Source organism: Natator depressus, chromosome 24 (genome assembly GCF_965152275.1).
Source record: "Natator depressus isolate rNatDep1 chromosome 24, rNatDep2.hap1, whole genome shotgun sequence".
Lineage (NCBI taxonomy): Eukaryota > Metazoa > Chordata > Testudines > Cheloniidae > Natator > Natator depressus.
Window position 1 is genome coordinate 16,461,124 of NC_134257.1, and position 71,696 is coordinate 16,532,819.

General features: G+C 50.1%; 1 protein-coding gene across 1 annotated transcript; it reads right to left on the reverse strand.

Annotated features, from left to right (window-relative positions):
- Positions 1–32,995: 32,995 nt before the first annotated feature.
- LOC141977536 (chemerin-like receptor 1) lies at positions 32,996–34,012 on the reverse strand. Its single transcript, XM_074939056.1, has one exon. It carries the CDS (start codon positions 34,010–34,012, stop codon positions 32,996–32,998), a length of 1,017 nt encoding a protein of 338 aa, XP_074795157.1.
- Between the last annotated feature and the right edge of the window lie 37,684 nt (positions 34,013–71,696).

Consider the following 71,696-nt stretch of genomic DNA (forward strand, 5'->3'; position numbering starts at 1 on the left):
AAACCTCCCCTAATGATACCTCAGTTTGGGACAGTTCCTCAGATTTGTCACCTAAAAAGAATGGCTCTGGTTTGGGAATCTCCCTCACATCCTCAACCGTGAAGACCGACGCGAAGAATTTATTTAGTTTCTCCGCAATGGCTTTATCGTCCTTGAGTGCTCCGTCAGCATCTCAATCGTCCAGTGGCACCACTGGTTGTTTAGCAGGTTTCCTGCTTCTGATCTACTTACAAACATTTTGCTATTACTTTTTGACTCTTTTGCTAGTTGTTCTTCAAATTCTTTTTTGACCTTCCTAATTGTATTTTTACACTTCACTTGCCGGAGTTTATTCTCCTTTCTATTTTCCTCAGTAGGATTTAACTTCCACTTTTTAAAGGATGCCTTTTGCCTCTCAGTGCTTCTTTGACTTTGTTTAGCCATGGTGGCACTTTTAGGGTTCTCTAATTATGTTTTTTAATTTGGGGGATACATTTAAGTTGAGCCTGCATTATGGTGTCTTTACAAAGTTTCCATGCAGCTTGGGAGGATTTCACATTTGGCACTGTACCTTTTAATTTCTGTTTAATTGACTTCCTCATTTTTGTGTTGTTCCCCTTTCTGAAATTAAATGCAGCTATGGTGGGCTGCTGTGGTTTTTCTCCCACCCGAGGGATGTTACATTTAATTATATTATGCTCACGATTACCAAGCAAAACAGCTATATTCCCTTCTTGGACCAGATCCTGTGATCCACTTAGTACGAAATCAAAGATTGCCTCTCCTCTTGGGGGTTCCAGGACTAGCTTCTCCAAGAAGCAGTCATTTAAGGTGTCAAGAAACTTGATATCTGCATCCCGTCCTAAGATGACATGTACCCAGTCAATATGGGGATTGTTGAAATCCCCCATCATTATTGAGTTGTTGTGTTGTTTTTGTTTTGTTTTGTTTTAGAGCCTCTCTAATCTCTCTGAGCATTTCACAGTCACTATCACCATCCTGGTCAGGTGGTGGGTTGTCTATGGAATTACTATCCATAGAGATTCTATGGTCCAGTTTGGTTCATTTAAGATTTTTATTTCATTTGACTCTGGTTTTTTTCACCTCTAGTGCCACTCCCCCACCAGTCCGACCTGTTCTGTCCTTCCAATCTAAAGAAATAGTATTTTTCAGTTCACCTCATACAAGTATTGTCATGCAATCCCTTTCATGTGAAAGTGAAACTTTCAAAGGTAGATTTTTTTTTAAAATAACTGCACTCAAAAACAAAACCATGTAAAACTTTAGAGCCTACAATTCCACTCAATCCTACTTCTTGTTCAGCCAATTTCTAAGACAAAGAAGTTTGTTTTCATTTACAGGAGATAATGCTGCCCGCTTCTCACTTTCAGGTGACATTGTAAATAAGAAGAGGCATTCGCATGGCACTTTTGTAGCCGGCATTGCAAGGTATTTACGTGCCAGATATGCTAACCATTTGTATGGCCCTTCATGCTTTGGCCACTATTCCAGAGGATATGTTTCAATGCTCGTAACACTTCTTCAAAAAAAAAATGCGCTTATTGAATTTCTGACTGAACTCCTTGTGTGAGATTGTATGTCTCCTGCTCTGTGTTTTACCCGCAATCTGCCACATATATTTCATGTTATAGCAGTCTCGGATGATGACCCAGCACATGTTGTTCATTTCAAGAACAATTTTGCTGCAGATTTGACAAAATACAAAGAAGGTACCAATGTGAGATTTCTAAAGATAGCTACAGCACTCAACCCAAGGCTTAAGAATCTGAAGTGCCTTCCAAAATCTGAGAGGGACAAGGTGTGGAACATGTTGCTCTTTTAAGACTTCTGACAACACTCCAATGTGGAAACTACAGAACCCGAACCACCCAAAAGGAAAATCAACCTTCTGTTGGTGGCACCTGATTCAGGTGATGAAAATGAACATGTGTCAGTCTGTACATTGTTTGGATCATTATCGAGCAGAACCAGTCATTAGCATGGAAGCATGTCCTCTGTAATGATTATATAAAACAGGTGGACAGCGAAGTAATTTTGAGTACTCACCCGAGGAAAACCTTTTCCAGCTGGAGGTTTTCGAAACACCTGTAAGGAAATAGAGCAGGATCAAGAAACTCCTTCTCCAATATCATTTCAAGGTTGTTGATTCCTCACAATGGCAATAGCGTTACCAGCAAGCTCTACGCTAGGAACGCTTTGCCACTACAGTTCTACCAGTACACGCGTGTGCTTTTGCTGGTATGGCATATTCTCCTCGAAAGGGAAATGAGGCCATGTCTACACTACAGAGCGTACGCCTGCATAGTCCCTAGAGTACAGGCTGCATATGCTGACTTAAGGACTTGTTCCGACATCATAAGACCACCTCCCCACTTGACGTTCAGTAAGCTGAGAGACTCATCCTTGTGTCGGTATAGTTGTCTCTATACTGGGGATTTTTCAGCAGAGCGTTTTTCACACTGCTAGCTGATATAGCCATGCTGGCCGAACACTGAAGTGTACGCCAGGCCCAGCAATACCAGCAAAAGCAGTTTGGCTGGTTATAACTGCAGTTACAAGAGTCAGGCCTGACCAACCTGATTGCCTTCTATGATGAGATAACTGGCTCTGTGGATATGGGGAAAGCAGTGGACATGATATATCTTGACTTTAGCAAAGCTTTTGCTACGGTCTCCCACAGTCTTCTTGCTAGCAAGTTAAAGAGGTACGGATTGGATGAATGGACTATAAGGTGGATAGAAAGCTGGCTAGATAGTCGGGCTCAACGGGTAGTGATCAATGGCTGGATGTCTGGTTGGCGGCCGGTATCAAGCAGAGTGTCCCAGGGGCAGGTCCTGCGGCCTGTTTTGTTCAATGTCTTTATTAATGATCTGGAGGATGGGATGGATTGCACCCTCCGCAAGTTCAGAGATGACACGAAGCTGCGGGGAGAGGTAGATATGCTGGAGGGTAGGGATAGGGTCCAGAGTGACCTAGACAAATTGGAGGATTGTGCCAAAAGAAATCTGATGAGGTTCAACAAGGACCAGTGCAGAGTCCTGCACTTAGGACGGAAGAATCCCATGCACCGCTACTGCCTGGGGACCGACAGGCTAAGTAGCAGTTCTGCAGAAAAGGACCTGGGGATTGCAGTGGATGAGAAGCTGGATATGAGTCAGCAGTGTGCCCTTGTTGCCAAGAAGGCTAACAGCATCTTGGGCTGCATTAGTAGGAGCACTGCCAGCAGATTGAGGGAAGTGATTATTCCCCTCTATTCAGCACTGGGGAGGCCACATCTGGAGTATTGCGTCCAGTTTTGGGGCCCCCACTACAGAAAGGATGTAGACAAATTGGAGAGACTACAGCGGAGAGCAATGAAAATGATTAGGGGGCTGGGGCAGGGGATTTACGAGGAGTGGCTGAGGGAAGTTGGCTTGTTTAGTCTGCAGAAGAGAAGAGTGAGGGGGGATTTGAGAGCAGCCTTCAACTACCTGAAGGGGGGTTCCAAAGAGGATGGAGCTCGGCTCTTCTCATTGATGGCAGACGACAGAACAAGGAGGAATGGTCTCAAGTTGCACTGGGAGAGGTCTAGGTTGGATATTAGGAAACACTATTTCACTAGGAGGGTGGTGAAGCACTGGACTGGGTTCCCTAGGGAGGTGGTGGAATCTCCATCCTTAGAGGTTTTTAAGGCCCGGCTTGACAAAGCCCTGGCTGGGATGATTTAGCTGGGGATTGGTCCAGCTTTGAGCAGGGGGTTGGACTAGATGACCTTCTGAGGTCTCTTCCAACCCTAATCTTCTATGATTTTATGACTTTTGCCAGCGCAGCGCAGGAATCAAACTTCTTCACACCCCATACAGATCGAGCTATGCCAGCAGAAGTCCGTATTGTAGACATGGCCCCAGACAGCTCTGCGATGGGAAACCGTCCCCCTATCCTTGCTTCTCAGGGGGGAGATTAACCTGGAATATGGGAGCTTCCTTTCGTGACTCTGATCCCTCAAGATAAGAATTAGAGATGATCAACATTTTTCGTAATGAATTTTTGCAAGCTAATTGTCACTTTTTTACCAGAAAATTTATCACTTCTTTTTTGACAAAATCAGAAATGAAAAAGTTTTCATTTTTTCATTTTCTTCCCCCCTTTCTTCTTTGATGGAGCTCTTTGAAAATTATAAGTTTGTTTGTGGCAAATTTCAAAGAAAAATAGCATTGGAACTCTATTTGCAAATAGGACTCTGGGGAATCAACAAAATTCAAAACATTTTTACCTCTATTTTTCATAATTTTCATTGGAAAAAAAAACTTTCTTGAGCGGCAATAGCTAATTTAGATCCTATCCTTTTATATTATAGTTGGGATTTTGTTTTCCCATGTGCATTACTTTGCATTTATCAACAAGGAAGTTCATCTGCCATTTTGTTGCCCAGTCACCCAGTTTTTGTGAGATCCCTTTGTAACTCTTCGCAGTCTGCTTTGGATTTACAAAACTACTCAAGATATTTGTCATCTGCAAATTTTGCCACCTCACTCTTTATCCCTTTTTCCAGATTGTTTATGAATATGGTGAGTAGTACTGGTCTAAGTACAGATCCCTGCAGGATACCACTCTTGACTGAAAATTGACCATTTATTCCTACCCTTTGTTTTCTATCTTTTAACCAGTTGCTGATCCATGAGAGGACCTTCCCTCTTATCCCATGACAGCTTATTTTGCTTAAGAACCTTCGATGAGTAAGCTTGTCAAAGACTTGCAGGAAATCTAAGTACACTATATCCACTGGATTCCCCCTTGTCCACATGCTTGTTGACCCCCCTCAAAGAATTCTAGTAGATGGGGAAGGCATGATTGCTCTTTACAAAAACCATGTTGACACTTCCCCCAACAAATTGTGTTCATCTAGGTGTCCGGTAATTCAGTTCTTTACTATAGTTTCAACCAGCTTGCCCGGCACTCAAGTTAGGCTTACCAGCCTGTAATTACCGGGATCACCTCTCGAGTCTTTTTTAACAATTGGTGTCACGTTAGCTATCGTCCCGTCACCTGGTAGAGAAGGTGATTGAAATGATAGGCTACATACCACACTTAGTAGTTCTGCAATTTCACATTTGAGTTCCAAGAGAACACTTGAGTGAATGCCATCTGGTCCTGGTGACTTATTACTCTTTAATTTTTCAATCTGTTCCAAAACCTCCTCTAATGATACCTCAGTCTGGGACAGTTCCTCAGATTTGTCACCTAAAAAGAATGGCTCTGGTTTGGGAATCTCCCTCACATCCTCAACCGTGAAGACCGACACAAAGAATTTATTTAGTTTCTCCGCAATGGCTTTATCGTCCTTGAGTGCTCCGTCAGCATCTCAATCGTCCAGTGGCACCACTGGTTGTTTAGCAGGCTTCCTGCTTCTGATCTACGTACAAACATTTTGCTATTACTTTTTGAGTCTTTTGCTAGTTGTTCTTCAAATTCTTTTTTGACCTTCCTAATTGTATTTTTACACTTCACTTGCCAGAGTTTACTCTCCTTTCTATTTTCCTCAGTAGGATTTAACTTCCACTTTTTAAAGGATGCCTTTTGCCTCTCAGTGCTTCTTTGACTTTGTTTAGCCATGGTGGCACTTTTAGGGTTCTCTAATTATGTTTTTTAATTTGGCGGATACATTTAAGTTGAGCCTGCATTATGGTGTCTTTACCAAGTTTCCATGCAGCTTGGGGGGATTTCACATTTGGCACTGTACCTTTTAATTTCTGTTTAATTAACTTCCTCATTTTTGTGTTGTTCCCCTTTCTGAAATTAAATGCAGCTATGGTGGGCTGCTGTGGTTTTTCTCCCACTCGAGGGATGTTAAATTTAATTATATTATGCTCACGATTACCAAGCAAAACAGCTATATTCCCTTCTTGGACCAGATCCTGTGATCCACTTAGTACTAAATCAAAGATTGCCTCTCCTCTTGGGGGTTCCAGGACTAGCTTCTCCAAGAAGCAGTCATTTAAGGTGACAAGAAACTTGATATCTGCATCCCGTCCTAAGATGACATGTACCCAGTCAATATGGGGATTGTTGAAATCCCCCATCATTATTGGGTTGTTTTTTGTTTTGTTTTGTTTTATAGCCTCTCTAATCTCTCTCAGCATTTCACAGTCACTATCACCATCCTGGTCAGGTGGTGGGTTGTCTATGGAATTACTATCCATAGAGATTCTATGGTCCAGTTTGGTTCATTTAAGATTTTTATTTCATTTGACTCTGGTTTTTTTCACCTCTAGTGCCACTCCCCCACCAGTCCGACCTGTTCTGTCCTTCCAATCTAAAGAAATAGTATTTTTCAGTTCACTTCATACAAGTACTGTCATGCAATCTCTTTCATGTGAAAGTGAAACTTTCAAAGGTAGATTTTATTTTAAAATAACTGCACTCAAAAACAAAACCATGTAAAACTTTAGAGCCTACAATTCCACTCAATCCTACTTCTTGTTCAGCCAATTTCTAAGACAAAAGTTTTTTTTTCATTTACAGGAGATAATGCTGCCCGCTTCTCACTTTCAGGTGACGTTGTAAATAAGAAGAGGCATTCGCATGGCACTTTTGTAGCCGGCATTGCAAGGTATTTACATGCCAGATATGCTAACCATTTGTATGGCCCTTCATGCTTTGGCCACCATTCCAGAGGATATGCTGCCATGCTCGTGACACTTCTTCAAAAAAAAAATGCGCTTATTGAATTTCTGACTTAACTCCTTGTGCGAGATTGTATGTCTCCTGCTCTGTGTTTTACCCGCATTCTGCCACATATATTTCACATTATAGCAGTCTCGGATGATGACCCAGCACATGTTGTTCATTTCAAGAACACTTTGGCTGCAGATTTGACAAAATGCAAAGAAGGTACCAATGTGAGATTTCTAAAGATAGCGACAGCACTCAACCCAAGGCTTAAGAATCTGAAGTGCCTTCCAAAACCTGAGAGGGACAAGGTGTGGAACATGTTGCTCTTTTAAGACTTCTGACAACACTCCAATGTGGAAACTACAGAACCCGAACCACCCAAAAGGATAATCAACCTTCTGTTGGTGGCACCTGATTCAGGTGATGAAAATGAACATGTGTCAGTCTGCACATTGCTTTGGACCATTATCGAGCAGAACCAGTCATTAGCATGGAAGCATGTCCTCTGTAATGATTATATAAAACAGGTGGACAGCAAAGTAATTTTGAGTACTCACCGGAGCAAAACCTCCTCCAGCTGGATGTAGAAACACCTGTAAGGAAATAGAGCAGGATCAAGAAACTCCTTCTCCAATATCATTTCAAGGTTTCATAATTTTCATTGGAAAAAAAAATCTTTCTTGAGTGGCAACAGCTAATTTAGATCCTATCATTTTATATTACAGTTGGGATTTTGTTTTCCCATGTGCATTACTTTGCATTTATCAACAATGAAGTTCATCTGCCATTTTGTTGCCCAGTCACCCAGTTTTTGTGAGATCCCTTTGTAACTCTTCGCAGTCTGCTTTGGACTTACAAAACTACTCAAGATATTTATCATCTACAAATTTTGCCACCTCACTGTTTATCCCTTTTTCCAGATTGTTTATGAATATGGTGAGTAGTACTGGTCCAAGTACAGATCCCTGCAGGATACTACTCTTTACTGAAAATTGACCATTTATTCCTACCCTTTATGGCCCTTCATTTATTCCTACCCTATGGCCCTTCATGCTTTGGCCACCATTCCAGAGGATATGCTGCCATGCTCGTGACACTTCTTCAAAAAAAAAAAAAAAAGAAAATGCGCTAATTGAATTTCTGACTGAACTCCTTGTGCGAGATTGTATGTCTCCTGCTCTGTGTTTTACCCGCATTCTGCCACATGTATTTCACGTTATAGCAGTCTCGGATGATGACGCAGCACATGTTGTTTATTTCAAGAACACTTTCGCTGCAGATTTGACAAAATGCAAAAAAGGTACCAATGTGAGATTTCTAAAGATAGCTACAGCACTCAACCCAAGGCTTAAGAATCTGAAGTGCCTTCCAAAATCTGAGAGGGACAAGGTGTGGAACACGTTGCTCTTTTAAGACTTCTGACAACACTCCAATGTGGAAACTACAGAACCTGAACCACCCAAAAGGGAAATCAACCTTGTGTTGGTGGCATCTGATTCAGGTGATGAAAATGAACATGTGTCAGTCTGCACATTGCTTTGGACCATTATCGAGCAGAACCAGTCATTAGCATGGAAGCATGTCCTCTGTAATGATTATATAAAACAGGTGGACAGCAAAGTAATTTTGAGTACTCACCCGAGGAAAACCTACAGGGGGAGGTTTTGTAAACACCTGTAAGGAAATAGAGCAGGATCAAGAAACTCCTTCTCCAATATCATTTCAAGATTGTTGATTCCTCACAATGGCAATAGCGTTACCAGCAAGCTCTACGCTAGGAGCGCTTTGCCAGTACAGTTCTACCAGTACACGCGTGTGCTTTTGCTGGTATAGCATATTCTCCTGGAAAGGGAAATGAGGCCATGTCTACACTACAGAGCCTATGCCTGCATAGGGCCTTGAGTAGATGCTGCATATGCTGACATAAACTTTTTCACACCCCACACAGATGGAGCTATGCTAGCAGAAGTCTGTATTTTAGACATGGCCCCAGACAGCTCTGCGAAGGGAAACAGCCCCCCATCCTTGCTCCACAGGGGTGAGATTAACCTCTGAATCTGAATATGGGAGCTTCCTTTCTTGACTCTGACCAACCAAGATAAGAATTAGAGCTGGTCAAAAATTTTCCTCATGAATTTTTGTTGAAAAAAAAAATTCTCAAGCTTTTTCCAGAAAATTGATTAATACTTATAAGAAAATCAGAAATGAATTTTTTTTGCATTTTTTTATTTACTTTCCCCCCTTTTTTTCTTCTTTTCTGGAGCTCTTTGAAAAATTATAAATGTGTAAATTTCAAAGAAAAATAGCATTTCAACTCTATTCTGAAATTGGACCCTGGGGAATCAAATAACAAAATTCCAGACTTGTTTTGTAAAAAGAAAAGGAGGACTTGTGGCACCTTAGAGACTAACAAATTTATTAGAGCATAAGCTTTCGTGAGCTACAGCTCACTTCATCAGATGCATACAGTGGAAAATACAGTGGGTAGATTTTATATACACAGAGAACATGAAACAATGGGTCTTACCATACACACTGTAAGGAGAGTGATCAGGTAAGGTGAGCTATTACCAGGAAGAGAGAAAAAAAAACTTTTGTAGTGATGATCAAGGTGTAAGGTCATGTCTGCATTACACTGCATTGCCCCTGCGGAACATTCTGTGCATGCCAACAGACGGTCTTTTTCCGCCAATATAGGCACTCCACCTCCCTGATGGATGTTCGGTATGCTGATAGACTCACCCTTCTCTTGGTTTTGTTACGTCTATACTGGGGATTCTCCAGGAAAATATCTGTGTTGCCCAAGAGGGGTGATTTTTGCACACAGCTCGTTGATATAGCTGTGCTGGAAGAACTTTATAGTATAGACCAGGCCCAGCAATACCAGCAAAAGCAGAGTTGTGCTGATTACAACTGCAGCTACAGTAGGGAGAGGCTTTTGCCAGCACAGCCGTGTCAGTCAGGAATCAAACCTCTTCACACCCCATTCTATAGAGCTGTGCCAGCAGAAGTCTGTGTTTCAGACATGGCCCGAGACAGCTGTGGGATAGAAGACATCCCCTCTACACTTCCTTCTCAGTACTCAGATTGACCCCCAGAATCTGGAATTTGGGAACTCCCTTTCTTGAGACTGACTTTTCAAGATAAGAATTAGAGCTGGTTCAATTTTTTCAAAGGAATATTTGTAATAAAATTGTCATTTTTTTCCCAGAGAACAAATTCATTGTTTGATAGAATCAAAAATGAAAAAGTTTGACATTTTTTCATTTACTTGCCCCTCCCCCCCCCGCTTCTTTCTTCTTTACTGGAGCTGCTTGAAAAATTATAGAATCTTTTTGGGATTTTTCAATGAAAAATTACATTTCAACTCTATTTCCTAAAATGGATCTTGGGAACCAAATGACACAACTCAGAACTTTTTTCTTTTAGTTTTCATTTATTTTAATAATGTTTCAAAATGCTTGAGCCCGCAAAGAATGAGACCTCCTGAATCACTGACCACTGCTGCACTTGTTGGCCTAAATGTGGAAGGACGTGGCAGAGTAAACGTTGTCAGTCAGTGAGAGCCTCCCTCTGTCTTCTGCACACAAACCACTCTTAACCACACATGTACACATCAAGTCTGAAATTTGGAACAAAAGCTGCTTTTGAGATATCTGAGCACAATAACATCTCGACAGTTTTCTTAATACGTGATGAAAACCCTTCAGCCTCCTCCCCCCACTGCTGTTACTCAGCACCTGTCTACACTTAAAACGCTACAGCGACACCGTGCAGCGCTAAATTTGCACACTGAAGCACTTCAGTGTAAACACTCGCCACCGTGACGGGAGGGGTTCTCCTGTCGCTGTAGGTAATCCACATTCCCATGGAGCAGGACCTAGGTTGAGTGTACAATTCTTCCGCCTAGCTAGCACTGTCTACAATGAGGATTAGGTCGGGATAGCTGCTACGTTCAGGGGTGTGGATTTTTCACGCTCATGAGAGACGTAGCTATATCAATGTGAGTCTTCAGGATAGATGGGGCCTCAGACAATTCAAGCTCAGCTACAGGGAATGCCAAGAGATCGTCACAGAACAATTCACCATTGGGTAGAGAGAAAAAGGAGACATTTATGTTAATGTATCACAGAGAAAATCATCTTTCTAATATAAAGTATTAATCCTAGTAGCACTTTCACTTTTACCAGCACAGCTTCTACCGGCAAAGCACAGCTTCCCTTTCGGTGAAGGGTGGAGATGGGGGTAAAGGCAGCCATGAGTTGGAGCTTAATGTTGGTTTCTGTTTGTTTCTTCCGATTATGAAATCCACTTTCAGGCTGGGGAGGTTCAGCAGCTCCATTGATACCGTGAGTCGTCTATGACGTTACAAGCCTGATTGCCCAAACCCGACGCCTTGTTTGTTAAAGAGACCAAAGGCCTTTGTCAATGAGGTAAGGTCAGAGTTGATTTACCTCCCGGTGTAATATGGCTATATGCTGTCCCTAGAGTTTCTGAACATAGCCTTTATGGTGTGGATGGGGTCTGTAATCATAAGAACATAAGAACGGCCATCCTGAGTCAGACCAAAGGTCCATCCAGCCCAGTATCCCATCTACCAACAGTGGCCAATGCCAGGTTCCCCAGAGGGAGTGAACCTAACAGGCAGTGATCAAGTGATCTCTCCCCGGCCATCCATCTCCACCCTCTGACAAACAGAGGCTAGGGACACCATTCCTTACCCATCCTGGCTAATAGCCATTAAAGGACTTAACCTCCATGAATTTATCCAGTTCTCTTTTAAACCCTCTTATAGTCCTAGCCTTCACAACCTCCTCAGGCAAGGAGTTCCACAGGTTGACTGTGTGCTGTGTGAAGAACAACTTCCTTTTATTTGTTTTAAATCTGCTGCCCATTGATTTCATTTGGTGGCCCCTAGTTCTTATATTACGGGAACAAGTAAATAACTTTTCCTTATTCACTTTCTCTAAACCACGCATGATTTTATAGACCTCTATCATATCCCCCCTTAGTCTCCTCTTTTCCAAGCTGAAAAGTCCTAGCCTCTTTAATCTCTCCTCATATGGGACTCGTTCCAAACCCCTAATCATTTTAGTTGCCCTTCTCTGAACCTTTTCTAATGCCAGTATATCGTCGTTGAGATGAGGAGACCACATCTGTATGCGGTATTCAAGATATTCTCCGTCTTATTCTCTATCCCTTTTTTAACGATTTCTTTGCTTTTTTGACTGCCGCTGCACACTGCATGGACGTCTTCAGAGAACTATCCACAATGACTCCAAGATCTTTTTCCTGATTAGTTGTAGCTAAATTAGCCCCCATCATATTCTATGTACAGTTGGGGTTATTTTTTCCAAAATGCATTACTTTACATTTATCCACATTAAATTTCATTTGCCATTTTGTTGCCCAATCACTTAGTTTGGTGAGATCTTTTTAAAGTTCTTCACAGTCTGCTTTGGTCTTAACTGTCTTGAGCAGTTTAGTATCATCTGCAATCTTTGCCACCTCATTGTTTACCCCTTTCTCCAGATCATTTATGAATAAATTGAATAGGATTGGTCCTAGGACTGACCCTTGGGGAACACCACTACTTACCCCTCTCCATTCTGAAAATTTACCATTTATCCCTACCCTTTGTTCCCTGTCTTTTAACCAGTTCTCAATCCATGAAAGGATCTTCCCTCTTATCCCATGACAACTTAATTTACATAAGAGGCTTTGGGGAGGGACCTTGTCAAAGGCTTTCTGAAAATCTAAGTACACTGTGTCCACTGGATCCCCCTTGTCTACATGTTTGTTGACCCCTTCAAAGAACTCTAAGGCCTGGGCTACACTGGGGGGGGAGAGTTCGAACTAAGATACACAACTTCCGCTATGCTATTTGCGTAGCTGAAGTCAAAGTATCTTAGTTTGAGTTACCTGGCCGTCCTCACAGTGGCAAGTCGACCGCGACAGCTCCCCCGTCGACTCCGCTTACTCCTCCTGCCGAGGTGGAGTACAGGCATCGATTCGGGGATCGATTTATCGCGTCTAGACGAGATGCGATAAATCGATCCCTGATAGATCGATCACTACCCACCGAGCCGGTGGGTAGTGAAGACGTGCCCTAAAAGGTTAGTAAGACACTATTTCCCTTCACAGAAACCATGTTGACTTTTGCCCAACCATTTATGTTCTTCTATGTGTCTGACACTTTTATTTTTTACTATTGTTTCAACTAATTTGCCCGGTACTGATGATAGACTTATCGGTGTGTAATTGCTGGGATCACCTCTAGAGCTCTTCTTAAATAGTGGCATTACATTAGCTATCTTCCAGTCCTTGGGTACAGAAGCTGATTTAAAGGACAGGTTACAAACCCTAGTTAATAGTTCCGCAATTTCACATTGGAGTTCTTTCAGAACTCTTGGGTGAATGCCATCTGGTCCTGGTGACCTGTTACTGTTAAGTTTATCAATTAATTCCAAAACCTCCTCTAGTGACACTTCAGTCTGTGACAATTCCTCAGATTTGTCACCTACAAAAGATGGCTCAGGTTTGAGAATCTTCCTAACATCCTCAGCCGTGAAGACTGAAGCAAAGAATTCATTTAGTTTCTCTGCAATGACTTTATTGTCTTTAAGTGCTCCTTTTGTATCTCAATCGTCCAGGGGTCCCACTGGTCGTTTAGCAGGCTTCCTGCTTCTGATGTACTTAAAAAACATTTTGTTATTACCTTTTGAGGTTTTGGCTAGCTGTTCTTCAAACTTCTTTTTGGCTTTTCTTATTACATTTTTACACTTAATTTGGCAGAGTTTATCCTCCTTTCTATTTACCTCACTAGGATTTGACTTCCACTTTTTAAAAGATGCCTTTTTGTCTCTCACTGCTTCTTCTACATGGTTGTTAAACCACAGTGGCTCTTTTTTAGTTCTTTTACTGTGTTTTTTAATTTGGGTTTACATTTCAGTTGGGCCTCTATTATGGTGTCTTTGAAAAGTGTCCATGCAGCTTGCAGGGATTTCACTCTATTCACTGTACCTTTTAATTTCTGTTTAACTAACCCCCTCATTTTTGAATAGTTCCCTTTTCTGAAATTAAATGCCATAGTGTTGGGCTGGTGACGTGTTCTTCCCACCACAGGAATGTTAAATGGTATTGTATTATGGTCACTATTTCCAAGCGGTCCTGTTATAGTTCCCTCTTGGCCCAGATCCTGCGCTCCACTCAGCACTAAATCGGGAGTTGCCTCTCCCCTTGTGGGTTCCTGTACCAGCTGCTCCAAGAAGCAGTCATTTAAAGTATCGAGAAATTTTGTCTCTGCATTTTGTCCTGAGGTGACATGTACCCAGTCAATATGGGGATCATTGAAATCCCCCACTATTCTTGAGTTCTTTGTTTTGGTAGCCTCTCTAATCTCCCTTAGCATTTCATCACCACTATCACTGTCCTGGTCAGGTGGTCGATAATAGATCCCTACTGTTATATTCTTATTAGAGCATGGAATTACGATCCAGAGAGATTCTATGGAATATGTGGATTCATTTAAGATTTTTACTTCATTTGATTCTACATTTTCTCCCCCCCACCCCGTCCCTCCCGTCCCCGCACAACCTGTTCTGTCCTTCCAATATATATTGTACCCCGCAATGACTGTGTCCCATTGATTGTCCTCATTCCACCAATTTTCTGTGATGCCTATTATGTCAATATCCTCCTTTAACACAAGGCACTCTAGTTCACCCATCTTATTATTTAGACTTCTAGCATTTGTGTACAAGCACTTTAAAAACTTGTCACTGTTTATTTGTCTGCCCTTTTCTGATGTGTCAGATTCTTTTTTATGTGACTGTTTCTCATCTGATCTGGCCCCTACTTTATCCTCTTCCATCCTCTCCTCCTGACTAAAAACTAGAGAATCTCTATCAATAGACCCTCCTGTAAGAGAAGTCTCTGTCCGATCCACGTGCTCCTCTGCAGCAATCGGCTTTCCCCCTGCCCCCATCTCTTAACATTAAAAAGGTTGCAGAGCAGTTTTTAAACTAAGTGCAGCCGTCTGGATCCACCTTGGTTTAGGTGGAGCCCATCCTTCCTGTATAGGCTCCCCCCATCCCAAAAGTTTCCCCAGTTCCTAATAAATCTAAACCCTGCCTCTCTACACCATCATCTCATCCACGCATTGAGACTTTGAAGCTCTGCCTGCCTACCTGGCCCTGCGCGTGGAAGCATTTCTGAGAATGCCACCATAGAGGTCCTGGATTTCAGGCTCTTTCCTACCAGCCTAAATTTGGCCTCCAGGACATCTCTCCTACCCTTCCCTGTGTCACTGGTACCTACATGTACCACGACCACTGGCTCCTCCCCAGCACTGCACATAAGTCTGTCTAGATGCCTCGAGAGAAATCATAGCTGGCCCTATGACCACCATCTGAAACTCCAGATTCTGAACATGATGGGAAGCCAGATGAATAAAAGAGAGACTAGGATTGCCAGGGATCTCTCACTTAATAGATTTGCTAACCCTAACCGTTAAGGGAATGGGCTTCCGCCATTTAATCTGGCCTCTGTCTGTTAAAAGTATCAGGCTAATATAACAGACTCTTGAAGCAAAATGAACTTGCAGTACTCACAGGCAGAGCATCACTGACGCTGCTCACCACTGCCCTGCCTCCAATGGAGCTACCTCGGTTTAGCCTGGACCATTAACTCCAATACAGGAATGTTGATTTACATCCATTTGGAATCTGGCCCGTTGACTCCAATGAAGCTACGGATAAGTTACACCAGAAGGGGATCTGGCCCTGCTGACTTTACTGGGGCAATGGTTGATTTACACCTGTTGTTCTGTCTCCACTTACTTTGATAGAGCAACACTAATTTACACCAGCTTGGGATCTGCTCCCTTGTAGAGATGAGGCCATGTACGTGATTGCCCATGGTGATACTATGATCTGCAGTCTCTCGGATGCAGAATGACAGGATTCCCAGTATATCACAGCTCCCAGTATATATGACTCCACCTGGGAAGTGATTATAATGAACAGAGCCCACAGTAACCCAGCAAATTGCCTACTTTTATAATGGGAGACTTGAAACTGCAAAGAACACTTGGATTGACACTTACATGCCCCCATGGGACTTGGAAGCCCATTGCTTTGTGTTTTGCACCAGTCTTTGAACATGTGTCCAGGATACTCCAGTTGACTCTAAATCTCAGGGTTCAGGCTTGCGAAGAGGTACTGAGATAATATAAAACAGCCTGACAATAAAGTAAATCTAGAGTACTCACCCCAACAGCTTCTTCAAATGGAGTCTCGTGATCCTGTAAGGAGATAGTTAGGAGTTATTTCACCCTGCTCTTTCTCCAGTATCATTTCAATGTAGCTGATTCCTCACAATGGCAATAGCTTTCCCAGGTCAGTTCTACACAAGGAGCGCTTGGCCAGTGTGGCTAGACCGGTAGACTAGTGCGCTTTTGCCAGTATAGCATGTTCCCCCCAAAGCCAAATAAGGTCACGTCTGCATCACACTGCATTGCCCCATGGAACATGCTGTGCACGCCAACAGAAGGTCTTTTTCTGCCAATATCAGCACTCCACCTCCCCAGTCGAAGTTCGGTACGCTGACAGAATCACCTTCTCTTGGTCTAGTTACGTCTATACTGGGGATTCTCCAGGAAAATAGCTGTGTTGCCCAAGAGGGGTGATTTTTGCACACAGCTAGTTGATATAGCTGCTCTGGCAGAACTTTATAGTGTCGACCAGGCTCAACCACACCAGCAAAAGCAGAGTTGTGCTGATTACAACTGCAGCTACAGTAGGGAGAGGCTTTTGCCAGCACAGCCGTGTCAGTCAGGAATCAAACCTCTTCACACCCCATACTATAGAGCTGTGCCAGCAGAAGTCTGTGTTTCAGACATGGCCACAGACAGCTCTGCGATGGGAAACAGCCCTCCTGCACTTCCTTCTCAGTACTCAGATTGACCCCCAGAATCTGGAATTTGGGAGCTAACTCCCTTTCTTGAGTCTGACTTTTCAAGATAAGAATTAGAGCTGGTTCAAATTTTTCAAAATGAATTTTTGTAAAAATATTGTCATTTTGTCTTGCAAAATCAGAAACGAAAAGAATTTGTGTTTTTTTATTCCCCCCCCCCCTTCATCTTTTCTGGAGCTGTTTGAAAAATTATAAGTGTGTTTTGGGGACATTTCAAAGAAAAATAGCATTTCAAATCTATTTGCAAAAATGGGTCTGAGGAATCAAAGAACAAACCTCAAAACTTTTTTTCTTTTTCTTTTTCATTATTTTTATGGAAAACTTGGGGGAAAAGGAAGAAACAAATTTTTCTCTGCAATTTTGCATTTTGAAAAAAATCCTTTTGGGTTAAAAATCAAAAAGATTAGATTGAGAAATTTCAACTAGTTCTACTTTTTTCTTCTTTCAAAAATGACTGATCATCCTATGTGTTATTTTAAAAAAGAACTGAAAATGGAAGAGGGGAGGTCATTGCATAGCTGGGTCTGTTCAGCACTTTTGGGAATCAAGCCCAAGTCATGTCTGCTCGAGTCACTAAAGAATGAGCCCCCCGAATCACTGACCACTACTGCACTTGTTGGTCTACATGTGGAAGGACATGGCAGAGTAAGCTGTTGTCAGTGCCTGAGAGCCTCTCTCTCTCTGTTCTGCACACAAACCACTTTTAACCACACATGTACACATCAAGTCTGAAATTTGGAACAAAAGATGCTTTTGAGATATCTGAGCATAACAGCACATCTAAACAGTTTTCTTCATAAGTGATGAAAACCCTTTAGCCTCCTCCCCCCACTGCTGTTACTCAGGATCTGTCTACACTTAAAACGCTACAGAAGCAGAGTGCAGCACTGGAACTGCAGCACTGAAGCACTTCAGTGTAGACACTCACTGCAGTGACGACAGGGGTTCTCCTGTGCTGTAGTTAGTCCGCCCACCCGAGAGGTGGTAGCTAGAATTCTTCCATTGACCAAGGATTCTCTACCCCGGGGGTTAAGTTGGAATAGCTGCTTCTTTCAAGAGGGTTGATTTTTCCCACCCCTGAGAGACGTAGCTTTGCCAGTGTGAGTTTTGAGTATAGATGGGCCTCAGAGAATTCAAACTCAGCTTCAGGGACTGCTAAGAGATCTTCCCAGAACAACACACCTTTGGCAGAAGGGGAAGTGGAGACATTTCAGTTCATATTTCACAGAGAAAATCGTCATTACAACAGAAAGTGTCACTGCTCGTCATATTTTCATTTTTACCAGTAGCACTTCTAGCAGCAAAGCACAGCTTCCCTTTTGGTAAAAGATGGAGACGGGGAGAAAGGCAGCCACGATCCGGAGCTTAGTCTTGGTTTTCATGTTTCTTCCGATTATGAAGTCCAAAGTGTGGCAGAGGAGTTTATACCATTGGCCATATCTGACATTACAAGCCTGATTGCCCAAACCCAACGCCGAGATTGTCAAAGAGACCAACGGCCTTTATCAACAAGGAAATTTCAGAGAGTTCATTTAACTCCCCCTGAATTATGGCTATATGCATCCACGCTATTCCACCTGACCATTGGTCTCAGGATTTGGGCTTGGTAAGAGATACTGGTGTAATATAAAGCAACCTGACAATAACATTTATCTTGAGTACTCCCCTCAACAACATCTCCAGCTAGACCCAAGACATTCTGCAAGGAAATAGAGCAGGATCAGGTAACTCCCAACTTTCTCCAATATCATTTCATGTAGCTGATTCTTCCCAATCACAATACCTTTACCAGGCCAGGTCTACACTAGAAGTACTTCACCAGGATAGCGCCCCCCCTCCCCCCCGAGGGAAATAAGGCCACGTCTACACTACATAGCCTAGCCCTAGAGTAGATACTCTGTATGCTGACAGGTCTTCTTCTGCTGATATAGGGGCATCATCTCCCCGATCAATGTTCAGTATGATGACAGAATCACCCTTCTGTTGGTGTAGCTGCATTTACACTGGGGATTCTCTTGTATAGCTGTGTTGCCCAGGAAGGATGATTTTTTTCACACTCCTAGAATAAACAGCTATTCTGGCAGAATTTGGTAGCATAGACTAGGCCCCCCAAAATTGTCAATATTTTTTCCATACATTTTTTTCATTTATTTGACAAGATCAGAAATGAAAAAATAATGGATTTTTGATTTCCCCTCCCTCTTTCTTTCCTTTTTTTCTACAGTTTTTGAAAAAATTATAAGTATGTTTTGGGGCTATTTAAAAAAAAATGGATTTCAACACTTTGGAGAAAAGGTGGCTAGAAAATCATATAATAGAACTCTTGCCTTTTTTTCTTTTTAGTTTTCATTATTTTCATTGAAAAAAATCAGAAAAAAACAGAAGAAACAAATTTTCCATCAAATTTTTTTTTAAAAAAATTCATTTTTAGTGAAAAATAAAATAGATTAGTGACAAATTTCAAGTAGTTCTACATTTTTCTCCTTTCAGAAATGACTAAGCATCCTGTTTGTTGTTTTAAAAAAATATAGAACTGTCATAAATATAAAGGGAAGGGTAAACCCCTTTAAAATCCCTCCTGGCCAGAGGAAATCTCCTCTCACCTGTAAAGGGTTAAGAAGCTAAAGGTAACCTTGCTGGCACCTGACCAAAATGACCAATGAGGAGACAAGATACTTTCAAAAGCTGGGAGGAGGGAGAGAAACAAAGGGTATGTGTGTCTGTCTATATTTTGTCTTTGCCGGGGATAGACCAGGAATGAAGCCTTAGAACTTTTAGTAAGTAATCTAGCTAGGTACGTGTTAGATTATGATTTCTTTAAATGGCTGAGAAAAGAATTGTGCTGAATAGAATAACTATTTCTGTCTGTGTATCTTTTTTGTAACTTAAGGTTTTGCCTAGAGGGGTTCTCTATGTTTTGAATCTAATTACCCTGTAAGGTATCTACCATCCTGATTTTACAGGGGGGATTTCTTATTTCTAATTACTTCTATTTCTATTAAAAGTCTTCTTGTAAGAAAACTGAATGCTTTTTCATTGTTCTCAGATCCAAGGGTTTGGGTCTGTGGTCACCTATGCAAATTGGTGAGGCTTTTTATCCAACATTTCCCTGGAAAGGGGGGGTGCAAGTGTTGGGAGGATTGTTCATTGTTTTTAAGATCCAAGGGTCTGGGTCTGTAGTCACCTAGGCAAATTGGTGAGGCTTTTTTACCAAACCTTGTCCAGGAAGTGGGGTGCAAGGTTTTGGGAAGTATTTTGGGGGGAAAGACGTGTCCAAACAGCTCTTCCCCAGTAACCAGTATTTGTTTGGTGGTGGTAGCAGCCAATCCAAGGACAAAGGGTGGAATATTTTGTACCTTGGGGAAGTTTTGACCTAAGCTGGTAAAGATAAGCTTAGGAGGTTTTTCATGCAGGTCCCCACATCTGTACCCTAGAGTTCAGAGTGGGGGAGGAACCTTGACAAGAACGTGGAGGGAAGAGTGGATTGCACAGCTGAAACTGTTCAGCACTTTTGGGAATCAAGTCCAAATCGTCAGTGATTGCGCCCCCAAAGAATGAGATCTGCAGGTTTTGCTAACTGTGTGAGGGAAATGGCATGATAAGCTATTGTCAATTGGTGAGGGCCTCTCTATATCTCCAGCACACAAACCTCTTAGAACCATATGTACACACTGAAGCTGAAGATTGGAACAATAGTTGCTTTTGTAACATCTAAGCACAATAATGGATCCAAAACATGTTCTGAATAAGTAAGGAAATCCCTCTAATCTTCTCCCCTCACTACACCGAGACAATTCAAACTCAGCTACAGGGAATGCTAAGATACTGTCCCTGAGCAATTCACCTTTGGACAGAGAGGAAAGGGGAGACATTTCAGATCGTATTTCACAGAGAAAATCATCATTACAATAGAAAGGTCCAACTTATGACATTCTCCTAAGCAAAGTAGGGAAATATGATCTAGGTGAAATTGGTATAATGTGTGTGCACAACTGGTTGAAAGGCTGGGTAACGGTGGTTCTCTGTCCAGCTGGGTGGACGTATCTAGTGGCGTTCTGCAGTGGTCACTCCTGGGTCTGATACTATTCCATATTTTCATTAATGACTTGGATAATGGAGTGGAGAACACACTTATAAAATGTGCAGATGACACCAAGCTGGGAGGAGTTGCAAGCACAGGGTTAGAATTCAAAACAACCTTAACATAGTGGAGAACTGGACCGAAAGCACCTAGATGAAATTCAATAGACAAGTGCAAAGTACTTCTCTTAGGAAAGAAAAAAACAAATGTACAGCTACAAAAGAGGGAATAACTGGCTAGGTGGTAATACCCGGAAAAGGATCAGGTGGTTATTGTGAGTCACAAATTGAATATGAGTCAACAATGTGATACAGATGTAAAAGAGGCTGTTATCATTCCGGGATATATTAAGAGGAGTGTTGAATGTAAGACACAGGAAGTAATTGTTCCATTGTGCTCGGCACTGGGGAGGCCTCTCTTGGAGCCGTGTTTTCAGTTCTGGGCGCTACACTTTAGGAAAGATGTAAACAAATCGGAGAGTCCAGAGGAAAGCAACAAAAATGGTAAAAGGTTTAGAAAATGTGTCCTGTGAGGAGAGGTTAAAAAATGGGGCATGTTTAGTATTGAGACAAGAGGACTGAGGAGGGGGACCTGATAACAGTCTTCAGATATATTAAGGGTTGTTCTAAAGAGAACTGTGATCAACTGTTCTCTGTGTCCACTGAAGATAGGGCAAGAAGTAGGGGGCTTACTTGCAGCAAGGGAGATTTTGACTAGATATTAAAAAGAACTTTCTAACTCTAAGGGTAATTAAACTCTGGAATAGACTTGTGGAATCCCCATCATTGCACGTTTTTAAGAAAACTTTGGACACCACCTGTCAGGGATGGTTTAGGTTTCTTGGTTCTGCCTCAGTGCAGGGAGCTGGACATGATGACTTCTTGAGGTCCCTTCCAGCTCTACATTTCTATTATTTTACAAAAGTCATCGTTATAACAAATAGTATGTCACTCCTAGCAGTGCTTTCATTGTTACCCGCAGCACTTCTACGGGCAGAGCGCTGCTTCCCTTGGGCAAAGGACAGAGATGAGGAGAATGGCAGCCATGATCTGCACTTCCATCATCGCTTCCGTTCAGCTCTTCCAGATGATCAAGTCCCCATTGTGGCTGGGGAGTTTAGCAGCTGTATTTAGCCCCTGTGTCATATCTGACACTACAAGCCTGATTGCTCCAACCCAATCCCTGGATTGTCAAAGAGATCAATAGTCTTCATTAAACTAAAAAGGTCAGGGCCATCGTATTAGTCCTTATGCAATGTGGCTGTATGATGTCCCTAGAGTTTCTGATTACAGCCTTTGTGGTGTGGAAAGGGGCTGTAACCATAGGCTGGCCCAATGACCACCAGGTTACAAAGCAAGACCTGAAACTCCTGATTCTAAAATATGGGAATTCTTTGATTGGGTCTCCTTTCCCATCATGAGAGAGAATAGGAGCACCAAGGATCTCTCACTTAGTAATTTCGAACCCATCTGGGAGAAGAAAGAGAATCCACTATTTAATCAGGCCTCTGCCTCTTAGATGTAGCAAAGTAATGGAGCAGACTCTTAAAGCAGAGTGAATTTGGAGTACCCAGAGGCCCAGCACCAGAAACTAACTGCTTCCCTGACTCCAATGGAGCTCAATAAGTTTACACCAGCTGAGGATTTGGCCCATTCACGCCAACAGAACAATGCTGATTTACATTCATTTGGAATCTGACCCACTGACTCCAGTGGAACTCTGCTGATTTACACCATCTGGGGATGTAACTCTTCTGATTTGAATGGAGTGACACCAGTTTACAACACCTGGGAATCCGCTCCCTTGTCTCGAGGAGGCCATGTGTGTAATTCCCCTGGTGATACTATTATCCTCAGTCCCAGGGATGCAGAATGACAGGATTCCCAGCGAACCACCTCTCACAATGTGTATGACTCCACCTGGGAAGTGAGTCTGATCATGGCTGTAGAGAACAGAGCCCAGACTGGGGACTAGTCTGATCAGAGAATTGAAACTGCAAAGAACACCTGGATTAACTCTTCCATGACCCCTTAGGACTTGGAAGCCCTTTGCTTTGTCTTTTGCCCCAATCCTTGCACATCTGTCCAGGCTATTCCAACTGACCCCTGGGCTCCGGGATTGCTAAGAGGAACTGGGGTAACATTTAAGAGATTGACAGCAAAGTCAATTTTGAATACTTACTGGCACATCAAGGCTTGCACCCGCGCCCAAGGACCCCTGCAAGGAAATAGTTGGGAGTTACTTGATCCTGCTCTTTCTCCACTGTTATTTAAATGTAGCTGATTCCTCACATTGGCAATAGCTTCATCAGGCCAGGTCTACACTAGGAGCGCTTGGCCAGTCTAGCTATACTGATCTACTAGTGTGCTTTTGCTGGTACAAATTATTCCAGCCCTTCCGCCCCTCGAGAGAAAGAAGGCCATGTCTACACTACAGAGCCTGTGACATGAGAGGCTCTTGTGTAGACGCTGCGTATGCCAATAGAAGAACTTTTGCCAACATAGTAACACCACCTTCCTGAACAACGTTCATCAAGCCGACAGAATCACTCTTCTATCATAGGAGTTACCTCTACGCTGGGGATTCTCTGGCATAGCTATGTCACCGAGGGATGTGATTTTCTCACACTCCTAGCTGACATAATTATGCTGGCAGAACTTTGCAGTGTAAATCAGGCCACAGGCAAAAGCACAGTTTTGCTGGCTATTGCTGTGTCTGCCGCAGCGCCTTTTGCCAACACAGCCATGTCGGTCACGGATCGAAGCTCTTCATACCCCAAACCAACATAGCCGTGACAGCAGAAATCTGAAGTGTAGACATGGCTTCAGCAAGTTCTGGGATGAGAAACCTCACCCCTACCCTTCTTTCTCAGTGCTGGCAGTAACCTCCAGAATCTAGAATTTGGGAGCTTTCTTACCTGAGTCTGACTCCTCAGGAGATGAATTAAAGCTGGTCAAAATTTCAGAAAAGAATTTTTTTCCCCATCTTTTACGTAAGAACATAAAATGGCCATACTGGGTCAGACCAAAGGTCCGTCTAGCCCATTATCCTGTCTTCCAACAGTGACCAATGCCAGGTGCCCCAGAGGGAATGAACAGAACAGGTAATCAGAAAGTGATCCATCCCCTGTCGCCCATTCCGAGCTTCTGGCAAACAGATGCTAGGGACACCTGGCTAGTAGCCATTGATGGACCTATCGTCCATGAATTTATCTAGTTCTTTTTGAACCCTGTTATAATCTTGGCCTTCACAACATCCTCTGGCAAGGAGTTCCACAAGTTGACTGTGCACTGTGTGGAAAAACTTTTCATTTACATTCCCCTCCCTTCTTTTATTTCCCCCCTTATTTTCTCTTTTCAAGAGCCATTTGAAAAATGTTGTGTATTTTTGGAAAATTTCAGGAAAATTGGGGGTTTTAGTAATTTTTGCAAAAATTTTTGAAACTGCTTGCATATTTTAAATGAAAAAATAATAGCCGAAAAATTTTCCCCAGTTGCTTTACCACTCAGGGTGGGGGGCTGGGAATCAACAGCCAAAACTCAAAGCATATTTTGTTTTTTGGTTTTCACTTGTTTATTCTTTTCCATTAAAATGTTCACTTTGAAAAAACAAAATCATTTTTGGTCTCAAAATTGGCTGAGCATCCTCTGTTATTTTCAAACATTTTAGAGAATAGGGTGGGGGGTCGGGGAGGGGGGTTCTTTGCACAGCCCAGGATGTTCAGCACTTTTGGGAATCAAGATCAAGTCATCTCTGCTTGAGCCTCTAAAGAATGAGACCCCACCCCCAGCCCAAATCGCTGATCACTGGGGCACAAGTTGGCCAAATGTGTAGTGGAAATGGCATAGTAAGCTAATGTCAATCAGTGAGGACTTCTCTATTTCTCCAGCACGCAAACCACTTTGAACCATGTGTACATATTAAATCTGAACTTTGGAACAAAATGCGCTTTGGGGATATCGAAGCATAATAACAGATCTAAAGAATTTTCTTAATAAGTGAGGAAAACCCTTTAATCTTCTCCCCCCATTACTGTACTCGGCCAATTCAAACTCAGCACAGTGCTAAGACACTGTCCAAGAACAATTTACCTTTGGGCAGAGAGGAAAGTGGAGCCATTTCAGATCCTATTTCACAGAGAAAACCAGCATTATAATAGAAAGTATTATACTGCTCGTAGTGAACGCATCCTTACCTGTGCGCCGAGCAGCTGCTCGCTGCTTCTCTTTGGGGAAAGGATGGTGACGAGGAGAATGGCAGCCAAAATCTGGAGCTTCATCTTGGCTGCTGAAAGATTCTTCCAGGTCCCAATATCCCCAGTGTGCAGCTGGAGGGTTTAGCTTCTATATTTATACCATGTGTGGTAGGTGACATTACAAGCTTGATTGCCCAAATTCCATGCCCGCATTGTCAAGGAGACCAATCACCTTTATCAATAAGGAAAGGTCAGACACCTCATTTATCACCAAAACTCACCCTGTGGAATCTGATTTCTGCTTCCAAAGGCCAGGATCCAACTTCAGCTGGAAAAAGAAACTGTTCTTCTCCCTAAACTTATCAAAGTGACTTATCTTTTCCTTTCTGGCATGGAGAGGCAGAACCTGCTTTATCTTTCTCATCTGCCCCAATCCCCATGCCCACCGTTTCTGCTAACTAATCAACTAGCCCATTCCTAGCCCTGCAGCCTCTCAGTTTCCCCTGCGCCCTACGGGCTGTTCCCTTGAAGGGGCCACGAGCCTGATCTTACCCTACTCTCTCAAGCACAGTATCTTGCGCCACTGGTTCTGCCCAGTAGAACCAACAAGTCTCTCTTTACCCTCCCATGATTGCCCAGATTTTGCAGCCTGCAACTCCTGCCACTTTATTGTCTCGTTCAGTCATGAACATTTCTTCTTTCCCTCTGCGAAAGGTCTGCCCCCCACAGTAGAGATGTGTCTACCGTAGGTGAAGATATGTCCGCCTATAGCTGAAGTATCTGCCAATCTTTCATATCCTTAACCTTCCAACCCCCCTGCAAGGACAGGTAGTGCTATTGTCCCTGTCTTACATATGGGAAACTGAGGCACAGAACGACTCAATAACGTAATCAAGGTCACACAGGAGTCTGTGGCACCCCAGGGGATTGAGCTGTCGTGTCCTGAGTCCTAAGCTAATGCTCTAACCACTGGGCCACCCTCCTTCCATAACCTGAGTCCCAAAAGCCACCCCTGGAGGCAGGAATGTAGCAAGTAATAAAATCAGAGGCGCTCCCAAGTGTAAGGGGACTGTTGCCCCCTTACTAACATTCAGTGGGGGTGTTTTAGTTGCTAGCTGCCAGTACTAAAAAGGGGGAAGGGTGGATGGGGAATCAGGACCCTGAGACTGACAGCCCCCAGGAAGAATGGGGAGAGGCCAATGCTCCAGGTGAGCCTGACTGACAGGGCGAGCAGGCTAATCAGGGAGTCAGGAGGCCAGGGAGGTCCCGTCCTCTCTATGAGCTGGATTTGCCTGGGTCAGACAGAGTGAGGCCGAGCTAAGGAGAAAGCAGGGGCCCGAGCTAAGCTGGGGAGCAGAGCTGGGCCAGATCCAGAGGGAGCAGAAAAGCAGCCCAGAGAGAGCAGACCTGTCCTGGGAGTGGAGCTGCAGCAACCAGAGCCAGAGGGGCCAGAGAAGCAGCCCAGGGAGCTGGAGGCAGGAGCAGCAGCAGAGACCGAGCGGTGCAGCTGGGGCTGGAGCCGTCCGGAGCTGGGTGCGGTGAGCAGCGGGGGAGAGCGAGGGGGACCCTGGGCAGTGGGCCCAGCACAGGGAGACGCCTCAGCCAAGAGGCTCTGCAGGCCAGGCTTGGATCGTAACCCCGACAGGGCGGGGGTGACACTGGGCAGAAGGGTCCTACCACTTAGAGCCTGAGAGCTTGAGACCACCACCAGAGCAAGTGTCCAACCCACAGCATCCCTGCAGCACAGCCAGGGCCTGAGAAGAAGGCCTGGGACTTACGAGGAACAGACTGTGAACTGCCCTGACGTTCCAGAGACACTGTTTGTGATGTTCCCTGCCACAGAGCGGGGTGATGTGTTTCCTTTCACCTTTCTCATTCTTCCTTACTCTTTTTAAAATTAATTGTTGATTAAATAACTTGTATTTGCTTTAACTTGTATGTAATGGTCAGTAGGTCAGAGAAGTGCCCAGTGCAGAGAGAGTACCCCGGAGTGGGGACACCCTAGCCCCTGTCCCCTAGGTGACCACAGCAGGGTTGGGGGTCGAGGCCACCAGGAATCCTGGGCCGAGCCTTGTTGGGGTTACAAGGACTCTGCCAGACAGGAGAGCGGAAGGGGAGTCCTCAAGGGCAGGGAGGCCACTGGGTAAAGGAAGTGGGAGCGAGGACTCGGATCCTTTCGCCAGCCCACTTCACCGGGGTCGTGCAGAAGCCAGGAAAGTTCCCCACAAGAGCGGGACTATTTCCCCACTTACACAAGCATGCTCAGACTTTAAGTACAGCAGAGACATCAGTGGAGTATGCTTCCATTGGTTGTACTCAGCTACTGGTTTACTGGCTGACAATAGTGTAGCAAGAGAAGGCTGAGAGTTATCCAAGTCTTCCGTCCCAAGTAATGCTCTCCTGAACTTCTCTCCCGCAGCCATGGCTCTCAGGTCGTCCTCCTCAGAGACGTCCGCCATTCTTGGCCCCCGCTAGCAAATCGCAAGTGGTTTTCTGGAGGAAAGGAATGGCAAGACTGGATTAGATGCAAGAGCCATTTCCTCCAGTATCCCATCTCCGGCACTGGCCAGCACCCACTGCTTCCAAGGAAGGTGTAAGAACCCCAATGTGGGAGAATCTGCCCCCAGGAAAGTCTCATCCTTATTCCTAAGCAGGAGGTTTCATAACCCTTCCAAAATTAGGATAATGCAACATAAACCTGATTTGAATGGAAGAAGAGCCTGCACACAGGGGTTTTCATGGTTGAACTAACTCAGATTAAAATCCCACCATTGGTCAAACAATGCATCTTTCTTGTATAAACAAGGCCTGAGAATCTGCGCCTCTGTTTTCTCTCTCTCCGCCCACAACCGGGACCCAATCCTAGAACAACAAAGAGCTTCTATTGAGGCCCTTCTTTGCCTCACTGGACACCCCTCCTTTCACTGTCGCCGGCGGCATTGCTATGTTAGCACAGCTCTTTCATGCAAGAGCTCTTCTGAAAACACCAGCCACACCTGACGGCCTGTTCTCCTTGTCTGCCCTTGCTCACCTCTGGCAGGCACCAATCTTTCGCTGATAAGAGCCATGGGTTCTGCTTCCTCCTCTTAATGACTGACTGTTCCCATTCTTCAAACCCCATGAACTGTCCTGTCAATAAACAATAGGAGCCTGTTTAGAGTCTGACCGGGCATCACCTCAGAACAAAAGCTTTGGCCGTTTACCATTCAGAGACGGTGATATAAAAAGGCACTTATTTTGGTGGGAGCCAAATTTAAATGAAGACACTTACACAGATAGGTCGACACGAGGCAGCTTATGTTTACCTAACTGTGTAGTGTAGACCAGGCCTTAGCATGGGTCACTCACCCTAAAAGGAGTTGCAGGAGGTTGTTCTCAGGATCACTCCTGCTAATTCCCCACTGTTCAGGGAGACTTTTTTCCAGATTCTTTCAGGCTGTGTAGCTCCTGGTACTCTAGGGTTTGAGGTATACGACTGAAACCCAAGTACCTGCCTTTTCAGTCCTTACCTGGTTATTCCCTGTGGATCTGTGTGGCACAGAGCTGGGTGCTATTACCAAGTAGCCCGGGGAAACCCTATAGGAATTCCCATAGCTGATGAGATGAATATAATTATTTATCATATGTATTATGGTAGCGACTAGGGGGCAGATAATAGGACACTGTTGTGTCAGGCACTGAACAGTCACAGAGCCCAGTGTTAACCTGCAAGTTAACCCTGCAGTGAAGATGCACCTTAAGGTCCTTTTGAGCCAAATGGCGACATAAAGGTGCCTTAAACTCACACCCATTTTAAGGCCTTTAGACAGGAAGCATGATCCAGTGGTTAGGGCCCTAACCCAGCAGTTGAATTCCTTGCTCTGCTACAGAGCTCTTGTGTGACCTTGGGCGAATCACAGAGGCTCTCTTTGCCAGCTGCAGAATGAGGGTAGCAGCATTTGCTACCTCCTGGGGAAGTCTTCAGGAGAAATTCATCAATGATTGTGACCTTCCCAGCTATTAGGCTCTCAGGTGCCACGTAAGTCCTGAAGAGAGACAGAGCAGTGTCAAGTGAGTCGGTTGGAGCAGTGCTACAGACTGGTTGGTGGATACTTGTTTCGATTTAGCAGTGGTGTGTTTCAGTTCAGCTGGTCAATTTAGGACAGAGGTCCCCAATCTGTGGGACATGCCCCACTAGTGGGGCGCAGAGGAACATTAAGGGGGCACTCCTGGGGCACAGGCCAGCCCCCATGTGGGGTGGAGATAGGGTGCCTAGTCCCGCCCTGACTGCCAGCCACACACCCAGGGATCCGCTACTAGCCGCCGGGCCCACACGCGGGGTCCCAGCTGGTGGCCCCACGCCCGAGCATCTGCTCTCAGCCCCGCGTCTGGGGATCCACCCCCGACCCAGCTGTGACCCCAGCCTCGGCCCCTTACCCCGTCCACGTCCCCCCTCCCTGAGCTGCGACCCCACTCCCAGCAGGCAGGGGGGGCGTAGGCAGGAGTAAGGGGGGTGCAAGGTAAAAAGTTTGAGGACCACTGATTTAGGATAACGCAACATAAGCCTAATTTGAATGGAAAGAAGAACCTCCACACAGGGGTTTTCATGGTTGAACTAACTCAGATTAAAATCCCACCATTGGTCAAATAATGTATCTTTCTTGTATAAACAAGGCCTGAGAATCTGCGCCTCTGTTTTCTCTCTCTCCGCCCACAACCGGGACCCAATCCTAGAACAACAAAGAGCTTCTATTGAGGCCCCTCTTTGCCTCACTGGACACCCCACCTTTCACTGTCGCCGGCGGCATTGCTATGTTAGCACAGCTCTTTCATGCAAGAGCTCTTCTGAAAACACAGCCACACCTGACAGCCTGTTCTCCTTGTCTGCCCTTGCTCACCTCTGGCAGGCACCGATCTCATGCTGATAAGAGCCAGGGGTTCTGCTTCCTCCTCTTAATGACTGACTGTTCCCATTCTTCAAACCCCATGAACTGTCCTATCAATAAACAATAAGAGCCTGTTTAGAGTCTGACCGGGCATCACCTCCGAACAAGAGCTTTAGCCGTTTGCTGTTCAGAGACGGTGATATAACAAGGACAGGCCACGTCAGCAGCCAGAAAGGACATTTCTTCGCATGGGTCACTCACTCTAAAATACCTTGCTGTAGGAGGTTCTCAGGATCACTCCTGCTGATTCCCCACTGCTCATGGAGACTTCTCTCCAGATTCTAGCAGGCTGTGCAGCTCCTCGTACTCTAGGGTTTGAAGTACATGACTGAACCCCAAGTCCCGGCCTTTTCAGTACTTACCTGGTTATTCCCTGTGGATCTGTGTGGCATCGAGCTGGGTGGTATCACCAAGTAGGCCAGGGAAAGCATGTAGGAATTCCCATAGCGGATCAGATTATGGTTATTATTTATCATCTCTATTATGGTCGTGACTAGGAGGCAGATGAGATCAGGACCCTATTGTGCCAGGTGGTAGACACACAAATGGTGAGAGACAGTCCCAGCCCCAGCTGAGATCACGGCCCTGTGGTGCCGCGTGCTGGTGGGGATGTTAGTGGAAGTGCAACCACAAGTGGTTTGTAGCGTGAGGACATGGTCTGCTGACATCAACACAGGCACAGGCAGATGTTCCTTGGGAGGCTGGAAGGGTGATGTGGGGTCCCTGGTACGGGAGGGGATAGATGTTGAGGGGCCTAATGAGGGAGCTGAGAGGACTCTATTAGCTCCACTCCAAATGCCGCCTGGAGTCACAAGGCCATTTTTAAAGGTCTCATGAAACAACTGAGCCTGGAATGATTTGGGCTAAATTGTTCTTTAGTCCTCAAAGAGCAGAGTCACTTTGTGAGGTTGCTTAGAACCAGCCATCACTGACTAAAGCAGTTTTGTGCGTGGACGGAAAGTGTTTTTCAAATGCTACTGAAGAGGGTTAAATGTGACAGTGTAGAGCAGGAGTCGATCTGGAGAGACACCAAAAGTAGCTCAGGAGGCAGCTCACCTGAGAGAACCTCATTGTTTCATTCCTATTTAACATCTGTATAGTCATCGGTTGATGCCTTGTGTGTGCTAGGGCCCTGTTTTGCCGGGCGCTGTAGAAATACAGTGAGAGACAGTCCCTGCCCTTAGAGAGACTTGGGCCTTGTTGTGCAGGGTGTTGCCCAGATACAGAGGGAGACACAGTTCCTGCCCCAGCTGAGATCAGGGCCCTGTAGTGCCTGGCACTGCCCAGATACAGCGAGAGACAGTCCCTGCCCTTGCTGAGATTTGGGCCTTGTTGTGCCGGGCGTTGCCCAGACACACCGTGAGAGACTGTCCCTGCCCCTGCTGAGATCAGGGCCCCATTTGCTGTGCATTGCGCAGACACACAGCGAGAGACAGTCCCTGCCCTTGCTGAGATTTGGGCCTTGTTGTGCCGGGCGTTGCCCAGACACACCGTGAGAGACTGTCCCTGCCCCTGCTGAGATCAGGGCCCCATTTGCTGTGCATTGCGCAGACACACAGTGAGAGACAGTCCCTGCCCTTACTGAGATTTGGGCCTTGTTGTGCCGGGCATTGCACAAACATAAATGAACAGAGAGTCACAAAGAGTTTACAGATAAATAAACAAGTCACACAAAAGTTGTATTTCCAGTTCTGGGAGGGAAGTTGTGTCTCCTCATTAGAGTCAGGGAGGCGGGGGTCTGAGAGTCAGGACTCCTGGGTCCTATCCGCAGCTCTGGGAGGGGATTTAGGTCTGCAGGGTTAGAGCAGAGGAAGTGGATAAAAAGGATTTGGTTCCCATCGCTGCCATTGCCTTACAAGTCAACTTCCCACCGCACACAGGCAGGAAGATTTAGCTAATTGCTGCCTATAACGTGCTCCAAGTTCCACCAAAGAAAGGGGAACAGAAGAGCAAAGTATCCTCATAATTAAACTGCATTATTTATGGCCCACTGTATAAGAAAGCGAAACCACTAGCCCTACAAACCAGTGCAGGATAAAGCAGCCTTGCTCTGAGCGCGGGCACAGGGGACCACAGACCCAGTGTCATTGCAGCTGCCTGCTGGAGGGAATAAAGAGCACAGACAGTCTGGACTCCCATGGTCCTTGTGGCTGCTGCTCAGTCGTCTCATCGGGTGCCCCTGACTCCCACCAGCCCCCCACAACCACTAGACCCCATTCCTCAGAGTTGCGGGGTAGAACCGAGGAGTCCTGACTCCCATACCCCCTGCTGTCACCCACTAGATCCCATTCCCATTCCGGAGGTGGATAGAACCCAGGAGTCCAGATTCCCAGGCCCTATGCTCTAATCCTGAGACATTACTGCCCTCCAAGAGCCACGAGATCTGCTTTGCAGCATATTGTGCATATACCTGCAGCTCCATCTTCGAGAAAGCCCTCCTGTATGTACTGTAGGTTTGTGTGGGGAAATAGATTGTGTATGTCCACAGCACCCCTCTTGCATATTGACCTTTCTCCTGGCTCATCTGGTACAGCTATTGTCTTTGAACTCCACTGTGGTCTGGGCTTTGAGCCTCACTCACACTAACATCGGTGAGGGAAGCTGCAGGATTAGACTCTGTTACGCTTGAATTTGTTCCCTTCAGCCCTCTGACCCACCAGGGATGCTGCTAAGAGAGAACATCCCCAACGCAGAGCCACTGTAAATTATTTCAAATGAGAGCATCACTTGAAGAAAATTTCTTTCTTGGCGAAAGAAAATCACCACATCTGTTCTGTTGAGCAATTTGATGTTGACACTGAGCCTAGAAAATCAGCAGGGAAGCAAACACCAGAGAATGCTACAGACCAGCATTTAAGCAAGCTTTGCTCCCAATGGTCTGATCCAATGCCCACTGATATCGGGGGGAAGACTCCCATCAGCTCAGGCCCGTGCTCAAGTGCCCCAAGCGCTGCAGGCCCAGCCATTCCTTATGAATTTAGATCCCTTTCTGTGTCGTGATCCCCCTCCCCCAGTATGTGCCATCAGCAGGGATTGAACTTAGAACCTTCAGCACCACACTTTAAGCACAGATGCTAAAGGCACCCTATGTTAATTAGCAGTAGTAGGCTGTCATCTTCTTGTACCGTTCAGTTACTATAGGGGGACACAACACACTTCGGAAGCTTGTTATCTTGAGCTAGCATATAGTTTGTGAATGGATCCCATCTCCCCTTGAACATTTCTCCCCTCTTCAGCTGGCTCTCCTTCCAAGTGAACAGCATTCTGGTAGTTACATGCATTTTCCCTGCAACCCATGAACTCCTGGCCCATGGAAAGGAAGACGATGGGAGTGAGGCAGCTGTTAAAATGGAGCAGGCCATCAGCAAAGAGGATGCCCATGTCCAGGGATTTTTTCATCACTGAATGTAGTGCATCACCTGAGACCTGCAGGAAGTAGAAGACGTGATGTGGCAGCCAGCAGAGGTAAAAGATCAGGATCAAGACTAGGTGGACGCTGAGGGGCTTCCTGGACTGAGTGAGATGGCTTCTCCTCAGCTTGGCAGCTAGAAGAATGTAGCAGGTCATGATCAAGGCTAATGGGACCAGGAACCCAACCAGGAAGTGGATAGCCACACTGGCCATCATCCTTCTTTTTCTCAGCAAGAGGTTCTCTTGGACACTGTTCAGATTGCCAGAGGTGACGTTCCACTCTGAAGATGAGCTCATGAAATCCCAGAGATCAGGGTACTGCAAGCTCAATGCAAGGGATAGGATCCATATGGCCAGAATAACCAAAGAAGCCAGACGGGGTGAACTGTGGTTCTGGGACCACACAGGGCAGGCCATGGAGATACAGTGGTTGGCATTGATGACAGTGAAGAGGAAAACCCTAATGAACATGTTGAGTGAGGTGACAGTAATGGTCAATTTATACATCATGCTGCCCAAGGGCCAACGAAAGCCCAAGGCTATGCAGATAACTCTGAAGGGTAGGAAGCAGGTGAAGATGAAGTCAGCAATGGCCATGTTAAGGAACCACATTGGAGTGACTGTCTTCTTCACCTGGAAGCCAGTGATGAAGATGATCCAGCCATTTCCCACCATGCCCAAGAGGAAGGCCAGGCTATAGGCCACCATGAAGATTATGTTAGTCATGTCCATGAGAACTGGATTATGAAGAAGCGCTGCTTCATAGGTTGCCATCCAGGTGTAGGTTCAGGCAGTGCAGATCTTGTACTGACCAAACAAAGAACAAATATCATGTCTCTGAAAGCTTATCTTGATGAGGATAAAAGATCAGGCGTGCTGGAGCAATTTGTATAGTGGGGGTGCTGACAGCCATTGAACCAAACTGTAACCCTGTGTATGATGGAAAGCACTTCAAGCCGGAGGGTGCAGCAGCCCCCCCAGCACTCCTAGTTCCAGCACCTGTGTAAAAGGTTGGGGTTTTAGATAGCAAGTTGTAAATAACACACACAAACTCTAGCTTAGCACTGTTAATAACTCTAGAAAGTGCTAAGGTGGCCAAATAAAGTGCAAATTGCCGGTCTACTCTGGAGCTTGTGAACACATTTGTTAGAATGCGCTAGCTAATCAGACTTTTTGGAAATTTTTCTTCAAAATGATTTTTCAGTGACAAATGGTGTTTCAGTTGAAATCAAAATATCTAGAAAAAGAAAGTGAAGCATTTCAACATTTTCAGATCAGAATATTTTGATTTTTTATTCAAAAATGAAATTAATTATTTTCATATAAAAATGTTAATGTTTTAAAAGGTCAAAGTTGAAACAAAACATTTCAAATGACCTAAAGCACACAAAAAAAAATTCAGAATTTTCTTTCATGGGAAATATTGAATGTTTTTATTTGTGTTTCGGCTCAGACTAGAATTCTTTTTCATAATCACAGTATTTCCTGAGAAATGAAATATTTGGTTCCTGCCCAGCTCAACTAGCTAATATGTTCTAAAATAATTCCACAATATATCTTAATCCATACCGTCCTAATGAAGGCAAGTGAGTGTCTACAGGATTTCTAAACGTCTCACAAGCTCTGAGGAAATATATAAACTCCCCTCTGCATCCCAGGACCAAGGCAGAGCTCCAAGAGATTCAAATTTTCATAGCAATTGGCGCTAACATTTTAAACCCAAGTTTGCTAAAATAAACCCCAATTCTGTGGATTTGATCAGGGCTTCTCAATCTTTTTCATGGAATGGGCCACAGTTTAAGAGAGACTGTCTCCTAGACACCTCTCTGACCATTGGCCATTTCCAGGTGAAAACTCCTCCCCTCCCATCTCCACTTTCATTCCTATTCACTTGACTCCTGACTTCTCATTACCCATCACCCAGCCACCACCGTCCCCACCCTCCAAGCCTCTGTCTACCCTCCTGTTTCTCCTTGCCCGGCCCCACCAGCTCCCACCTCCCTTCACATTCCCCCTCACCGGACCTTGTCTCCCCTCCCGTTCCCTCTTGCCTGACCCCACCGGCCCTCTGGTTGCCCCTTGACTGCCTCCCATCTCCCCACCTGGTCTCTAATACCCAACCCTATCTCCCTTCCCATCCCCGTCTGCCCTCCTGTTCCCCAGTGCCTTGCCCTCCCCACTCTCCCATTCATGGCTTCATAATGTCACTGTGGCAACTACAGAAACTGCTTCCTGAAAAAATACTTTTCAGAAAACATTCCATGTGTTTCTGGCTCCTATTACCATGATTTAGCTGCTAGAAATAGGACGGGTCAGCAACATGTAACCAGCCAGCTCCTTATAGACCACCATCAAGGGCTCCATAAAGCCCCAGTGAACGGGACCTATTCCCAGTACTGATCCAGCCTCCGATGTACTGAGGCAGGGTTGGGGGGTATGGTACTTTCTTACCTGCGTGTTGGTGAGATGTGAGATGTGGCTTCTAAGAGTTAATCTCTGTCCAGGGTCAGGTCCCTGACACAGTCCCTGAAGTCTACACAGACTGACTCTGCACGGGGCAGGAAGCTTTTCTTTTGTGGGTTTTTTAAAGGGAAGGAAGGGGCGTTCGCGACTGAAAGGTGCAGAAGGGTTTGGTTTTGATGGTCTCTACTGAGTGTTACAGACAGGCAGATGTCCTGCCATTGTGGACTTCTAAAGATTCCTTAAAACTCCCATTTCCTCTGTGGTGTGGAATGCTGAGCCCTAGTGCCCTGCTCTAACCACTAAACACCGTATCCCTCCCAGGGTCAGGGAGAGAACCCAGGAGTCCTGTCTCCCAGGCCCCCCTGCTCTAACCCACTAGACCTCACTTCCCTCCCAGCAGGGGAATGCGCAGAAATTTCACTTTGATGGCTTTTTTGAGGGGGCCACGTTCTGTGCCCCCCCACACACCTGCCCAGGCCCCGGGAGGAGCTCACTCTTCCCTCCCCCACACTGCAGCCCCAGGGCTGGACAAGTTCTGTGCCCCTGACGATTATTGGGGAGGGGGAGTGCCCCTGCTTGCCCCTCCGTGTGCGCCTCCTGCCTCCCACAGTTGGAAGTAGAACCCAGGAGTTACTGCTTTAACCTACTAGATTCTACACCCTGCGCAGCACTGAGAATAGGACCCAGGCGTCCTGACTCCCAGCCCTGCATTTCTCACCAGACTGAAGACTGTATATCTTTTTAAAAGATAATTTCTGATTGGTCTATAACTTATGGGCTTGATGCAGAAATGATGGGTGAGACTGGCCTGTTCTGCCCGAGGCCAGACTAGATGATCCTAATGGTCCTTTCTGTCCTTCAAAGCTATGAATCTATTAACCACTAGGCCCCACCTTCCCACCACCACTGGGAATAGAACGCAGGTGTCTTGGTTTACAGCCTCACTGCTGTAAGTCACTAGATTACATTCATTAGTCCAAGAAACTTTTGCGGCTTGATACAGAAGATACAGAACTGGATTTGGATAGACAAGACTAGTTCTAATTAGACTGCTTTGAGAGTAGCAGCCGTGTTAGTCTGTATCCGCCAAAAGAAAAGGAGTACTTGTGGCACCTTAGAAGCTGTTGCCAGCACCCAGGGCCAGAGGCGAGCAACAGCAGGGGTTCGTTGCCCGGTGTGCATCACCCAATAATCACAATGGGGTGGAGTAGCAGAAAAGTTTATTTGCAGCTGCAAAGAAGGTACAGGGAGAATAGAATCTCAAATCCTGCACACAGAGCAGGAAGTTACACAGGCTTTTATACATCCTTTCTTCAGCATACTTATCCAATAGCAAGCTGCCCTAAGTATCCATATAGCCAGCCAATCCAGTTACCAGCTAGTTCCCTTGTTCTCTGTACCATCTGTTAAACCATACATAAAGCTGCTTTCTTCAGCATTGTTCTTCCATATCTGCCCTGTTTGGCCTTGTTTAGTTTCAGGCAGTCTGACTCTGCAACATATTGTGGCAGATCCTCAGCATAACTGCTGTGAGTGCCTCCAGGAGGGGGGGCCAAGAACACTTGGGCCTAGTACGCATAACTGCTGCGAGTACCTCCAGGCGGGGGGTTGGGGGGGCCAAGGACACTTGGGCCTAGTGCAAGGGGGCTTCATCGACACTCGTGGTCTTCCATCCTCTCGAGTTACCTAATGGCCATGCCCAGTGTCCCCAACAGGACTAACAAATTTATTTGAGCATAAGCTTTCGTGAGCTATAGCTCCTTTCATCGGATGCATTCAGTGGAAAATACAGTGGGGAGATTTATATACACCGAGAACATGAAACAATGGGTGTTACCATACACACTGTAACGAGAGTGATCAAGTAAGCTGAGCTATTATGAGCTACTTTTACGTAGAGACTGTCCAGTTTGGCCAATGTACAAGGCAGAGGGGCATTGCTGGCACATGATGGCATAGATCACATTGGTAGACGCACAGGTGAACGAGCCTCTGATAGTGTGGCTGATGTGATTAGGCCCAGTGATGGTGTCCCCTGAATAGATATGTGGACACAGTTGGCAACGGGCTTTGTTGCAAGGATAGGTTCCTGGGTTAGTGGTTCTGTTGTGTGGTGTGTGGTTGCTGGTGAGTATGTGCTTCAGGTTGGGGGGGCTGTCTGTAAGCGAGGACTGGCCTGTCTCCCAAGATCTGTGAGAGTGATGGGTCGTCCTTCAGGATAGGTTGTAGATCGTTGATGATGCGTTGGAGGGGTTTTAGTTGGGGCTGAAGGTGATGGCTAGTGGCGTTCTGTTATTTTCTTTGTTGGGCCTGTCCTGTAGTAGGTAACTTCTGGGTACTCTTCTGGCTCTGTCAATCTGTTTCTTCACTTCAGCAGGTGGGTATTGTAGTTGTAAGAATGCTTGATAGAGATCTTGTAGGTGTTTGTCTCTGTCTGAGGGGTTGGAGCAAATGCGGTTGTATCATAGAGCTTGGCTGTAGACAATGGATCGTGTGGTGTGGTCAGGGTGAAAGCTGGAGGCATGTAGGTAGGAATAGCGGTCAGTAGGTTTCCGGTATAGGGTGGTGTTTATGTGACCATCAATTATTAGCACCATAGTGTCCAAGAAGTGGATCTCTTGTGTGGACTGGTCCAGGCTGAGGTTGATGGTGGGATGGAAATTGTTGAAGTCATGGTAGAATTCCTCAAGGGCTTCTTTTCCATGGGTCCAGATGATGAAGATGTCATCAATGTAGCACAAGTAGAGTAGGGGCATTAGGGGACGAGAGCTGAGGCAGCGTTGTTCTAAGTCAGCCATAAAAATGTTGGCATCCTGTGGGGCCATGCGGGTACCCATAGCAGTGCCGCTGATTTGAACCCTAATTAGACTGTTGCACAAATCATTACAAATCATACACAGGATCCATAGGTCAGAAGAGAAACATTCCCTATGAAGCTCTCTTGCTTAAAGGGAGATCTATTGAGAAAGAGTGCTGTGATGAAAAGGGGCCACTCCTGGGTAAAGCTGGCCTTCAGTGGGTGAAGGAACGGGAAAGAACATCCTGTACCAGTGAGAGGAATTCTGAGATAGACTGGAAAGGGAAACCTCTACAGCAGCAGCTGGCTCAGTAGCAGGTATATAGGCCAAGGCCTGTTCCACCCAATTCAGGACATTTTAACCCCTGAGAAGCCTAAGGGAACTGGTAAGCCAGTAGAATGAAGATAGACAAAAGGATGGATGTGTGTCAACTGTGGACAGCAAGACCATTTAGTACAAGACTGTGAGAACTCACCTCACCCCAATTTAGCGCAACAACGGCAAAGCTGCCTGCTGGAGGATTTGCGTGACGGGGACAGCCAGCAAAGCAGTCATGTAGATGCACAGAGTACAATCTGGATCTCATGAGGACAATCCTGGAGAAGACTCAGCATACTAAAAGAGTTTCAGACACCAAGACCATAGCCTGGAAGGACAAATGTGCAAGACTCTGTTCCTGTTGATTGGAAAGTTTTGCAGTGACAAGATAGGCATATAGGACACTTGATTCACTTTCTGGAGTCTGGCCCGAGGCCCAGTCAGGGTGAGGAGGAGAAGGAGAAATATAAGACCTGTCTATACTTACGAGACTGGCCAAAGCTTTTTGTGTCCAATGGGGTTTTGTACAGAAAGATTCAGAAAAGAGTAGATTTGGGATAGCTAGTGATTCCCTACACTCATTGAGACAGCATTAGAAGGAATCCCTGGGAAGATATGCACCACATGGGAATAGAAAGAACACTAGAGTTGCTAGAGGGCAGTTTTAGTTGCCTTAAATGACCCGAGCCGTAGAAAGGAAATGTCTGCAATCAGAACTCAATCCTCAGTCAGCAGAATTTGACCCAAACAAGAGGAGTCAACTTCATGAAGATCAACTGGAAGGGACACAAACCAGGGAAATTTCCCACCACAACATCTGTAGAGAGTACTGCAGAGGTATCTATTGGATCTCACAGAACATGGCAAGTTAGAAGCCAATTAGTCCAATTTGAGGACCATCTCCCGCACTCTGTTATTAATCCAAGGGCTGGAATATAAGGAGCCCTAGACTTTGGTTTGCTGACAAGGCAAGTGTTTGGGAAAGAATCAAGTTGCTGCTGTTCTTTTCAAGTGGTGAAGGTGACACATGCTACGTGTTATGAAGACTGAGACCTCATCTCAGAAAGAAGATCAGAGAGCACTGTGTTTGCTATGTGTGTGCTAACGTGTAAAGGCTATGCTGAAAGATTGTATTTAAATATATGCAACAGCACCAAAGTGGGAAGGCTGTATAAGGGCTAGATTTAATACCAAATAGCTTGTGTTTAAAAATTATTCAGAAGAATTCCAGGTACTATTTGCAGGGTGTCTGCATGTGTTCAGTGTTAGTTTATAAGACATTGCACTGGACTCTCTCTCTCTCTCTCTCTCTCTCTCTAGCTGCCTGGGAACTGTTAACACCTATGTTCAAGGTTTTACATACAACAGCCCTGAGGTTTAACTCTGTGCAGAAGCTTGTGCTTCAACAAAGGGCTCAGCTGAGGAAGTGCAAGAAAGAGGGGTGTGTAACCAAGTTACACATCCTAGTGGCGCAGCAACCCTTATCCTGTTATGTGTTGTCTTTAGATACCACCTCCCCTCTCCTTTCTGCTGTGTGATGTCACCCCAGAGCCCCTGTCGTTTCCCAGGCGATTGTAGTAAACAAGTCCCTGGAGGTTCTGCTATGCCATGTGAGTAATGGCTTCCTCAGCCCCAGGCCAATTCAGTTACTCACCTCAGAGCCAAGGTACTGAACGGAAAATACAGGGGATGGTGGGAGGGACCCATTTGTTTCTGGAGCTGACTAAGAAGAGGGCATGGTAGAATAACATGCAGGCCAGAGGACTCTCCCACTCTCAATGGAGGTGGATCATGCCCATGTTCAAGTCAGCCAAGACCTTCTCTGCCTCCCAACTCACCACTCCATCCTACATTCCTTCTGCTGTCTCTCTACCTCTCACCCCCATCGCTGCCCCTCCACTCCCTTTGCTGTTCCCATGTTGATCTCCCCTCCACACAAGACTGCCTGTTCCCCGTTCCCCTCCCTGGGACTCTCACCTTGTTGTTTTGGGCAGGCAATGGAGGGAACCCAGCTGCTCCAGCCTCAGCCATCACCTCCAAGCCCAAAGGAGGAAGAGTAGGGAGCGGCCAGCAAGAATTCCTGCTCTCCCCACCACCCATCTTCAACCAGACAGCTCTGCCAAGCAACAACCCAGGGCTCATCTCCAGCCTGATGGATGCCACTGTGTCCTCGCCCTCAGTGCTGGTCCAGACCCTGCCGGGGTCCTTCCCAGATATCTATGATGGAGACACCAAGAAGTGGGAGGAGCATTTCCACAGCATCCAGAGGGCCTACAAGGAATTTGGCAAGGATGATGACTTGGCCATCCGGTTGCTGACCGAGGATTTCACCCTGCCATTCCCATTTACCTGGCCGGCTGAAGGTGAGGCATCCCTGCAGCCATCCTATGACCCCACCGACTGCTCCAGCTTCGACTTCTTCCTGCACCCAGGGAAACCCGTGCCTCGGATCTTGCAGCCGCTGCATGCCACCACCCAGGCCTTCTTCAAGAAGAGACGTCTGGAGCAGCTGGCCCTCAGCTATACCAGCCAGGCTTCCCAGGGGCCACCGGCACAAGGAGCCACTCCCCCGATGCGGACAGACGTTGTGATGATCACCAGCCTGCCGCATGTGAGCACCTCCACCATTCCTGGAGAACCCACCTTCCTCCTAAAGGATGTCAAAGGCCTGAGGAACATCCAGCCTGCCCCTGTGGCAGTCTCCAATCCTGCCCCACCACAGCTAGGAAATCCTGGGTTCCTTACCCCCACCATTTCCCATTTAAACCTTCAGTAATGCTCCAGATGTGTATGAACCCAAACGCGGCCCATCTGAATACTCCAGATGTTTATGAAACCTCGACACACCCCATGTGAACACTCAATAATGCTCCAGATGTTTATGAACTCCAGCGCTGCCTGTCTTAATGTTCCAGATGTTTATGAACTCCAGCACTGACCATAACACACACTGATGTTCCAGATGTTTTTGAAGCCCAGTGCTGCTCACCTGACCACTCGGGTAAATCTACATTGCAAAAAACCAACCCCATGGCAGCGAATCACAGAGCCAAGGTCAACTGGTTTGGGCTCATGGGGCTCATGTTGCTGGGCTAAAAATAGCAGTGTAGACGTTCGCACCCAGGATGGAGCCCAGGCTCTGAGACCCTCTGCCCTTGCTGGGTTTCCAGCCTGGCATGGAACGTCTACACTGCTATTTTTAGCCTTGTAGTGTGAGCTCCGCAAGCCCGAGTCAGTTGACACAAGCTCCGAGAGTCGCTGCTGCAACGTAGACATATCCTCAGTGATGATCCAGATGTTTGTTGTCTAGCTAGGATCTGTATGTTACAGCCTGGGTTGAAAGTTTAAGTCCCTCTGCTGAAGAGGGACCCTACCAGCCTACCCTGTATATGGAGAGAGCATCCCGGGGCGAAGATTAGTAAAATCGAATCAACTTGGACTCATCTTTGATCTTAGAATGGGCTCATCGGACAGAAACATAGATCCTCTTCCACACCACAGTCAGGTCTCTCGCCACGGGAAGTCAGAGACGAGTTGTGGGATGCTCAGTCCCGTTACCAGCAGGACAGGTGTCAACACAACTCAGCTGTCCTGTTCACTATCACCTTCAGCACCATGGTCAGGGATGAAAATAGGCCCAGGACACTGAAGCTGCAGCATCCAGATGAAGGCTGGTCAAAAACTTGCCATCAAAAACGGTATGTCCCAAAACCAAAATATTTCCATTCTCAAATGCCACCAGGGTGCCTCATGGGAGCTGTAGTTTGGGTGACTCGTGCTTTTGGGCTAGGCCCTGGTCAGGCTCCCATGATACACCAGGGTCATACAACTGCCATGATGCATGGCCTCCCCTTGCTAAGCGAGGAGCTGGCAGTCCCTCGTGGGCGATGTCCAGATGGGGAGCCTGGTCCCCACACCAGAGAATGAGGCACCATTTCAGAATGGAAATCCTGCAATTTTTTTTCCCCAAAAACTCCAAATTTAATCCCATTTTCCAGCTCTAATCCAGATCTCTTCCTACTCTCCAACTGGCAGGTCCAGCCCCTCTCTGTCCCCTGCAAATCCATTACATGGGTTTGCGTATGGGGAGCTGAGCTCTCAGTCATAGGGTGGGTGAGAATGAATGCACCAAACAATTCCTAAATTCTGCCCCCCCAGCACTGGCGAACCCCACTGTGACACTTCCCGGGGATACCCAGGGCTGGGAGACACCCTGCCACCCTCTGCTCTTGCCGTGCGGGAGCCACCTGTGGTAGCCATGGGTCAGCTCCCCACCTCCACCAGCCACAGGTGAAACAAGCAGTCAATCCTCAGTCTGTGCAGACCCCACTGTCCCTCTGCAGGTTAGTGAGAGGTGCACTCCAGCTCCCAAGCCTGCCAAGCATCTTCAGCATGGACCCGCTGGTGCACTGGACACTCACTGTGTTTTCTCCCAAGGAACAGCACCCCGCAGCTTGCCAGTTATACCTCAGATCACCGCTCTCCTTAAACACAGCCCTTAGAGCTGCTTAGGGAGAAAGCAAGCAAACATTTATTTAACAAAGAGTAGATTTCAAATAATAGCAAGTCGGAGTAACTGGAAACAAAAAGTTACATGTAAAATAAAATCACAGCACATATCCTAGGGCCTAGGCAATTAACCAAATACTAAGGGTTGCTCCCCCAAAGATCCTCACAGCGATTTACGGCCTGCTTGGCTGTGACCTTTTGTTCATAGGCAAACACACAGCTTGCTTCCTAGGAGAAGGATCCGGCCTGTCTCTTTGCAACCCCAGATATCTCAAAACAGTCCTTTGATCTTTGTTCATAAACTGTGCGCTCCTTCTTGTAGATTTCACGGTCTCTTGTTGATGTCACAATCTTGATTAGCTGGTGGCTGTATATGAAAACAAACACATTCTGAGATGCACAGTACACAATGATCAGACAGAGAAATAAGCACCTGCTGCCCCGTGCCTGAACAAAGCCTGTCTGAGGCATGTCACCACCTGGTGACCTGCCTTTGACTTCAAAAGCTTGAAGACATAATTTCCAGTATAAATACATCACTCCTTAAATATGATCCTACATACATTTCACAAAGATGATGATCACTACTGGTTCTCAGCAGACACCTTATGACATCCTTCAGTGAATTATTCTGCATATACTTGACCCAGGGGATTCGTGTAAAAGTCTCCCCCATCACCCCCGTGCCTTCTGCCAGTTGGCACAAGGAGGTTTCTGTGTCACATGTCACACAAGATTTTGGGAAGTCCTGGGCCAAATCTCATTCAGTGGGACCTGCGTTCTGTGACCCTAGTGCCCCCGTGACCCCCCACCAACATGCCTCTGCTTCTCCCTCAGCAGCCGCCTCTCCCTGAGCTATCCCAATGAATCCCTTCCCTTTCCTTTCTACAACCCTTAGTCACCAGTATCAGGATTACAATGGCGCCAGTGGCTCCATGGAGCCAGGCCCATGCTCAGAAGGGGCCCCGGCCTGCTCTGCTTGCACTGCGCCCCAAGACCCTGCCAGCCCGCTGGCTCCCCCCTGCCCAGCCAAGGGCTCCTCTCCACCCCCTGGCCCCACCCTCCTGCTCCTCTCTGCTGCTGGCTGGACCCCTGTGCACCTCCGGCTCCGGGTATGGCCTGTCTCCCCAGAGATGAGCTGCCTGGGACTGGTGCAGAAGCCTGGCCAGTCTCAGCCAGGTGTGTGTGGGGGGAAGTGACAGTATGGGGGGCTTGCCTGGGCCCCTTCAGGCACGTGGGTCCTCAGGGAGCCCCGGCAGAGCAGGCCCTGTCCTGGCTGATTGCGGCACTCCTGAGGGGCTGGAGCGATTCCCCGTCCCGGGACCAGCCCTGGCTGCGCTGCCGGCTCACCCCGGCAGACACAGTCGCCTCCCAGCAGGGCCGGTGAGTGCGGCCGGGAGGCAGGGGTGGGGAGTGTGTCTCTGGGGGGTGCTGGGCTGTGAGGGGACGGGGAAGATCTGTGTGTGTTGGGGCACTAGGGAATGGAGGTACCGTGGGGGGTGCTGGGCAGCCCTTAGGCATACGCAGCTGCGTAGGGCACCCGGAAATTTGGGCGACCACCGGGACAGCCGGTAAGAGCGGGTCGGCTCCCGCATACCCAGCACGCGCTGCAGTCTCCTTAGGGAGGGGCCGTATTCACAGAGCCGAATGCACCGGGGGGGGTACGCGGGTCTCTGTGGGGAACTGTGACTCTCCACCACCGTGAGGCGGGGCGGGCGACTTGGTATCCTTTGGTGCCTCGTCCCTCCCGCCCAGGCTGTGAGTCCGGGCTGCATATGAAGCTCAGTGTGTGTCAGCAATGGGTGGGGGGTTCTTCTGGGGGGTGGGGGTGGTGGCTGTGCCCCAATTTGGGCATGGGGGCACCAGTTTAATAATGCTGCGTAGGACCCCATAAATCCTAAGGACAACCCTGGTGGTGGGGCTGTGGGCAGGGGGGTGCTGGGCCAGGGTGGTGTTGTGCAGGGGGCTGTGCATTTGTGGGGGGTGGTGAGGGGAGGTGCTGGGCATAGCAAGTCCGGGGGGGCTCTGGCCATAGTGAATCGGGGGAGGGGGCGTGTTCTGGTGTTGGCCGGGGGTGCTGAGTGCGACGGCATGGGCCCCCCCAAGGGGAAGGGGCAGGCTGGCAGCACAGGGCCAGGCGGGCCACTGTGCATCTGGCAACTGCCGGTCTGTAAATAGTGCCCCTGCCAGGCCGTGCCCCATGGCCTCTGGCCGGCCCCTCGCTCCGGGGACTGACGTCCCCCACCATGCTCCACTGCCTCCAGGGGCCCCCAAACGCGAATCCAGCCCTGCGCGTCACGTGACTGTCCCCAATGCCCTGCGTGCCAGCCCCGGGCGCAGTGATGTCATCAAGGGCTGAGGGGCGGGGTCTTTCATCTCCATGGCGATGCTATGAAATCGTGGAACTTGAGTGTGGGTCGGGACGTCTCAGCCCCACCCCCTGACGCCGGGGAGAGTCCGGGCTGTGATTTCCACAGCTCAGTTGGGTGAAAACAATCCAAACGAGCCGCTTTGGAAAGTCCCGGCGGTGCCCCATCCCCAGGCTCAGCGGAGTGGGGTTTATTCTGGCGCTGGGTGATCTCTGCCCCACAGCCCCGCCCGGATTCTGAATGGCCCCATTTCCATACCTCAGCCTCCATTTCTCTGCCTCAGTCCCCCCTCTTTGAACCAGGGGCTGTGATTTTTCCCCGGCCTCCCAGCGGCGTTGTGGGGATAAAGGCAATAACCGCGTGTGAAGGGCGGAGACACCACGGTGAGGGGCCCCACATCGGTTATAATGAACTAATCACCTTCTGCTGCCTTAATGCAATAAACATCCCAGTTTGCTGAAAGGGCCAGAGCCTCCCTGGTGTCGATCAGGAGTAACTGGAGTATACCGAAAGCGGTTGCAGTGACTTTACACTAGCGGAGGATTTGGCCCCATGAGGAATTTGCTCCATCCCTTGGGTGTGAGGCAAAGCCCAACGAGGGCAGGGGGATAAATCCCATTGGCTCTGGCAGGCACTGGATCAGTCCCGCAATGTGCTTGTCTCCTGTACACTGGCAGAGGTTGTCCTGTGAGTCTGACACTGAGACGGGCCCCAGGAGAGCCAATGTGCCAGGTCTCCAAGGAGAGAGTGACTCAAAACCAGACTCACTCTGGATTAGGGTTTGCCGATGAAGCAAGGGAACTGTGCCCCGCAGGCTCAGCGGGGCTCTGGGAAGGAAAGGGAGACACTGATGGTAGAAAGAACGAGGAGTCCTTGTGACACCTTAGAGACTAACACATTTGTTTCCCCATAAGCTTTCGTGGGCTAAAACTCACTTCATCGGATGCATGGAGTGGAAAATACAGTAGGGAGATATATATATGCAGAGAACATGAAAAGATGGGGTTTGCCATACCAACTCTAAGGAGACAAATCAATGAAGGTTGGCTATTATCAGCAGGAGAAAAAAAGACTTTTGTAGTGATCCTCAGGATGGCCCATTTCAAACAGTTGAGGAAAAGGTGTGAGTAAGAGAAGAGTGTTAAACAAACGGTGGGTTTATGTTGCATTCACCCAGTTGCCGGGTCTCCTGCCTAAGCCCGAAGCAGGGTGTGTGTCACTGCCGCCCCGCGCGGCTGCCAGGAGAAGGGGGTTTCACTATCGCACAGTGATCGTGGGCAGTGTCCTCGGCTTTCAGGTCGGACAGATACAGCTCACTCTGGGAGTCGTCCCTGGAGATGGTGAATCGGCCTTTCACTGAATCAAGGTAGCGTATATCACTCCCACCGGGGTTTATCTGAGCGACCCATTCTAGTCCCTTGCCAGGAGCCTGTCGGACCCAGCCCATCCAGGAGCTGCTGAAGGTGAACCTGGAGGCTTTGCAGGAGAGGTGGAGAGAGTCTCTGGGCTTTTTCACACACCCCTCCGGACTCCACCAGCTGGACCTGGGACCGGACACCTGAGAATAAGTCACATCCCTCCAGATGTAAGGGCTGAACTACTGTCTGTTGAAAGGAATGTAAAGACCCACTGTTGGCTTTAGCGGACTGTGGGTCAGGCCGTTAGACAGAAGAGTAGCCGGCTAGTGACCAGGGCACCGTCATGGGAAAATCTGTGTTTGTATGGATAGCAGAGGTGTCTGGGACCTGGTGTCTCCTTTCAAGAGAACGTTAGAACTATTGTTAAAAGAAACGGAGTACTTGTGGCACCTTAGAGACTAACCAATTTATTTGAGCATAAGCTTTCGTGAGCTACAGCTCACTTCATCGGATGCATAGTGTGGAAACTGCAGAAGACATTATATACACAGAGACCATGAAACAATACCTCCTTCCACCCCACTCTCCTGCTGGTAATAGCTTATGTAAAGTGATCACTTTCCTTACAATGTGTATGATAATCAAGTTGGGCCATTTCCAGCACAAATCCAGGTTTTCTCACCCCCCGCCCACCACCCGACACACACAATCTCACTCTCCTGCTGGTAATAGCTCATCCAAACTGACCACTCTCCTTACAATGTGTGTGATAATCAAGGTGGGCCATTTCCAGCATAAATCCAAGTTTAACCAGAACGACAGGGGCGGGGGGGGGGGGTGGATAGGAAAAAACAAGGGGAAATAGGCTACCTTGCATAATAACTTAGCCACTCCCAGTCTCTATTTAAGCCTAAATTAATAGTATCCAATTTGCAAATGAATTCCAATTCAGCAGTTTCTCGCTGGAGTCAGTTCATCGTGCAGCTGGAGGAGGATGACGGCTCTAAGGAACAGATTCCTGACCCCAAATGGGGCTATAGCAGGATCTGGGAGCAGCTGGAGTAGTAGCCAGGCATCCCCAAGACTTCTGTCCCCGACCAGACAAGGGTCTTCACGATCAGGTTCCCCATTGGGGGATTGGAGACGGATGGGATTGGAGCTGAGTCCGAGAGAGCAAGAGGACTGTGAGAGACAGCGAGAGCCGAGAAAGAGCTGCAGCAGCAGCATGAACTGGCGATGGTGGAGCGGAGAGGCCTAGGGGACCTCCCAGGGGTGAGTGGGGATAGACCCTGGGGGGCCAGTTCCGCAGGGAACCTCGAGACTAAATTGCGGCCCCTGGTTAAGGAGGAGGGGGATGTGGATGCCACCTCACTGCCTTTGAGCAGGCTGGCGATTTGAACCAGGGGGACCCTGCGGAAAAGCCCCGGTGTCTAGCTCCCTTGCTGGGGCCCAAGGCCATAGACTCCGTCAGCCAGATGTGTGGGGAGGTGGACAGGCTCCCACTCCTGACCCCAACCTATCTGTCTGTGTGGAGTTTCCTGGGGCCAGGCCCCTCGGACCTCCAGTGGGATCGGAAGGTGATGGTCAATGGGGAGACATTCCTGGGGTGGCAAGATCCTGGGACAGAGAGAGCTGTTGTCAGGCCCTGGGGGGTGCAGCCTCAGATGCTGAGGGGCTGTGTGATCTGGGTGAGGGTTCCAGGGACGAAGCCCCTCACCCTGCCTATGGCCCAGATCCCTGTGCAGACCCAGGAGGGGTGGGGCTGGCTGGTCGTTCAGGTTCTCCAGGATACCAGCTGCGAGACCCTGTTGTGGGGTGACTGTGTCTCTTTGGGGCAGGATCCAGACCCTGCTCCTGTAACGGCCGAGGGTTTGAATTTGAATCCAGGGAACCAATCGGCGGAGAGGGAAATGGTCAGTGAAAAGGCAGATGACCTGGCTGGCAGCAGGGAGGAGCGACTAGGCTCAGGCTACCTGCCTGCCTGTAACCAGAGCCCTGGGGTTGGGTGGGACAGAGAGATGCTCCCTGCCCCTTTGTACACAGGAGAGGGGGCTCAGGCTGGCTCTGATGCACTGAGGAAAGCAGCGAGCTCGCTGCCTACCCCCACTGGGACAGCAAGGGCAGCGCTGAGCACAGGGGGAGCTGAGACCCCAGCTGAGTGGGGGAGACACAGGCAGGGCAGGGTATTTGTTGGGAGTGGCAAGGTGCTTGGTAAGGAAAGTTTGGATGAGCCTAGGCAGCCTTGTGAGCTGATGGCTGTGTCTAGTCAGCAGGGTGGGAAGGCAAGGAGAGTGGAAGATGAGTGTCCCAGGACCTTACCTGTTAGCTGGGTGGAGAATTGGGACAGTGAAGGAAACGTACCCGTGTCTGTCAGGGGTGTTGACTTCCCTAATGAGGGAGCTACCCTGATCTCCAAGCAGTTGTCTGTGACCAGCCTTGTGTGCTGACACAAGGGGAATGAGACCCCAAGCTGGGTATCAGGGAAAGGAGAAAGTGTGTCCGGCTCTTCTTTGTCTGTGGAGCAGACAGAAGGGGCCTTTCAGCCTGTGATGGTTGAGGGTCGTGCAGTTGTCTCAGAGTTCCTTCTGGATTCATCTAAAGCCCATAAAGGGAAGGGTCCTAAGTTTGTATCTGCTCGGGAGAATGGCCCTGTAACTAGGTCGCATCCAGTTAGTGTCTATGTAAAATCCCAGAGAGCAGACAATTCTGGTGCTTGTATTTTGCCTGTTGCTAGTGTGTTGTTGGGAAAGGGTGGAGCAACTCTGTCTAATCAGGGTGAGATCCTAGCCAGGATACAAAGAGAGCATGAAGGTGATTTGATTATGTTACCTACTGAGGGTGTGGAAACCTGTAGCAAGAAGGAAAAGATTCCTGAACTCGTGGGTGGCAAAGGGAAGGAGAATGCGTCTGACCTTTTCTCTAGGAAGTCTGTAAGTTTGCGTGAAAGGGGATTGTGTAGGAATCCACCGGATGGGCCAGAGTTAATTCTGGATGTAAGGGAGACCCAGAAAGAGTCTGTTGTTGCTCAGGAAAGTGTTCCTCTAGAGCAAGCCCTCGGTGAAGAGGGTAAGAGCAGAATTTCTGGGAGGGGTGAATTGTTGCCTAGAAAAGCCCTAGGGAAAGGAATCCTCAAGCAGTCTTTGCAAGCAGTTTACTGCAACTGAAGGGTGTGAAAGTGATTTAATCAAGAAAGTTTCAGTTCCTAACAGCCAGAAATTTTCGGTTGTGAATGGATCCACTGACTTTCCTGCTGAAAAATCCAGTGTGGATAGCTTTGAGAAGGTCTCAGATAAAGTGAAAGCTGTTAAGAAAGTTAAACAGCCAGATAACCAAGTGTCTGTGAGACCAGCTTGTTGGGGAGAAGACCGAATCCCAGTTTGACCCCCTGTTGTTTTGGGGTGGCCAAAGGGCACGGGCCGGATAAACCTTCCCACATGCGGCCTGCGAGTGCTATCGACCACCCCTGACCTAAGGGAGGGAGTGAAACTGGAAGGGCCTGGTGTAACTCCTACCAAGGAATGGGAGAGGTGCTGGGGCATCCATGGGAACATTGGTGGCTTCGAACTTCCCCAGGTCACCGGCCCTCCTCAGTTCGAGCTCGAAGGGGGGAGAGATGTGACGAAGTGGGACTGTTCTTAATGTTTCCTCTGAATAGTGTGGGGGTGCCTCAGTTTCCCGTATGCAGTTCTTAAGTATCTAGGTGGTGGGGTAGGGTGTATGATCATTGCAGAACCGTAGAGGGCAGGTGTGTGCAGGGGTCTGGACACAGAGAATGGCCGACACCCTGTTTCCTGGCCACTGATGGCCTGGGCCCTTCCCCCCTGCAAGGTGAGAGCTAAAGGGTTGGAGAACAAAGGAATCCGGTGACCTCCTGGCCTGGGAAAGGGACAAAGCCCAGAGGAGGAGGGGCTGGAGGGAGTTTCAGTTTGGGGCTGGCTGGGACATGGAGTGAAGTGCAGACAGGGTTGTCTGGCTCACTGCCCCCCAAAATGGACCCAGCTGAGGGGTCCGGTTCTCTGCACCTACAAGCTCTGTGTTAGACCATGTTCCTGTCATCTAATAAACCTCCGTTTTCCTGCCTGGCTGAGAGTCACGTCTGACTGCGGAGTTGGGGGGCAGGACCCTCTGGCTTCCCCAGGAGCCCCGCCTGAGTGGACTCGCTGTGGGAAGCGCATGGAGGGGCAGAGGATGCTGAATGCTCCGAGGTCAGACCCAGGAAGGTGGAAGCTGTGTGAGCTGTGTGTCCTGCAGACAGGCTGCTCACAGGAAGGCGACTGCCCCAGAGTCCTGACTGGCTTCATGGGGAGCAGTTCCAGAGCATCGCCCAGGGACTCCATGACACTGCCCAGCCTGCAGGTCCCAGCTGGATGGTAGGGGGATGCTGGGAAGGAAAGGGCTGAGAGACCCTGGGCAAGATTATTGTCCACAGAGACTGCCGAGGGCTGGAGAGGAGCCGTGACATTGGGGGGAGGAGAGGGTCGGTTCTACCCGAGGCAAGAGACGGCCAAAATGAGGGGCTGATGTTCCCCCATGCTGAGAACCCGGCCCCCCAGGGAAAGCGAGTGGGAACTGCAGACAATGCACCTGGGAGGTTATTGAGTCCCGCAGGAAGCAGAGGGGACAGGAGCGGGGAAGGTGCAATTAGGAAGATGTCGAGACAACGACCCTCTCCCCTGCCCTTCGCTGCCTCAGGGCAAGGTTGGTGAATGGGATGATCTGTTTTGCAGTGAAGGGGTGATTGGGGTAGGGGTAGTGGGGCGGGGGTCTGTATCTCTGTCAGTGAGGGGTGATTGGGCTCAGTGGGGGCTGGGGGTCCGTGTCTCAATGAGGGGTGATTGGGGTGAGTGGGGGCTGAGGTTTCTGCCAGTCCTTTATCAACCCACTCCTCCCACCAGAGAGAGTGACACAACCCCCTCAGTCTCCTACTCTGCCCCACAGCCAGCTGTTTAACCCTTTGGCACCCGCTGGGTAGCAACCCCTGGACAAGTCACTCCCTGGCAGACATCTGTGAGGATGGGACGCAGCAGGGAGAGGGGAGTGTTGACCTGGGAATGTGCCCTGGGGATGGGAGACCTGAGAGCCTGTAACCTGAGCCAGAAGTGGGAGGGGGAGGTAACACCTCTGCCCAGGAATGTGAAGACAGGCTGCAGGAGAGAGCCTGCTGGGTGGGTTTAGTTTCAGTTTGGGGCTGGGTGGAGGAACACAGGGAACCCCAGGGCTGGGGTCTAAGCTCCCTGCTCCCTCAGAAGGACTTGACTGAGAGGTCCTGGGTGTCCCCACAAGCTCTGTTTTGGACTGTGTTCCTGTTGTCCAATAAACCTTCTGTTTTACTGGCTGGCTGAGAGTCTCAGTGAATCCCAGGAAGAGGGGTGCAGGGCCTGGACTCCCCCATACTCCGTGACAACTGGTGGTAGCGGTGGGATGTACTGCACCCAGTTAACGGCGCTTCCTGCAATAAGTGACTGGGGAACAGTAAAACGAAGGGGGATTGACGGGGACCAGGCGTGCTGAAGAGTCAGAGAGAGACGGTTCCAGGGGGCGGTTAACCCCTGGGAGTGTGTGACCAGAGAGAAGGACTTTTGCAGTAACAGGGTCCCCCAGGGAATTGCAGCGAGCGGTCCCAGGGGCGGAGGAGTCTGCAGCTCGACCTTGGCAAGGAGGTGGTGACCTCAAGAAGGACTGGCACACTAGGGGCTTTTCCTGGAAACCGTAGAAAGCTGCCCGGCCTGCGAGTGGCCAGCAGGGAGATGTACGCTGAATGCCTTAAGAACGACCTGGTGGAGCTGTGCAGGCAGAGGGGGCTGCGCATTGGGAGGTCCACCAAGGAACAGCTGATTGCCCAGCTGGAGGAGAGGGATCGCTTGGATGACCCAATCCCTGTCCCTGAGGGAAGCCGCCCGGTGGACGCAGCGTGGGCCCTGGGGCCTGACCGGGCTGGGAGGGGTCAGACTGCTCCCCAGGACATCCCGAGACCCTTCCTACCTATGCCTGGGGGAGGGGTTTGGGAAGCCCGGTGAATACCGAGGGCACCCTGACCCTGGCAGCCAGCAGGGGATCCTCCCGGCGGAGCTCCCCATCCCTGGAGCGGATGCGGCTGGAATGGGAGAGGGAGATGAAAATGAGGGAGCTGGAGGATCATGAAAAACAATGTCAACATGAGGAGAAACAACGTCAACATGAGCAGGAGGAGAAGGAGAAACAACGTCAACATGAGCAGGAGGAGAAGGAGAGGGAGCGTCAGGAGAAGGAGAGGGAATGTCAGGAGAAGGAGAAACAAAGACAGCATGAACTGGAGCTGGCCAGGCTGAGGAGCAGTGGGGCCCTGGCTGTGGTGAGTGAGGGGGGACCCAAGACTGCAAGGAGCTTTGATAAGTGCTTCCTGGCCCAGCGGAAGGAGGGGGAGGACATAGATAGCTTCCTGACGGCCTTTGAGAATGCCTGCGAGCTGCACAGGGTTGACCCTGCAGACAGGCTCCAGTTCCTCACCCCCTTACTGGACCCCAAAGCCGTGGAGGTGTACAGCAGAATGACAGGGGCGGAGGCAGGGGACTATGAACTGTTCAAACAGGCCCTGCTCCGTGAGTTTGGGCTGACCCCCGAGATGTACCGGAGAAGGTTCCGGAGTCAGCGTAAAACGCCTGAGGTCACCTACCTACAACTGGTCAACCGGATATAGGGATATGCCCGCAAGTGGACAGCTGGGGCCCAAGCTAAAGAGGACCTGCTTGACCTAATCGTACTGGAGCAACTGTATGAACGGTGCCCTTCCGACCTGAGGCTGTGGCTGGTGGACAAAAAGCTCAAGAACCCCCAGCACGCAGGGCAGCTGGCCGACGAGTTTGTGAACAGTCGGTCAGGGGGTAGCCGGGAGGAGTCCCAAAAGAACAGGCCCCCCCCGATGCAGAGAGAGAGTCACCATGAGACCTCCCAGGGGGGAAATAGGGAGAACACCCTCCAAAGGGGAACGCCTGGCGTCGGGCCCCTCCGACCCGCTCGAGGGGACCAACGTGACCTGAGCTGCTATCACTGTGGCCAGAGAGGCCACGTACGGACCCAGTGCCCCGGGCTCAGGGACAAACTGAGCAGACCCAACCTACCCAGGGTTAACTGGGTAGGGACTCAGCTGGACGAGGGGCAGACAACCCAGGAAAGGGGGGCTACAGTTTACCACCTGCTCAGGAGGGAAGAGTACCCCAGGCCAGCTCCGCCAGAGGGCCGGAGGCTCTGGACTCAGGGTGCTCGGTTTACAGGGTGGGCGCGGGGCTGTCCCTCTGGAGAGAGTGCCTTGTTCCCCTGGAGGTGGATGGGAGGAAGGTCAATGGATACTGGGATACGGGCGCGGAGGTGACGCTGGCCCGGCCCGAGGTGGTGGCCCCAGATCGAATGGTGCCCAACACCTACCTGACCCTGACAGGGGTGGGCGGGACCCCATTTAAGGTGCCCGTGGCAAGGGTACACCTGAAATGGGGGGCCAAGGAGGGCCCCAGGGATGTGGGGGTACACCACCATTTGCCCACTGAAGTTTTGATGGGGGGAGACCTAGAGGACTGGCCAAGCAAGCCCCAGACCGCCCAGGTTGTAACCCGTAGCCAGAGCCGGCGAGGGGCACTGCACCCTGACCTTGGGGAGGGTACCACACCGGAGGCACAGGACCCTACCCTGGTGGGGAGGGAGCGCCGAGGGGCACGGCTCAGAGAGGCGGAGGCCTCAGACCTGGCCACTGAGGGGGAACCGGGCCCCATCCCTTCCCCAGCCGCTGAGTTCCAGGCCGAGTTGAGGAAAGATCCCTCCTTGCAGAAGCTCAGGGACGTGGCTGACCTCAATGTGGGACAGACCATGAGGAGAGGCTGCCAGGAGAGGTTCCTGTGAGAGAAGGGGTTCCTGTACCGAGAATGGGCTCCCACAAGGGAAGTAGAGTCCTGTGGGATCAGGAGGCAGCTGGTGGTCCCCCAGAAGTATCGCCGCAAGCTACTGTAGCTGGCCCATGACATCCCCCTCGCAGGGCACCAGGGAATCCGGCGCACCCGGCAGAGGTTGCTACAGAACTTTTACTGGCCAGGGGTCTTTAGCCAGACCTGGGAGGACCAGGTGTCCCAGGTTAGACAAGTGCTGGACCGACTCCAGGGGCCTGGGCTGGGCTGACTGTAAAAGTGGAGAAGAGCAAGGTGGGGATGGCTGAAGTATCTTACCTGGGCCATCGGGTGGGGAGCGGCCGCCTAAAGCCGGAACCAGCCAAGGTGGAGGTGATCAGAGCCTGGCCCGCTCCCCACACCAAAAAGCAGGTCCAAGCCTTTATTGGGATGGCAGGATACTACTGAAGATTTGTGCCCCACTTTAGCGCCATAGCCACCCCCATCACTGAGCTATGCAAGAAGGGGAAGCCAGACGAGGTGGTCTGGACTGAGCAGTGCCAGGAGGCTTTCCGGGCGCTGAAGGAGGCTCTGGTCAGTGTCCCAGTTCTGGCAAACCCAGACTTTGACAAGCCCTTTGTGGTGTTCACTGACGCCTCAGACACGGGACTGGGGGCGGTGTTAATGCAGGAGGATGAAAAGGGGGAGAGACACCCCATCATGTACCTGAGCAAGAAGTTGCTACCCCGGGAGCAACACTACGCGGCCATCGAGAAGGAGTGCCTGGCATTGGTGTGGGCCCTCAAGAAACTAGAGCCCTATCTCTTCGGGCGACACTTCACCGTCTACACAGACCACTCTCCCCTGACCTGGCTGCACCAGATGAAAGGAGCCAACGCCAGCTCCTGAGATGGAGCCTGCTCCTGCAGGATTACGACATGGACATGGTCCACGTGAAGGGAAGTGCCAACCTGATAGCGGATGCGCTGTCCCGGAGAGGGGGCCCCGAACTTCCCCAGGTCACTGGTCACAGTGACCTCGCTCAGTTCAGTCTCGAAGGGGGGAGAGATGTGAGGATGTGACGCAGCAGGGAGGGGGGAGTGTTGACCTGGGAATGTGCCCTGGGGATGGGAGACCTGAGAGCCTGTAACCTGAGCCAGGAGGGGGAGGGGGAGGGGGAGGTAACACCTCTGCCCAGGAATGTGAAGACAGGCTGCAGGAGAGAGCCTGCTGGGTGGGTTTAGTTTCAGTTTGGGGCTGGGTGGAGGAACACAGGGAACCCCAGGGCTGGGGTCTAAGCTCCCTGCTCCCCCAGAAGGACTTGACTGAGGGGTCCTGGGTGTCCCCACAAGCTCTGTTTTGGACTGTGTTCCTGTTGTCCAATAAACCTTCTGTTTTACTGGTTGGCTGAGAGTCTCAGTGAATCCCAGGAAGAGGGGTGCAGGGCCTGGACTCCCCCACACTCCATGACAACCTATCAGGTATAATTCGCAGCATTTGTGTGCGTGTCCTCTCAGGTGTAATTCGTAACACTTGGTTAAAAGCCCCCATCTTGACCTTGGCCACCCTCTGCCCAGGTGTGTTTGTCACCAGCAGCTTGGCATCAGCCCCTTTCATTTGATGGAGCCACGTTGGGGCAGAGGGGTCAGGATACACAGCAAAGCGGCTCCCAAAGAGATACGGCCACAGCTTTTTAGGGGCCTGCCCCATGGCCAGGCATTTCTTCTCTGTGGCCGCATAGTTCTGCTCCCGGGGCAGCAGCTTCTTGCTTGGGTACCCGATGGGGTGTCTCTCCCCCTCAGCATCGGCCTGCATCAGCACCGCACCCAGCCCTGCGTCAGAGGTGTCGGTGAACACTGTAAAGGCTTGGCAAAATCTGGGTTTACCAGATTTACCAGGGCCTGGATTAGAGCCTCCTTCAGCGCACAGAGAGTCCTCTGGCACTGCTCAGTCCAGACCATCTCATCTGGCTTCCTCTTCTTACACAGCTCAGTGACGGGGGCAGCTAGGGAGCTAAAGTGGGGTACAAACCTCCGGTAGTACCCCGCCATCCCGATTAAGGCCTGGATCTGTTTCTTGGTCTGGGGAACAGGCCAATTTCTGATTGTCTCCACCTTGGCCAGCTCTGGGCTTGGGCAGCTGCTCCCCACCTTGTGGTCCAGGTGCAAACCTCTGCCATCCCCACCTTACACTTTCCAGCTTTCACCGGCAGTCCTGCCTCCTTGAGGCAGCCCAGCACCCTCTTCACCTGGGACACGTGTTCCTCCCAGGTCTGGCTAAAGACATAGATGTCACCAATGGACGCCAAGGCCAAGTTCTCCATCCCCCTCAGTAACAGAACCACCCGGTGCTGGGAGGTGGCCGACCCTTGAGGTCGAAAGGCTGGACCAGGAACTCAAAGAGTCCCAAAGCGGTGAAGGCAGATTTCAACCTGGCATCTGGGTCCAAAGGCACCTGCCAGGCGCCTTTGGTGAGATCCACAGTAGTGAGTAACGAGCCCCCCACAGCTTGTCTAGTATCTCACCAGGCCGAGGCATGGAGTAGGCATCGGACATGGTGATGGCATTAAGCTTCCAATAGTCCACCCAGAATTGGATCGACCCGTCTTTCTTGGGGACCAGCCCCACGGGTGAGGCTCATGGGCTGTTGAACAGCTGGATCACCTCTAAAGCCAGCATGTCCTTGATCTTTCTCTCCAGGTTCTGGGCTGTTTTCCCAGTGACTCTGAACAGGGGACACCTGATGGGAGGATTGGCTCCCATCTCAGGGAAGAGATCCACAAGGGGGTTTCCCCCTTCTCCTCCCAGTCATCCCTACTCCAGGTCCAGGGGTCCCCTCACTCTCCTCCCATACAGCAGCTCAAAAGGGAAGAACCCTGTGGATTCCTGGGGCACTTCCCTGTACCACAGGTGGGGCAGGTCCTTGTCCCAGTCCTGCGGATGCTGATTCATAAAAGTCCTCAGCATCATCCTCAGGGTCCCATAAAATCTCTCCACCAGCCTGTTGGACTGAGGGTGATATGCAGAGGCCCCGGTGGACCAGACCCCACATTTCTCCCACAAGCCCCAGAGGGCTCAGTTTCCCTGCTTTAACAAGGAGGGGGAGGATCGCCAGCCTTACTTCTCCGCTGTTCCCAGCTCCACCCACAGTCCGGTCTGTGTTCATGATATGATATGAGTCTGCTCAGACTCAGCTCACCACCCCACCTCAGTGCTGTCTGTGCCTCTCAACAGCTCTCCCCTCGTAACTCCCCAATACATCCTCATAGGGCCTGCCCCATACGCCCCCTCACAGACCCCCACTGCCCCCCCTCAGGACCTGTCGCATATGCCTCCTCACAGCCCCCTAGTGTGTCCCCACAGCACCTGCCCCATACACCTCCTCACAGCCCCCCCCCAGTGTCCCCCCTCAGGTCCTGCCCCATACGCCCCCTCACAGCCCCCTAGTGTCCCCCATCAGGTCCTGCCCCATACGCATACTCACAGCCCTCCAGTGTGTCCCCTCAGGACCTGCACCATACACCTCCTCACAGCCCCCCCGCCCAGTGTGTCCCCACAGGACCTGCCCCATACACCTCCTCACTGCCCCCCCAGTGTGTCCCCTCAAGTCCTGCCCCACAAGCCTCCTCAAAGCTCCCCAGTGTGTCCCCATGGCACCTGCCCCATACACCTCCTGACAGCCCCCCCCCAGTGTCCCCCCTCAGGTCCTGCCCCATAAGCCTCCTCACAACCCCGCAGTGTGTCCCCACAGGACCTGCCCCATACACCTCCTCACAGTCCCCCCCCCGAAGCGTGTCCCCTCAGGTCCTGCCCCATATGCCCCCTCACAGCCTTCCAGTGTGTCCCCTCAGGTCCTGCCCCATAAGCCTCCTCACAACCCCACAGTGTCTCCCCACAGGACCTGCCCCATATACCTCCTCACAGCCCCCCCGCCAAGCATGTCCCCTCAGGACCTACCCCATACGCCTCCTCACAGCCCACCCCAAGCGTGTCCCCTCAGAACCTGCCCCGTACGCCTCCTCACAGCCCCCCATTGTGTCCCCCCTCAGGAGCCCCGCACAACCACTTTCAACACCTCTTACCCCCTCTCGAAGAAAGAAGCCCCCCCTCATAATTCTCCTTAAAGCTCCCCAACACGTCCCCTCGGCAACCCGCACAACTGCTTTGGGACCCCACCAGCGATGTGACGATGTGACGCAGCAGGGAGGGGGGAGTGTTGACCTGGGAATGTGCCCTGGGGACGGGAGACCTGAGAGCCTGTCACCTGAGCCAGGAGGGGGAGGGGGAGGTGACACCTCTGCCCAGGAATGTGGATGGAGGCTGCAGCAGGGAACCTGCTCGGTGGGTTTAGTTTTCAGTTTGGGGCTGGGTGGAGGAACACAGGGAATCCCAGGGCTGGGGTCTAAGCTCCCTGCTCCCCCAGAAGGACTTCACTGAGGGGTCCTGGGTGTACCCACAAGCTCTGTTTTGGACTGTGTTCCTGTTGTCCAATAAACCTTCTGTTTTACTGGCTGGCTGAGAGTCTCAGTGAATCCCAGGAAGAGGGGTGCAGGGCCTGGACTCCCCCACACTCCGTGACAACTGGTGGCAGCGGTGGGATCTACTGCACCCCGTGAACGGCGCTTCCTGCAGTAAGTGACTGGGGAACAGTAAAACGAAGGGGGATTGACGGGGACCAGGCGTGCTGAAGATTCAGAGAGAGACGGTTTCAGGGGGCGGTTAACCCCTGGGAGTGTGTGACCAGAGAGAAGGACTTTTGCAGTAACAGGGTCCCCCGGGGGATTGCAGCGAGCGGTCCCAGGGGCGGAGGAGTCTGCAGCTCGACCCTGGCAAAGAGGTGGTGACCTCAAGAAGGACTGGCACACTAGGGGCTTTTCCTGGAAACCGTGGACAGCTGCCCGGCCTGCGAGTGGCCAGCCGGGAGATGTACGCTAAACGCCTTAAGAGCGACCTGGTGGAGCTGTGCAGGCAGAGGGGGCTGCGCGTCGGGAGGTCCACCAAGGAACAGCTGATTGCCCAGCTGGAGGAGAGGGATCGCTTGGATGACCCGATCCCTGTCCCTGAGGGAAGCCGCCCGGCGGACGCAGCGTGGGCCCTGGGGCCTGACCAGGCTGGGAGGGGTCAGACTGCTGCCCAGGACACCCCGAGACCCTTCCTACCTATGCCTGGGGGAGGGGTTGTGGGAAGCCCAGCGAATACCGAGGGCCCCCTGACCCCAGCAGCCAGCAGGGGATCCTCCCAGCGGAGCTCCCCATCCCTGGAGCGGATGCGGCTGGAATGGGAGAGGGAGAGGAAAATGAGGGAGCTGGAGGATCATGAAAAACAACGTCAACATGAGGAGAAACAACGTCAACATGAGGAGAAACAACGTCAACATGAGCAGGAGGAGAAGGAGAGGGAGCGTCAGGAGAAGGAGAGGGAACGTCAGCATGAGCAGGAGGAGAAGGAGAGGGAGCGTCAGGAGAAGGAGAGGGAACGTCAACATGAGCAGCAGGAGAAGGAGAAACAAAGACAGCATGAACTGGAGCTGGCCAGGCTGAGGAGCAGTGGGGCCCCGGCTGCGGTGAGTGAGGGGGGACCCAAGACTGCAAGGAGCTTTGATAAGTGCTTCCTGGCCCAGCGGAAGGAGGGGGAGGACATAGATAGCTTCCTGACGGCCTTTGAGAATGCCTGCGAGCTGCACAGGGTTGACCCTGCAGACAGGCTCCAGTTCCTCACCCCCTTACTGGACCCCAAAGCCGTGGAGGTCTACAGCCGGATGACAGGGGCAGAGGCAGGGGACTATGAACTGTTCAAACAGGCCCTGCTCCGTGAGTTTGGGCTGACCCCCGAGATGTACCGGAGAAGGTTCCGGAGTCAGCGTAAAACACCTGAGGTCACCTACCTACAACTGGTCAACAGGATGCAGGGATATGCCCGCAAGTGGACAGCGGGGGCCCAAACTAAAGAGGACCTGCTTGACCTGTTTGTACTGGAGCACCTGTATGAACAGTGCCCTTCCGACCTGAGGCTGTGGCTGGTGGACAAAAAGCTCAAGAACCCCCAGCATGCAGGGCAGCTGGCCGACGAGTTTGTGAACAGTCGGTCAGGGGGTAGCCGGGAGGAGTCCCAAAAGAACAGGCCCCCCCCGATGCAGAGAGAGAGTCACCATGGGGCCTCCCAGCGGGGAAATAGGGAGAACCCCCTCCAAAGGGGAACGCCTGGTGTCGGGCCCCTCCGACCCGTTCGAGGGGACCAACGTGACCTGAGCTGCTATCACTGTGGCCAGAGAGGCCACGTATGGGCCCAGTGCCCCGGGCTCAGGGACAAACTGAGCAGACCCAACCTACCCAGGGTTAACTGGGTAGGGACTCAGCTGGACGAGGGGCAGGCGACCCAGGAAAGGGGGGCTACCAGTTTGCCACCTGCTCAGGAGGGAAGAGTACCCCCAGCCAGCCCCGCCAGAGGGCTGGAGGCTCTGGACTCAGGGTGCTCGGTTTACAGGGTGGGTGCGGGGCTGTCCCTCCGGAGAGAGTGCCTTGTTCCCCTGGAGGTGGATGGGAGGAAGGTCAATGGATACTGGGATACGGGCGCGGAGGTGACGCTGGCCCGGCCCGAGGTGGTGGCCCCAGATCGGGTGGTGCCCAACACCTACCTGACCCTGACGGAGGTGGGGGGGACCCCATTTAAGGTGCCCGTGGCAAGGGTACACCTGAAATGGGGGACCAAGGAGGGCCCCAAGGATGTGGGGGTACACCACCATTTGCCCACTGAAGTTTTGATGGGGGGAGACCTAGAGGACTGGCCAAGCGACCCCCAGACCGCCCTGGTTGTGACCCGTAGCCAGAGCCGGCGAGGGGCACTGCGACCTGACCCTGGGGAGGGTACCGCACTGGAGGCGCGAGACCCTACTCGGGTGGGGAGGGAGCGCCGAGGGGCACGGCTCAGAGAGGCTGCGGCCTCAGACCTGGCCACGGAGGGGGAACCGGGCCCCATCCCTTCCCCAGCCGCTGAGTTCCAGGCCGAGTTGAAGAAAGATCCCTCCTTGCAGAAGCTCAGGGACCTGGCCGACCTCAGTGAGGGACGGACCATGAGGAGAGGCTGCCAGGAGAGGTTCCTGTGGGAGAAGGGGTTCCTGTACCGAGAATGGGCTCCCCCAGGGGAAGGGGAGTCCTGTGGGATCAGGAGGCAGCTGGTGGTCCCCCAGAAGTACCGCCGCAAGCTCCTGTCCCTGGCCCATGACATCCCCCTCGCAGGGCACCAGGGAATCCGGCGCACCCGGCAGAGGTTGCTACAGAACTTTTACTGGCCCGGGGTCTTTACCACTGTCCAGCAGTATTGCCGATCCTGTGACCCCTGTCAGAGGGTGGGGAAGGCCCGGGACAAGGGGAAAGCAGCGTTGAGACCTTTGCCCATCATAGAGGAGCCTTTCCAGAAGGTGGCCATGGACATCGTGGGGCCTCTCAGCAAGACGACCCGGTCGGGGAAGAAATACATTCTGGTGGTGGTAGATTTCGCCACCCGCTACCCCGAGGCAGTGCCCTTAGCTTCCATTGAAGCAGACACCGTGGCAGATGCGCTCCTGACCATTTTCAGCCGAGTGGGGTTCCCCAGGGAAGTCTTGACAGACCAAGGCTCCAACTTCATGTCGGCCCTGCTCCGGTGCTTGTGGGAGAAATGTGGGGTCCGGCATGACTGGGCCTCAGCGTATCACCCCCAGTCCAATGGGCTGGTGGAGAGGTTTAACGGGACGCTAAAGATGATGCTGAAAACCTTTATGAACCAGCACCCGCAGGATTGGGACAAGTACTTACCTCACCTGCTGTTCGCGTACAGGGAGGTGCCCCAGGAGTCTACCGGATTTTCGCCTTTCGAACTGTTATATGGAAGGAGGGTGAGGGGCCCCCTGGACCTGATGAGAGACGAGTGGGAGGGGAAGGCCACTCCCGATGGAGAGTCAGTGGTGGAGTATGTCCTGACCTTCCGAGAGAGACTGGCTGAACTCATGGGCCTGGCCAGGGAGAATCTGGCCAGACCCCAGAGGAAGCAGAAGGTCTGGTATGAAGCACGGCGCAGGCCCGTGACTACGCCACCGGGGATCAGGTGATGGTTCTCATCCCCGTGAGAAAGAACAAACTACAGGCCGCCTGGGAGGGCCCGTTCAAGGTCGTCAAGCAGCTCAATGAGGTAAACTATGTGGTGGAGCTGTCGAACCGGGCCCACCACCGCCGGGTGTACCATGTGAATATGATGAAGCCATATTTTGCCAGGGGGAATGTGGTGTTAGCTGTGTGTGGTCAGTGGGAGGAGCAGGGAGATGACCCTTTAGTAGATCTATTCCCTGGGACCAGAGCTGGTTCCCCCCTGGAAACAATCCCCCTCTCGGATCAGCTCACCCCTGCCCAGCAAGCTGAGGTCAGGGGGGTGCTGCATCCGTACCGACAGCTGTTTTCCAACCAGCCTGGACGCACTAATCTGACTGTCCACCGGGTGCAGACAGGGTCGCACCCGCCGATAAGATGCTCCCCCTTCCGAGTCACAGGGAAAACTGCTCAGGACCTGGAAAGAGAGGTCCGGGACATGCTGGCTTTGGGGGTGATCCAGCCATCGGCCAGCCCTTGGGCCTCGCCGGTGGTGCTGGTCCCCAAAAAGGATGGGTCAGTCCGGTTCTGTGTGGACTATCGGAAGCTCAATGCCATCACTGTATCGGATGCCTACCCCATGCCCAGGCCGGACGAGCTCCTAGACAAGCTGGGAGGAGCTCGGTACCTTACCACCATGGACCTTACAAAGGGCTACTGGCAAGTGCCGCTGGATGCAGATGCCCGGCTGAAATCGGCCTTTATCACCCCTCTGGGGCTCTATGAGTTTCTGACCCTGCCTTTCGGCCTCAAGGGAGCGCCGGCCACCTTCCAGCGCCTGGTGGACCAGCTCCTGAGGGGGATGGAGAGTTTTGCCGTGGCGTATATTGACGACATCTGTGTCTTTAGCCAGACCTGGGAGGACCACGTGTCCCAGGTTAGACAAGTGCTGGACCGACTCCAGGGGGCTGGGCTGACTGTCAAAGCGGAGAAGTGCAAGGTGGGGATGGCTGAAGTATCTTACCTGGGCCATCGGGTGGGGAGCGGCCGCCTAAAGCCGGAACCGGCCAAGGTGGAGGTGATCAGAGACTGGCCCGCTCCCCACACCAAAAAGCAGGTCCAAGCCTTTATTGGGATGGCAGGATACTACCGAAGATTTGTGCCCCACTTTAGCGCCATAGCCACCCCCATCACTGAGCTATGCAAGAAGGGGAAGCCAGACAAGGTGGTCTGGACCGAGCAGTGCCAGGAGGCTTTCCGGGCGCTGAAGGAGGCTCTGGTCAGTGGCCCAGTTCTAGCAATCCCAGACTTTGACAAGCCCTTTGTGGTGTTCACCGATGCCTCCGACACGGGACTGGGGGCGGTGTTAATGCAGGAGGATGAAAAGGGGGAGAGACACCCCATCGTGTACCTGAGCAAGAAATTGCTACCCTGGGAGCAACACTACGCGGCCATCGAGAAGGAGTGCCTGGCCATGGTGTGGGCCCTCAAGAAACTAGAGCCCTATCTCTTCGGGCGACACTTCACCGTGTACACCGACCACTCTCCCCTGACCTGGCTGCACCAGATGAAAGGAGCCAACGCCAAGCTCCTGAGGTGGAGCCTGCTCCTGCAGGATTACGACATGGACGTGGTCCATGTGAAGGGAAGTGCCAACCTGATAGCGGATGCGCTGTCCCGGAGAGGGGGCCCCGAACTTCCCCAGGTCACTGGTCACAGTGACCCCGCTCAGTTCAGTCTCGAAGGGGGGAGAGATGTGAGGATGTGACGCAGCAGGGAGGGGGGAGTGTTGACCTGGGAATGTGCCCTGGGGACGGGAGACCTGAGAGCCTGTCACCTGAGCCAGGAGGGGGAGGGGGAGGTGACACCTCTGCCCAGGAATGTGGATGGAGGCTGCAGCAGGGAACCTGCTCGGTGGGTTTAGTTTTCAGTTTGGGGCTGGGTGGAGGAACACAGGGAACCCCAGGGCTGGGGTCTAAGCTCCCTGCTCCCCCAGAAGGACTTCACTGAGGGGTCCTGGGTGTCCCCACAAGCTCTGTTTTGGACTGTGTTCCTGTTGTCCAATAAACCTTCTGTTTTACTGGCTGGCTGAGAGTCTCAGTGAATCCCAGGAAGAGGGGTGCAGGGCCTGGACTCCCCCACACTCCGTGACAGGACCCCACCAGCGTCCCGTCCCCCATTCTCCCCGCAGCCCCTCAAGACCCCTTCCTCGCTCCTCGTGACCCGCCCCGGGACTCCCCGTGCCGCGGATACACTGAGCCCGGGCGGGCGGGTGAGGACCCCGCCGCGAGGCAACGACCGTGGGGATCGCACGCCCCATTTCTGCCTCCTCCAGATGTTTCAACCCTCTCCTGTCTCCTCATGTAGCCCGGGGGGCGCAAGGGAACAGCTCGCTTCTTCCAGCCTGGAGGGAGAAGTCGCAGGGGGAGGGGCAATGGAACAGCTCGGCTTCTTCCAGCCTGGAGGGAGAAGTCGCAGGGGGAGTGGCAATGGAACAGCTCGGCTTCTTCCAGCCTGGAGGGAGAAGTCGCAGGGGGAGGGGCACTGGAACAGCTCGGCTTCCTCCAGCCCGGAGGGAGAAGTCGCAGGGGGAGGGGCACTGGAACAGCTCGGCTTCTTCCAGCCTGGAGGGAGAAGTCGCAGGGGGAGGGGCACTGGAACAGCTTGGCTTCTTCCAGCCTGGAGGGAGAAGTCGCAGGGGGAGGGGCAAGGGAACAGCTCAGCTTCTTCCAGCCCGGAGGGAGAAGTCGCAGGGGGAGGGGCAAGGGAACAGCTCGGCTTCTTCCAGCCTGGAGGGAGAAGTCGCAGGGGGAGGGGCACTGGAACAGCTCAGCTTCTTCCAGCCCGGAGGGAGAAGTCGCAGGGGGAGGGGCAAGGGAACAGCTCCGCTTCTTCCAGCCTGGAGGGAGAAGTCGCAGGGGGAGGGGCACTGGAACAGCTGCCTCCCCACTGCTCCCCTCCCAGTCTTGGGGTGGGGGTTAAAGGACCAGCTTCCTCCCTTTAGTCCTCTCGCCACACAGCGTGGACAGAATTGGTGGGTGTCACCCCCATTGCCCTGCTCTCAGGGGGAGGGGTCACAATACCCTCTGAACCTGGGGGCTGAGGGGGGTTGAGCCCCCTGCCCGCAGCAAGGAGTGATGGGATTGGAAGGTCTTTGGTCACCAGAGAAACCCACCTCCATGACTGGACTCGGCACCAGGCCTCCATCCTCCAGGCTTCACGTCTGGCCTCTGGTAGCCTGGGGTCCACGGGGGGGCCTAAGTGTTTTCTCTCTGGCTTCAACAGCTGGACTCAACACTTGGCCTCCTTTCCCTGCCTTCGGCATCTGGACTTGATACCTGGTGTCCGTGTCTGATTTCTATCTCAGCTTCAAACATCTGGCCGCAGCCTCTGGTCTGAACATCTGGCTGAAACATCTGCTCTCTAAGCCACCCGACTGCAGCCTGCATTTGACCTCAGCATATGCCGTTGACATCTGGCAGAGGCAGATCAGGTTTTTTAGGTACATTTCTTTCTTCTGCCTCTTTTTAACTAGTTCCCAGGAATACTCTGGTCTGATACTGATAATTGGCTGAGGTGGCATCACTTTTGGAATCTCCTGCACCCTCTAATCTAACAAGAGTGAGGCATTTACATTTTCAGATTAGTACACCCATCACCCCATTATTTACACTACAGCACTGAATAATCCTGTACGAACAAATATTTTCCACCCGCACCTGGTAGCGAGCAAAGCCTACTGCATGTCTAGAAAGTTTTTGGCCTCAGGACATGGGAGGAAAAGGTGGTTGTTTGTTGTTGTCTTCCCTAAACTTTATATCAGAGTTTAGGGCATGGGTTCCCACACTTTTGACTGGGACGACCCCATTGTAATGAATTATTTCCTTTCGGGGCCCCAGATAGCATGGAGGACACCATTTTGGAGAGCAAAATGGCATCCTCAGCACAGTGTGACCTCACGTGTATGGCGCATGCGACATCACGCCTCCTAGAGGATGCCAGTTTTCTCTACCAAATGGCATCTTCCATGCTGAATGACCTCATATGTGTGGTATGTGCAGAGTCATGCTGTGTGGAGGATGGCACATTGTAGAGCAATATGGCATTCTCAATGCCTCATGATTTCGCATGTGTCATACATGTGAGGTCACGCTGTGCGGAGCAAAATGGGTTGCTGGAACTCCATCTGCTGATGGCTGGGGTCGAGACACACAGTTAGGGAACTGCTGTGGGGAAGATTGAAGGTACTTTTCAGGCCAGGGACTAATGGGCTGCTTTGTTCGATTGATTGATATGGGTGAGTTAATTCATTATCTTTATGTGGTTGTCCTGCTTGGCAGCCATCATTATGTGATTGAAAGTTGGGGCACCAGGAGCTTTTCCTTTGAGCATTTGTTTTATGGTTATTTAAATATATTTTCAGAAGTGACTTGTGATTTTGGGAGCCCAACTCAAAACACCTTTTGCAGAGCACCCAACCTGTGAAAATCAGCTCTCTTTGAAGGCTTGGGCTCCCCAGAATCGCTAGTTACTTTTGCAAAATGTTGGCCTGATTATTAAGTTATATAAAGGGCACTTTAAAATGCCTTGCTTATGTGAAGATACCTTGTAAGTATAAAAATCACAATTCCATGGAGTGTCACCGACAATCAGCCCTTTAAGGTACAGTCTTCATTGCTGTCCAGAAAATCTAAATGAAATGGTTTGAATTGTAACTTGGATATTTTCTGACATGTATATGCCTTAAAATAGCTGAGAATTTAGGGCCAAATATGTCACATAACCTCTAATGCTGCGTTACTGGAGCCAAAAATCATGTTGGCAAACGTGATCTAAGCCCTGCAGATGATTATTGCATCCTAATGGGTGATGTAATTATTGCCATTTCTGTATGCATGGAGAACCACGAAGAAGCCTGCTGCTACCCAGTTTGTTCCAGCCATTCTTGCCCCATTGTGCCCTACGCTTACACAGAGCAGGTCTGTGCTCCTGTCTGGTGGCTGGAGTTTGAGCTAAGAGACCCTGAGCTAAAGAATCCTAAAATAGGGGATTCATAAACTGCTATATGTGGACTAACCACGAGAGGGAGCCGAAAGCCACAATGTCTACTAATGGTGGTAACAGTACCCCCATCACCAAGAGCTAACAGCTGCCCTCGAGGCGAAAGCTCATCCCAACTTTCAGAGTTCCATTGCGGCTCAAATCCTCATATGGACCATCTCTTCTGACAAATCTCACCCAGGAAGGAGCCACTGGGGGGGACTGAACCCTGGCTAGCTACATCTGAAATCATGCCAGAGCTGAAAGAGTTATATTTGTTTGCGCAAAGTCAGTCGCTGACTAATACACCTGTATGATGTCCTGCTGCTAGAGGGCACACAGCCACACAGGGTAGGTATGGGTTACACCTTCATTTTTTTTAAGATTTGATAGTGGACTCTAGCCTTTGTAGGCACATTTTTGGCATGGCTTCTTGATGATTTGGGAATCTGCCCATGCAGTTCATGAATTCTGTGTGAGCTTATGAACTGTCCATCTGTATCTTTATTAGATTGCGAACTCCATTTTGAATGTGTGTGTGTGTGTGTGGGGGGTCTTCTCTGTGATCTTGTCTCCATGGTAGACTGAAAGTCCAAGGTGTAATGATACAGCACTGACAGTAGAGGGTCATTAAATTGGGATGGTCCCCTATTGAAATAAAGACTGGCTCCCAACCTGGGGGATCAGTTTGTCAGGGGAGTGATCCACTGGCAATGAAATTGCCTGAGGAAACAGATCCAAGAATCACCTGACGGGGATGGGAAGATTAGAAAGGCAGGAGTTGATCTATTTGGGGTCTTTGGCTGTTGTCACCAGTTCAAGCCGAGGGGAGGTGATGCAGGAGCCTGATGAGGCAGGGGAACCCTGCCTACCTGAAGTCGGATGGTTCCCAAAAGATTCCCAAGGGAAGGGTGAGCCAGAGTGAGGGGCAATGTGTTTAGGATGTTTGTGGGTTTATATATGAGCTGCTCTCTCTGTGTATTTCTTGTGCTTCAGTAAAGTGCAATAGTATTTTAGAATCCTATGCAAAGTGTCTCTCTCCATGTTACGTGTTTCACCTCATCATGGGCCCCCTGGGAGAGTTAAACTGGAAGGCTCCTATCTTCAGTGGGATTCTGGAGTAGGGTGAGTTTAAGCTACAGGGGAGTCAGAGGAGTCAGCGCTGATTCTGGCAACTGGGTGGTTGGACCCCCTGGCTGCAACTCTCAGGAGGGGGTGCTAGATAGATCAGCCCCCTGGGAGTGTGCATAAGGACCCCAAGACAGAGCCAGTGTCTGGGCCCATGTCTATTCAGACTCTGGAGGCTTGAAAGACATGGAAACCAGTGTCCGGGTCCCCTCACAGCAGTCTGGTGGGGCACTGGATCAGAGCTTTGACAGCTTCCTAACAGGTTGTTTGGAAGTGGCTGCTTCTGTGCTCACAATCCAGTAGAGTCATGAGAACGTGGAGAGGGGTTCAGAAAGAGTTGCCACTTTTATTTCCAGCAGCATTCGACATGTTAGTGGAATGACCAAAAAGAGCAGCCCTGCTCCCATCCGCTTTGCAAAATATTGCTCTGTTGCCCTAGGTTGGGATTGTCAGACAGACCGAAGGAAATTAGGATTTTTTGCAAATCCCAACCCCGGTGTCTTTTGGGGGAAGAGATTTTGTGTCTCACATGAAGGATAGAAGGTGACAGTCCAGATTTAGGGAGCTGGGCTGGATGCGGCTGAGAAGCCAGTGGAAGGGGCTGAAGCCCAAAATAATTAAGAACAAATTAAACCTTCTCATGAATTTATCTGTAATCTGTGTCCTTTGAAAAAGCAAGACTGAGGTGCAGTTTATGGGTGGTTTTAATGGGAGTGGTTTCTTGTCCGACGTTCAAGCCAAAAGAGCGTAACTGTTCTGGAAGGGGATCATTTTATGGAGTGCAAGGAGGCACCTCTAGATTTTTGAGGATTATGTGCTGGAGCATCTACCCTGAAAGGAAAACTTGCCACATGTTCTCTAGCCCTGGTAGTGTAGTTCTCTAGCTCAGTTAACGGATACTCTTCCCTCCTGCTCTTCTGGATTTGTGAGCCACTCCATTATTCATTTTTCCCAGTGCTGCTGCTTCCCTGGTTTCACCACTGAGGGAGAGAGAGGAATACTGGAGAACAGTGTCTCGTCTCCGCCCTCCCCGCCCCCCCGCCCCCGCCATACAGTAATCATTGCCTACAAAGAGTTTAGAATTGACTCACAGTCGTCTCAGCGTTTACAGTGGAGCGAATCCTATCCCAGCCTGGAAGGAAATTTAGTTTACTAAAATGTAAAAAAACCAACAGTTACTGAACATTTTTTGTGCGTTTGTATTTATTTTAATTTTTGCAAAGCTCTCGCAATCCCCCAGGGCAGCTGCGGGACAGAGCTCAGTGTCCCTCCGCTCCCTGTTACATCAAAAAGCATAAAAATCAAGGACTGTCACAGTAATCAGCTAGAGGCCCATTCAGTAGGATTCATGGATTTTCAGTCAGCATTTGATTGGTGGGAGAGTTGTGAGGCAGCAGCACAGGGAGCGTAATGGCAGGTGTCATCATCGAAGTCAGCCAATCCGGTTTCGTCAGCGCTTGAGTTAGTAATTCCTAATTCTTAGTCCTGGGGAGAGATGGCAAATGGTCATTATGGTCCCAGTAACCCACAGGGAATCAGACAAGAACCCTCCCGCACTCCCTGGAGGAGTTTAGTCCCTTTCTAGTCCCCTACAGCTGTGTGCGACCGCCAGCATTCCACTTCCAGTATTGTGCATTGTACAGCAGTGCCCTTTACAAACTGCTATTGATGGCACTGGATGGGGAAATGAGGGAGGAGAGGGCCAGGGGAGATTTGGGAGGGCTGGAACTGAGCTCTTGGATTTGTTAAAGGGAAGGGTAATGTTAGAAATTAAAACTTTCTTTTGGGGATTTAAGCTGCCACTGGGATTTATGCGCTGGTTATCACACACTCGTCAAATCCCTGCCACTGTGTCAGTATTTACCCACACAGAGAGTTTATTTTGTCTGCCGCGGGAATGCTGTTTCAATGAGACAGCATTGCACTTCCCAGCATTGCATTCAATGGAGAGGGTGACAGGAGGAAAGGGGAAGAAGTCTTGTGTGCTTGAAGGGGGCAGCTCAGTGATGTTGAGAGTAGCCCTCTGCCCTGCTCCTGATCTATGGTGCATGATCCTGGTGGTGAAGTGGCTGCTGTGAGATCAGGAAAAGTGGTTGTGGAGAGGAAGCATGTCACAAAGCCAGTGCTGCTACACGGTAGATTCTTCCAGGTTTGGCTAATGGAAGCCCCAGAGCACCCATGGAGTTGACGCCTATGCTCCTGAGAGTCAACAACCACACTGTTCCCCAGTTCTTTTGGGCCCCTATTCTAGGGCCTCCACACCTCTGGTGATTCTCCATCCTTCTTACCTCTCTCCTCCCGCAGCCCTCAGTTCGGGTCTTCTGCGAGAGGGCTCCCCACAGTGTTCCACTCTTCAGGCCACGTGCCCTCTATCAGGACCCACTGGGAGGGACCTAACTAATTACAGGTGAACTGGACCCATTCCCTCTTACATGAACCAGTCTTAAATGAACACAGCCATCAAATGGGGAAGTTACCAAGGGACAAGATGGAATCTCCATCACTCAAAGTCTGTCAGTCAAGTCTTGGTATAAAATTTGCATAAGCATCTAGGTGATTTAGGAGT

Bases quoted from the DNA above. Each gene is read 5' to 3' on its own strand.
- LOC141977536 (XM_074939056.1), bottom strand. From the start codon at position 34,012: ATGGCAACCTATGAAGCAGCGCTTCTTCATAATCCAGTTCTCATGGAC.